The 72,089-nt window shown below is 47.5% G+C and overlaps 1 protein-coding gene across 4 annotated transcripts; it reads left to right on the forward strand.

Moving 5' to 3' along the window:
* The first annotated feature begins 24,131 nt into the window (after positions 1-24,131).
* Positions 24,132-59,968, forward strand: LOC123426174 (THO complex subunit 4A-like). Of its 4 annotated transcripts, none has more exons than XM_045109948.1 (7): positions 24,137-24,474; positions 24,568-24,729; positions 25,334-25,371; positions 39,564-39,632; positions 39,717-39,901; positions 59,242-59,506; positions 59,601-59,968. In XM_045109948.1, exons 1-6 carry the CDS (start codon positions 24,162-24,164, stop codon positions 59,495-59,497), a joined length of 1,023 nt encoding a protein of 340 aa, XP_044965883.1. In that variant the 5' UTR covers positions 24,137-24,161; the 3' UTR covers positions 59,498-59,506; positions 59,601-59,968. The 4 variants fall into 4 exon arrangements, with proteins under 4 accessions (XP_044965886.1, XP_044965883.1, XP_044965884.1 ...); XM_045109949.1 differs by having other exon boundaries at positions 59,646-59,968; XM_045109951.1 differs by lacking the exons at positions 59,242-59,506; positions 59,601-59,968 and adding an exon at positions 40,450-40,549 and having other exon boundaries at positions 24,132-24,474.
* Positions 59,969-72,089: the final 12,121 nt, after the last annotated feature.

A 72,089-nucleotide genomic window follows, 5' to 3' on the forward strand; every position in this document is an offset into this window, starting at 1 on the left:
CATGTTTACGAAAAAGCCTGTCTGTACAAGAAAGTGAGTGGGAGCTCTGTAGCTGTCCTCATACTGTATGTGGATGACATATTATTGATGGGGAATAATATAGAGATGTTGGAGAGCATAAAGGCCTATTTGAACAAGAGTTTTTCAATGAAGGACCTTGGAGAAGCTGCATACATATTAGGCATCAAGATCTATAGAGATAGATCGAGACGCCTCATAGGTTTTTCGCAAAGTACCTACCTTGACAAGATATTGAAGAAGTTCAATATGGAAAACTCAAAGAAAGGGTTCTTGCCAGTTTTGCAAGGTATGAGATTGAGTAAGACTCAGTCGCCGACCACGGCAGCAGATAGAGAGAAGATGAGTTTTGTCCCCTAAACTTCAGCCGTAGGCTCTCTTATGTATGCCATGCTATGTACCTGACCTGATATAAACCTTGCCATAATTTGGTAGGGAGGTACCAAAGTGATCCCGATATGGAACACTGGACAGCGGTCAAGAATATCCTTAAGTACCTGAAGAGGACTAAGGAAATGGTTCTCATTTATGGAGGTGACGAAGAGCTCGTCGTAAAGGGTTATGTCAACGCTAGCTTCGACACAGATCCGGATGACTATAAGTCACAGACCGGATACGTATATGTTTTGAATGGTGGGGCAGTGAGCTGGTGCAGCAGCAAGCAAGAAGTCGTGGTAGCATCTACATGTGAAGCGGAGTACATAGTTGCTTCAGAAGCGACTCATGAAGGAATTTGGATGAAGGAGCTCATCACTGACCTTGGAGTGGTTCCAAGCGCGTCGGGTCCAATAACACTCTTCTGTGATAACAATGGGGCCATTGGCATAGCCAAGGAGCCCAGGTTTCACCGGAAGACGAAGCACATCAAACGCCGCTACAACTCCATCCAGGACCATGTCCAGAGTGGAGTAATAGAGATTTGTAAAGTACACACGGATCTGAATGTTGCAGACCCGTTGACTAAACCTCTTCCACGAGCAAAACATGATCAACATCATAATGCTATGGGTGTTCGCTACATCACAATGTAACTAGATTACTGACTCTAGTGCAAGTGGGAGATTGTTGGAAATATGCCCTAGAGGCAATAATAAAATGGTTATTATCATATTTCCTTGTTCATGATCATCGTCTATTGTTCATTCTATAATTCTATTAACAGGAAACAGTAATACATGTGTGAATAAATAGATCACAATGTGTCCCTAGCAAGCCTCTAGTTGGCTAGCTTGTTAGTCAATAGATGATCATGGTTTCCTCATCATGGGCATTAGATGTCATTGATAACGGGATTACATCATTGGGAGAATGATGTGATGGACAAGACCCAATCCTAAGCATAGCACTAGATCGTATTGTTCGCATGCTAAAGCTTTTCTAATGTCAAGTATCTTTTCCTTCGACCGTGAGATTGTGCAACTCCCGGATACCGTAGGAGTGCTTTGGGTGTATCAAACGTCACAACGTAACTGGGTGACTATAAAGGTCCACTACGGGTATCTCCGAAAGTGTCTATTGGGTTGGTACGAATCGAGATTGGGATTTGTCACTCCGTGTGACGGAGAGGTATCTCTGGGCCCACTCGGTAGAACATCATCATGAGATCAATGTGACTAAGGAGTTAGTCACACGATGACGTGCTACGTAAAGAGTAAAGAGACTTACCGGTAACGAGATTGAACAAGGTATAGGTATACCGACGATCGAATCTCGGGCAAGTTCTATACCGACAGACAAAGGGAATTGTATACGGGATTGATTGAATCCTTGACATCGTGGTTCATCCGATGAGATCATCATGGAGGAAGTGGGAGCCACCATGGGTATCCAGACCCCGCAGATGGTTATTGGCCGGAGAGGTGTCTCGGTCATGTCTGCCTGTCTCCCGAACCCGTAGGGTCTACACACTTAAGGTTCGGTGACGCTAGGGTTATAGGGAATTGTTATACGAGGTTATAGAAAGTTGTTCGGAGTCCCGGATGAGATCCCGGACGTCACGAGGAGCTCCGGAATGGTTCGGAGGTAAAGATTGATATATAGGACGGATGGTTTTGGACACCGGGAATGTTTCGGGCGTCGCCGGTAATGTACCGGGACCATCGGAAGTGGCCCCGGGGGTCCACCGGAAGGGGGCCACGACCCCGGTAGGCTAGATGGGCCAAGTGTGGGAGGCAACCAGCCCCTAGGTGGGCTGGTGCACCCCCCACACTCAGCCCATGGCGCAAGAAGAGGGGAGAGGGGGAAACCCTAGCGCAGGTGGGCCTAAGGCCCACCAGAAGGGTGCGCCACCCCTCCTCCCCTCCTGGCCGCCGCACCTCCTCCCCATCTAGGGCTGCCGCCCCTCCTAGTAGAGGGAAACCCTCAAGGGGGCGCAGCCCCTCCCTCCCCCTATATATAGTGGGCACTTTGGGCTGTTGGACACACCAATCTTGCTCTCCCTCGGCGCAGCCCTACTCTTCTTTCTCCTCCTTTTTGCCGGTGCTTGGCGAAGCCTTGCCGGGAGACCTCGTCTCTCCATCGACACCACGCCGTCATGCTGCCGGATATCTTCCCCAACCTCTCCCTTCTCCTTGCTGGATCAAGGTGCGGGAGACGTCACCGGGCTGCACGTGTGTTGAACGCGGAGGTGTAGTGGTTTGGCACTAGATCGGAATCACACCGCGATCTGAATCGCCGCGAGTACGACTCCATCAACCGCGTTCTAGCAACGCTTCCGCTTAGCGATCTTCAAAGGTATGAAGATGCACTCACCCCTCTCTCGTTGCTGGTCTTTCCATAGGAAGATCTAAATATGCGTAGGAATTTTTTTGAATTTATGCTACGTTACCCAACAGGAAGAAGTAGGGCAAAGGAGCCACAGGGGGCCCACAAGCCTGCTAGGTGCCCCCCATGCCGCGGCTAGGGGGCTTGTGGCCTCCCCTGGTGCCCTTTGCCTTGGTTCTCAAGCTCCCTGTGTATCTTTTGTTCCAGAAAAAATCTTTTTAGATGTTTTATTCCGTTTGGACACGTTTAATATTCTCCTCTGAAAAAGGTCGAAAACACGGAAAAAACAGGAACTGGCACTTGGCACTGAGTTAATAAGTTAGTCCCAAAAAAGATATAAAATGCATACAAAACATCCAAAGTTTGACAAGATAATAGCATGGAACCATAAAAAATTATAGATACGTTGGAGACGTATCAATAGGTTCACAACATTACATGTTCTATTTAATTTTGTTGATATCCCATGTCCTCTCTATCTATCGAAGCCTTGCACTAGGTTCGCGATCCTTGAATGTTACGAATATATGGTACGCATTCATAAAAATCCTTGAATGCAGTGGCTGCGATTGGAGGCGAGCGGACAGGGCGGGTTGTCGGACGGCACAACGATGGCGGCCGTGTAACCATATCACTAGCATGAGTGGGAAGGTAGGAGATTGAGCGAAGCAGATGAGTTGTGTGACTCGTTTCCTCAGCCTAGGCGACCATTAGTGACATTTTTGTGGTAATTTGCCTCCAAACAGGAGTAGCATCTTAAATCGAAACATTTTGTTTTGTGGGAGCGCCCACAATTGCTAGAAGATAGGTTCCAAGACTCAATTCTACTACCATTTTTCAGTTGACTTTAAACAATCAAATCGAGTTCTGTTAAGATTTTATCTTTGGATCCTATAACATCCAAGATGCGGTACTATCCTTATTTGGGGTCGAAGACTTAATAGGGATATAAGTGCATCGCGACATTTCGCAAGTATAGACATTATTGCAAATACATTTAAAAGAGGAGATGAGTATACGAGTTGGCTTACACTCGCCACATGCTAAATTACAAATACATACAATCATCCATTCAACACATTCATAAAAGCAGGTTCCGACTACAAATGAAATCAGACGATAAAACAATAAGGTTTATCTCGCTAAGCCCAGGAGATGAACAAGAATCCCTCTACTCGTCCGGACAAGTGACATACATACATCAGCTCTCCTCATCATACTCCCACTTGAGCTGTGGAGCATCAACTGCATCAACATTTGTTGTACCTGGACATGTGGTGTTATAGTAATCTGTGAGCCACAGGGACTCAACAATCTCATTGACCAAGATATCGAGACTAATCAAGTTATTAGGTGAGGCATGGTTAAGTGGTGAGGTTGCAGCGGCACTAAGCATTTATTTGGTGGCTAACTAACGAGTACAAGAGTAAGATGAGAATTTAAGCAAGTCGGTCGAATACTAATTATGATCAAGAAGTGATCCTGAACACCTACTTATGGTTCAATCATAAACCCACCGAGTTCTCCTTTCGAACTCCCTCCAAAAGAGACGGTCACAGTTACTCACACAGTTGGTGTATTTTAATTGAGTTTAGTTAAAGTTTGCTATAACTGGATCTTAAACAATTTCCAAGTTGCCTCATAACTGCGGGCACGACTTTTCGAAAGATTTAACCCTGCAGGGGTGCTCCAACTCATCCATCACAAACTAGCCACAAGCTGATCCCAAAAACCTCAACCTCGAGTTAACCCAAGGTATCCTCAAAATCCGAGTTCACAAGACATTCGAAAAGGGTAAAACAAATCCAGCAAGATCGCTCGGCAGTCTAGATCCCAATAGGATCTTCGTGTATCTCTTTCTCACGGCACTACCGAATGAGCACCGCGTACGGTGGACGGATAGAGATCCCCCGAGTTGCCCAGGGTGGCCCCCCAAGTGGCTCTGTTTGGACCAACACTCATGAGGAGCACTGGCCCGGGGGTTGATTAATTATCCGTGGGGTATCTATGTCGTGTTGCTTATTAAGTTGTTAAGCAAATATAATACCAATGTTGGGCCTTGCCGGAAGATTCTTGTCCCAAAACAAATTATCAAGGGGGTCCCATAACAACCCCAAGCATGTTAGGAGCGCCCAATATGGAACATAACACCGGTAAACGGAAACTAGGGCGGCAAAGGCGGAACAAAACACCGAGCAAAAGGCCAAGCCTTCCATATTTTACCAAGTATATACGTGCATTAAATTAAATAGCAATAATATGGTGATATCCCAAAATATCCATGTCAACACTTGTATCACCCTGCACGTGCAACTAACAATGCTATAAGAAGGGATGCGCAAGCGATAACTTAGCCAAACAATGCTTTGCTAGGATGTGAAGGGGTAAGAGGCTTATCATGGCATTTTGGGAGGCTTGACATTCAGGTGGTAGACAGTGAGACATAACGATAGAAAACAGATAGCTAAGCATAATAAAATTAGAAACGATATTGAGGTTGGTGTTCATCTTGCCTTGAGATTTTTCAGGGGGATAATACTCTTGCTCTTCAGACACGTTCTCGACAGGATTTTCGTACTCGTTCTTATCACCCGACGCTACCCAAAACAAAATACAACATCCAATGAACGTATAGACAACGTATGATGCACGACCAAGTTTAAATATGCACCACATGGCAAGCATAACAAACAATACTACACATTAAGTGAAGTTAAATACGAAGGGTTGCATATTGACGAAACTACACATTAGAATTATTTAGTTCACTCTTATCAAGCCCAAATGTTGTTAACCAGGAAAAAGTTCAAACACAAGTAAACTATCTATTTAGGCATTTTTAAATAAGGCCAGAACCAACATATAGCATTTTGAATTTCATTCAGATCTTCCTAGAACATATTTTAAATTTTATTAAAAAGGAAAGTAAACTGCACCATGTTATCCTACAATTTTTTCTAAGCAGTTTTCATGTGTAAATCATTTGAAACAGAGTTACGGCTTAATAGTTATGAATTAAACCAGTTCAACATGGCATGGATGTAAAATAAATACAACAAGAACATAAACATTTTAACATGGATGAAAAGTAGCATAATATGAAACTACATGAAATCGTATCCATGCTACATGTATGTCATGTTTTATTTGGATGCATGGATAATTATCTACTAACAATTTAAAAACAAGGGCCTTTTCTAAAAATTTGAATGGCACACACAGAAAAAGAATACTATGCACGCGAGAAATGGAACAGTCCAGTGGCCCATGAGTGAAACGAGCCCAAGTGGTTGTGTGAACGAATGAAAAAAATACGGTTCTAAGGAATTTGCATATATAAATCATTTGAATCAAAGTTACGGTTTAGTAGCTATAATTAAACAACGACTTAGACATTTTAACATGGATGAAAAGTAGCATAATACGAAACTACATGGAATTCTACCCATATTACATGTATGTCATGTTTTATTTGGATGCACGGATAATTATCTACTAACAATTTAAAACAGCGGCCTTTTTTGAAAATTTGAATGGTAGACGCAGAAAAAGAATACTATGCACGCAAGAAATAGAATAGTCTAGCGACCCATGAGTGAAACCAGCCCAAGTGGTCGTGTCCACGAATGAAAACACACACACGACCAACTAGACTCCGAAGGGCAAAAGCTCGATATTGCTTTAGAGCATCTCCACTCGCCCCCTCCCCCAACAAGCCCTCCCAAGCGACTTTTTTAGCGCGAGTGATGCGAAATCGGCCCAGCCATGCCCCCAAAAGTCTGTTTTTCGCTGGATCGGGCCGAAATTGGCCCCGACGTTCCCAGTCCGAACCCAACACGCTCGGGGCGCCCGTGGGCACCAGCGGAAAACCTTTTGGTGCGAAAAACGATGGGCCACCGAGTGAGCGACTGGTCGCGCGGCCGTCGTTCTCATCGCCTCGTTTCCCGCAGGAATCAATGCGAAGGCTGCGCCACCGGTCAGCCTTCCATTGACTCACAGGCGACGCAGTGAAGGCGTGGCGACGCACATCCCAGCGAGTGATACGTCTCAAACATATTGACTTTTCCAAACACTTTTGCTATTGTTTTGACCTAATTCTTGCATGATTTGAGTGAAACTAACCCGGACTAACGCTTTTTCAGCACAGCTCCTTGTATGGTTTTCTTGTGCACAGGAAAATAGATATTAGACGTCCTGGAAAATTCCCATAAAAATAGAGAAAATCCACGCACCAGGAGGAACCATGGGCCAGAAGATGGGCCACAGGGGAGCCACAGGGTAGCCAGGCAACCTGCTGGCGCGGCGTGCCCCTTGGCAGCGCTGGGAGGCCACCTGGGTGGTGTCCACCCCGTCTAGTGCCCTACTTTGGCTCCTATTTTTACCTGTGATGGAGAAATCCCAAAACAGAAGTCGTTTTGCAAGTTCTCCACGCGGAGCCGCCGCCACCCTCGGTTCTTCTTCGGGAGAGCTAATGTGGAGCCTGTTTTGGCCTCCGGAGAGGGGAAATCGTCGCCATCGTCATCACCATCACCACTCCATCATCCTTCCATGGATTCCCCCATCATGTGTGAGTAATTCCCTGCTGCAGGTGAAGGGGATGGGAGAGATTGGATGAGTTAGATCATGTAATAGTTCGTCGGATTATTCGGGGCATGTTGCCTATCATCTACTATGGTGTTTATCAGCTTTGCTACTACTTGTTACTCCTAATGCTTGTCACTTTGGGCCCGAGTGCCATGATTTCAGATCTGAATTCATTATGTTTTCATGAATATATTTGTGTTCTAGATCCTATCTATGAGTAGTATGCACCTATTATAGTCGGGAACCGGCGATCCCAATGATGACAGCTTGGGACACCAAAGGGGATAAACTATAGTTTGAGGATTCCATGTATCCATTGATTGTTAATGCTTTGTTCCGGTGCTCTTTGTCAGGAGCACCTTAATCTCCATAAGTTCCTTTTGGCCCCGTTGATAGCGGGATGGTAGGACAAAAGATGTTGTGCAAGTTCTTATTGCAAGCACGCACGACTACCTCGGGATACATGCCTAATGTTTGATATATGCCTAGATGATCATTGCTTTTCTATGTGCCTTGCCCCAAGTTAAATACATGATATCTCTCATCCATGACAAACCATCCATCTCCCTAGCATACAATGTTTTAATCGTGTTGGTCACAAGTTGCTTTACTTTCGCTGTTTTACTTTTGTTGCTTTGCCACTATTATTTCCGTTGCCACCATCACATCCATATCACTGTTGCTACTAATATTTTGTTGCCAAGCAGGTATCTTTTAGGTGCGGTTGAATTGACAACTCAACTGTTAAAGCTTATAAATATTCTTTGGCTCCCCTTGTGTCGAATCAATAAATTGGGTTAACTTACGTGCGAAAACTGTTGTGACCCCCTACACTTGTGGGTTATCAAGACCATTTTGTGGCGCTGTTGTCGGGGAGCATAGCTTTATTTAAAAGTCTACTTGGAGTTATTTTGCTTGATGCGATTTATTCACTATGGGTAAGAAAGGAGACCCCAAGGTTGCAATTTTACCATCCACCACGAGAAAAGGTATGGTTCTTAGCACTAGCGCTATGCTTGATTCACCTTCCGTTATGAGTAAGTTCTCTTCACCACCATCACATGCTGCTTCTACCGAGTCTGTTACTATGCCTGATACTTTTGATGATGCTTCCACTACTATTGATGAGCCTGGTTTACTTGGTTATTTTATTGAGTCTTGGGTTGCTAAGGATGCTAAATAGTCTGGAATCAAACTTCCTGTTACACACTACCCCATTGGTAGATCTTTTGGTTACCCAGACTTGAGTGATCTCAAGGAAAGAATTTTTGATGATGATTATATTGAACTTGATGATGATTTATGCAGGGAACTGATAGAGTGTGTTGACTCTGACCCTGCTTCTGTTAAGAAGCTGCTTGAAAATAATTCCGAAGAACAAATTTACTCCTCATCCTAAATTTGCTTCATCTCCTATTTGCATTGAGGATGCTGATTTTGATTTCTCTGTTGATCTTTCACTTATATCCACAGTTGAAGCTGACCCCTTTTATGGCAGAGAAAATGACGATGCTATTGCACACCTTACCAAACTCACTGAGTTGGGTGGCTTATTCACTACGGAGGACAAGAAGAGAAATTATTATGTTACTAAACTACTTCATTTCTCTTTGAAGGAAGATGCTAAAGCATGGTATGATGCACTACCATGTGGTTCCATTAAGAGTCCTCAAGATTTAGCTCAATCTTTTGTTGCTAAATATTTTCCTACTCATGAGCAACATGTTGCTTTACAAAGAATTTATAACTTTAAACTGTTGCAGGATGAGCACCTCCCTAAAGCTTGGGGGAGGTACTGCACTTTACTCAAGGCTAGACCGGTACATGGAATCCCAAAGAATGAATTGCTTGATATATTTTATGTTGGTCTAACCGATGAATCTAGAACCTATCTCGATAGTTGTGTTGGTCGTGTTTTCAGGGAAAGAATGTCGGACGATGCCGAAGAATTAATGGGTAAGATAGCTAAGAATCATGATGATTGGTCCATTCCTGAACCACCTCCATCACCAAAGAAGAGAGGTATGCTTTTCTTGAGCCCAAAAGTTATGCAAGAAGCCAAGAAGTCTATGAAAGAGAGAGGTATTAAAACTGAAGATGTGAAGAATCTACCTCCTATTGAGAAATTATGTGAGCCTACCAGTCACCCACCTATGGTAGATGTACACTCTCTTTTAGAATTCAATGCAAGTGACATCCCTGATGGTAAGCCCCCTGATCAATGTTTAGATGAGCTTGATAATTTTATTGTCAAGAAAAATCACTTTAATGAGAGGATTCAAAGCCAATTGCATGATAATTCCCTTGTTATCAAAAGTTTGCTTGATGTTTTAAGTAGAACTGTTAATGATGTTAAAGGTCTTGTTAAGCATTTTCGTATGGTTCAAACTCAGCTTGAACAAGTTTCTAATGTGAAAAAATATTTGCTTGCTAAAAATGCCAAACAAGTTGATACGCAGACATATGGTATAAAGACCCATGGAGGTACACACACCCAGGACCCCCTTTATCCGGAGGGACATCCAAAGAGGATCGTGCAAGATTCTCAATTGCAGGAACAAGACGTTGTGAGCTCCCCGAAGAAGAAGAAGAAACACAAGGAAGCTAACAACTCCAATGATCCCAAAATTTATGAAGAACCTATTGTTGATCCTAATTGTATATCTATTTTCGATGCTGAAACTGAAGATGGTGTCGAACCTGATAAAAATAATGAGAAGATTGATCCTCCTAAGAGACGAGAAGAAGAAGCACCCGACAAGCGCAAGAGGTATACTAGAGAAGATTTTGTTGTAAGAAAACATAGGAAGGAAAGAGAACCATGGGTACAAAAATCAATGCCCTTCCCAGGTAAGTCTTTCAAAACTAAAAAAGAAGAGCATTACGATAAATTTTGTGAATGGATGAAACCTCTTTTTCTTCAAATTCCTTTGACCGATGCTATCAAGTTGCCTTCGTACTCGAGGTATATGAAAGATATTGTCACTAATAAAAGAAAAGTTCCTAATGAGGCAATATCTACTATGCTTGCTAATTACTCTTTCACTTGCAAGATTCCTGAGAATCTTGGTGATCTAGGTATACCCACCATTCCTTGCTCCATAAAAAATAATTATGTGAGAACTACTTTATGTGATCTTGGTGCAGGAGTGAGTGTTATGCCTTTCTCTCTTTGCAAAAGGCTTTGTCTAGATAAACTAATCCCTACAGATATCACTCTCCAAATGGCTGATAAGTCAACAACCGTTCATGTAGGTATTTGTGAGGATGTTCCCGTTGAAGTTGCTAATTGCTTGATCCTTACTGGCTTTGGTGTGCTTGACATGCCCGAGGATGGGAGCATGTCTATTATTCTTGGTAGACCTTTTCTTAACACTGCAGGTGCTATTATTGATTGTAATAAAGGAAAGGTGACCTTCAATGTTAATGAGAAGGAGCACACGGTATATTTTCCGAAGAAGATTGATAAAAGGCATGACCTTAATTCTATTGAGAATATTGAGACCATGAAGGTTGGAGAGTGGGATTGTCCTCTACATGTGAACCACAAAAACAAAACCATTATGGTGGGGACAATATCCATTGAAATAAAGGTACCATGATTGCTTTATAAGAAGTGAAACTTTTTGCTCAAATATAACACCTATTTGGTAGTAATACTTGATCAACCTTGCTAACAAATATGTTTTATATGATTAAAAAGAGAAGCTTGTTATGTTTTCATTTCCTTTATCTTTCATCCTCCTTGCTGTACCAAAGTTTAATGTTTTTGAAGCTTCATATATTTAACCAGTGTTTCGAGCTTTCTGGAAGTTTTGCACCTTTCAGTATTTTGAATTTTTTTCAAAAGTGAAGTTGTCTGAAAAATTCCAGAAAAAATAAAATAAAAATTTCCATCAAAAAAGAGACGCGCGGGCACCTGGAGCCATCCAGGGGGGCCACCCTTGGTCCAGGCGGCCAGCTGGCGCGACCTGCCCCCTGGTCGCGCCCACAGGTCGCTTGGCCCCACCTAGGCTCCTTTCCACATACTTCTTCCTCCCTTCCCTCTCACACTCCAAAAATCCCGAGTTTTCTCCGGGAGCTCGAGTTCTTGCTGTTCTTGGTGGCAAAATTTCGATCTATCTCTACAACCCATCATTTGCATTGAAAATTTGAGCATTTGCTCCCTGGTATGTGACTCCTCCACTACTCCAATTAAAATTTTGATTGGTGGTCTTATTTGTGAGTATTTAGGAGTTCTTGGTGTTGTTCATATGAGCTTGCATGCATGTTTAGAAATTTATTTGTGAAGTTTTGATGCAAGTTTATGCATCAGGGAAGTGAGTAGAATAGTTTGGTCCAACTCATTTTTGCTTAAACCTCCATTTTTGTGATGAACCGAAATTTTCAGAAATGAGTTTGTTTGGAAAAGCAAAAGCATGGCTTTGGAAGAAGAGACCCAAGCCTACTGATAGATTAACTAGAGCTGCAACTTCATCCTCTACTGCGAGGACAAGTTACAATGATGATATCGTGCCACCGGAGTTGTTCCACGAGACGGACACGACACGTGCCATGGCATACCCGTGTTCAGGTTTCCTTATGGCGGCAGGTATTAAGGATGAGTTTGATAACCTCTGTGTAGTTGCAGGTTTGACTCATCTCGTAACACGACGTGTGCAACAATATCCAAAACCCACCAATTATTTTGGCAACTGGTTTAGATATAATGATAAAACTTCCATGATTGAATTCAGATTATATGAGGATGTATTTACCATGTCTTTGGCAGAATTTTGTGATGTTATAGGTGTGTGGAATGTCAGGAAGACGACCAAAATGAACGTTTAGTCGTACGAGCTGAAATCCTTATTCGGTTCCCTTTGCAGTAAGGACCCACGAGAAATTCATCGGGGAAAGATCTCCCATCTTGTTTCCCGACATCAGGTATTTCGCATACTATATTTCTCGAGGGGTGCTAGCTCGTGACAACACGAGTAACATTTCGGCTTCGGATCTCGCTATCTTGGCAGTCGCCCTCTTAGGAGATAACACGTATAATATTGGTGCTTTGATTGCTCGTCGCCTCGTCGCTAACAGCGGCAAAGGGCCTCACTTTGGTGGAATTTATGCCACACTTATACTCGAGAACCTCGGGCACACTGTGCGCACGAATGATACACCATTTTCATTCATAAGCTTTGATCTTACCGCTATGAAGAGGCATGAGTTTGTTACTAGGACTTCCGAGTTTGGTAACCTTGTTTATATTATGAGGTTTGGCGAGCTTACTACTCGCGAGATCCGTCTACCTGCACCACTTTTGTTTGATTACACTAGCAGGAACGGGTGTCTTTCACCTCAATTGAGCTGGACGAGTTCGTGATCCAGCAGCAGTTCCACAACCCCGTGGAGGAGGTTGTTCCTGAGGAAGAAGAGCCTTCTCATTGGGAGGTCAGCCGGGCATCAGTGTACGCGCCGAGGGCCTCGTATGATTCTTGGAGCCACCCGTACCACTCCAGAGCCGGAGGGAGCTCCTGGAGCCCGCAGTAGCTGAGCTCAACTTAGGCCAAAAGCCTAAGCTTGGGGGAGTACGTATCATTCTCCCCTTTCATTGTATCATCCATAGTTTCCTTTTTAAATCTTTTCTGAGTTTTGCCCTGTTCTTATTTGTTCTTTATTTGCAAAAACAACAAAAAGATTTCTCTTTTCTTTTGCTTTCATTTAACCTTTGGAAAACCCAAGAAGATTTCTTTTCTCTCTTTAGTTTGCTTTGTTTGTAGAATTCAGCTCACGTCCATGGTTGCAATTGCACTTGATTATATCTTTCTACGTTCAATCGTGCAAGTGATGATGCAATAATGACGAAGATCGACGGAAGGAATGCAACAAGGAAAGCCGGTATGAACTCTATTTATTTCTACTTTTGTACATATGCCTCTACTTATGATTTAGAGACCAGCTTGTAGCGACATAGTGCTATGATTACAATGCATTCCTAGTAGTTCATGCTTTCTTTGTGACTAGTCTCAAATAGCTGAAGTGCATAATGTGTTATTGAAATATTTAACATGCATTGCATTGTTCATGGTTTGGCATATTACAGTGGTATTTCCCTTCGGAGAGTTTTGGGATTGACTTGGCAGATGCTTACACATGTTTATGACTAGAAGTCTATCAAGCCTTGAGGATCTTTTATTTCAGAATAGTTATATCGCTTTCATGCCCGATTCAATGTTGCTTTGTCGCTCTGCATGATTATGACCGTTATGGCTCTCTAGTTGGTCGCTTCCTCGCCTTTTGCTAGCATTCATCTGTACTAAGCGGACTGACTACTTGTGCATCTAAAATTCTTGAAACCACTTGCGCCATACGAGTCCACCATGCCTACCTATATGCGGTATTTATTTGCCATCCTAAGTAAATTTGCATGTGCCGTATTCTTAATTATCAATTAAATATTTTATTTAGTATGCCCGAATCGCTCATGTAGCGACTAGGGGCTATCAGTATCTTCCATGCTAAGTAAGTCATTCTCAAGGTATGTGTTGATTCACTATCATTCACGAGAAAGTGGCTGGTAACCGGGATGCCCAGTTCCATGCTCAAAGTCAAATCAAATTTAATGAAACAAAACTCCCCCAGGATTGTTGTTTGTATGGACGGTACCCGTGGATTCGACTCGCCGTGGAGTGTGATTGATTGGTGGAGGGGGAGTAAAAACTTTACTATTCTGTTTGGGAACCGCCTATAATGTATTTAGCATGGAAGATATTGAGATCTCTTAGTTGTTACATTGACAATGAAAGCATACCACCCAAAAATTTGATTTATCTCTGTTTTAAAGCTCAAGTTCTGGCACCTCTGCAAATCAATGCTTCCCTCTACGAAGGGCCTATCTATCTTACTTTACTGTTGAGTCTTCTTCTTCTTATAAAAAGCACCAACTATAGAGAGCATAATTATCATTCTGAGTGTAATGTTGATACGTATCCAACGTATCTATAATTTTTTATGGTTCCATGCTATTATCTTGTCAACTTTGGATGTTTTATATGCATGAATATGCTATTTTATATCTTTTTTGGGACTAACCTATTAACTCAGTGCCAAGTGCCAGTTTCTGTTTTTCCCGTGTTTTTGACCTTTTTCATAAAGGAATATTAAACGGAGTCCAAACGGAATAAAACTTGCGGGATGATTTTTTCCATAACAGAAGATACGCACGGGACTTGAGAACCAAGGTAGGAGACCTCGGGGAGGTCACAAGCCCCCTAGCCGCGGCCTGGGGGGCCGCGCTGTAATGCCCCAAGTGTAGAACTTTCCCTTCTTGTACCTTCCATGTGGGGCCACCTTGTCAGAGATCTTGATGATATCTTTTTGTGCCATGAATTCATGTGTGTTCCCTAGTGCTTACTTCCCTTGCATGAATGAATTACATATCATTCCTTGCCATACTTATGATTGCATGCCATGATCATGTTGCATTTGAGTTTAATAGGAGTAGTGTTGTGGTGTTGTGAGTGCATGTGATCTTGCTAGGATTAAGTGGTGGTTTTGCACTACCTTGTGATGCATGTGATAATGGTGTGTGTGATGTAGGAGTGAGTGCTAGTCTTTTTAAGCTCTTGCCTTTTAAACTCCTTTTCCCTCCTATTTTTATTCTTGTCAAAATTCCTTCTTCCCAAAGATGATTCTAAAATGTCTAGTGGTTAGATAAAATGTGCTTATGAGGGGGTGCAATTTTTCTGATTTGATTCTTTGTTTTAAGTGGTGCAAATAAACTCAAAACAGTAGCTTAATTACTGTTTTGCATTTATTTCAAACATCTCCAAATATTGCATTCCTATTTTTCCCTATTGGGCCAAAATTCCTTAAGTCCAGCAGGATTTTCCTTTTGATTTTTGCCACAATAGCTTATATGTGGGTTATTTTTCTTGAGTGTGTTTAAAACTATATAGGAATCCCCTCCCCAATATTTATTTTCCTTTCTTCCTGGACAGCATGGGCCTCTTTCCTCCCTCCTGGCCCAGCTGCTCCCTCCAGAGAGAGAGCCCACGCGAAGCCCCTCCCTCCTTCCTGACGGCGTCCTCCTCCTTCCCTCGCTGTCTGCTTTCCGTCAGCACGTGTGAGAGAGAGAGAGCTGACGGCGCCGTGAGCAGCACGCCGAGGGCCCCCTATAAGTTGCGTTGGCGTCCGTGCCCGAAGCCTAGGGTTCCTCTTCTCCCCTCAGCCGCCGCCGCCACCTCTCCCAAACCCATCTCGTTCCCATCTCTCTTCCTTCTTCTCTGTCAGGTAAGTTAGCAGAGGGTGCAGAGAGAGAGAGTCGCCGGCTTCTTCCGCGGGCGTCGTCGGGCGGCACGGCCGCCATGTCCGGGGGCTCGGGGCGGCTCCCCGCGTCCCATTCCCGGCGCTAGGACCCCGAGGAGCGGCCCCTCCCGTCGAGCTCGTCCTCGTCAACGGGGCGAACCGGGCGAACTACGTCCTCTTCTTCGGTCTTCGGCGGAACGACTTCATCGGCCCGTCTTCTTCCTCTCCGGCGGTCCTCCTCCCCGTTCGGCGCCCCTTCTTTCCCCAAGGTGAGGCCGCGTCCTCCTCCTTCCTTCCTCCTCCGCGGTCCGGCTCATTCCCGGCGTGATGTGCGCTTCTCTGTTCCATAGCAGTGTGTTGGGGGTGCAGAAGTTGCGGATGGTGCTGAGTAGTGTAGGGTTATGGGGGGTGCCGCGCAGAGGAGGGCTTCCTCCCCCCTCTCTGCAGCAGCGCCATGGCCAGAGGAACCCTCCTCGCCGCCGGCAGCTGGGGTTCCTGTCACCTCGGTCGCGGTAGACGTAGATCGTCAGAGCAGTGCTTGCGGTTTGCAGCAGGGGCTCCTCCCCGCGTAGATGGGTACCCAGCAGGTGCGGGATCTTCTCCTCGCCGACTCTCACCGTCGTATGCACGAGCTCAGCGCCGGCAGTGCAGCGTAGCAACGCCAGTCAGGATTCCCGTCAGTTCTCTGTTGCTGCCGTTCTCAGTAGGCAGAGGGCGACTTCAGATAACTTTTCCTGTTCGAGTCTCCCCCTTTGTCAGTTAACACTTCGTAGCCCAGTGGTTATTCCATGTGAGTGCCAGATGAGAGGTCCAGGGTTCGAGTCCCCCCCTCGGCGCCCTTTTGATATTTTGTTTTGATTTATGTTGCGGGTAGATTACCTTGCCTTTTTCCCTTCTCCTGTTAACATCAGTAACAGCAGCGCAGTGGTAGATGTGTGTTTGTGTTATCGTCAGGTGGAGGGTTCGAATCCCATGCGTTGCACCCCCCTTTTTTATCTTGCCTGTTTCCTTCCTGATTTGCAGTAGGGCAGCACAACAGAGTTTAACCTCTGTTTGGTTCCTTCTCTGTCGAGCCCCATGGGCATAGCAGAGTGGGTGGGGGCAGTAGAGAGCATCACGAGGTTCAGGGTTCAAATCCTGACCCCTCTTGCTATTGTGTTCTCTCCCTGTTGTTGTTTTTTTTCTTCTGCTACATTTTTTTAAAAAACACCCTTCTTACTATTGCTGATCTTGTGCCTACCAAAGGTGGCCATGGAATTATGTATTTTTTTCCCTTGCTGTTATAGTTGTGCTAGGTGATGTAGTGTGTGTGGTTGTGCTTGTGAGAGATGTGCATGTGAGTGTGTTTCCCTTGTGCTTGGAGTGGGATCTTGCACCATGTGGGGCTAGTAGATTGTGATGTGTGTGCATTAGCTTGTGGTAGCTCTAGTATAGATATGTGTGTGAGAGCCTCACCCATGGCAAGGCATGAAGAGCATTGATGTGCTCATGAGTAGTAGTGTGTGGTGGTGTTGGATTCATTTAGGGAGTGTAGCTATTGTATGCTCTAACTAGTTCTAGTAGGACTAGATTTGTGTCATGCTAGATATGTGGGTGGTGTGGACCTCCCCACCTTTACAAGTGGTGCACCTCCTCATGTTTAATATGAGAGAGGGCATATTGTGTGTGTGGGGTTGGCTCATGTGTGTTGGTGTTGTTGATGTGTATGACACAAACATGGGGTTCAAACCCCCATGTCACTTTGTCATTGTGCACATAAGATTCACCTATGTAATTGTCATCTTAGAAGCATACCTTATGGAGTTGCATTTACATTTTGTTGAAAGTTTGGGCATTGTTTCCATGGTAAAGATGGAGCCCAAGGGCATGGATCTTTGTGTGTTAGTAGTAGGGGTTTGTGCTCAACACCATAGTGGTGTCAATCACCTCTTGGTGACATGTGTGTGCAAACTATGCCTAGACAAAGTGGGCATGTGGTTGGGAAATTCCAGATTTTTGAACTCTGAAAATTTCACTAAGTCTGGAATGCTGAAAACATTTTCTTCCCCTGTAGATAAGGTTGTTCTGGTCATTATGTTGAGAACTGGACTTAGTTCAGTGCTAGTGTTTTGAACCTGGGATGTTTGTGAAGCTTCCTGTAAATTTTCAAGTCATTTGGAGTCCAGTAGCTTGTGTTTTGGTTGCTGTCAAAAGGCTTCAGAACAGAAACAGAAACTCAGGTGCAGGAATTTTCACTAAGTCCCTGAGAACTGATGGTTTTGCGAAAGTTTGTGGCCTTGTATCTTCTAGATCTTAATTCCTTTTGCTGTGATTCTTGCTGGAGATTGTAGTGTTCTTGGTTGGCAACAGCCACATATATTATTTGTCATATTTGAAGACCTGTAGCTATGTTGCATGTGGCTCACAAACAGCTAAGATGCAGAAACTGGCAGATTGCGTAGTTTTGACATTTTGTTCAAAGTTTGTGTTCAATTGTTGTTGGGGTGTTCTACCTTGCTCCATTTCATTCATGTTGGGTTAATATATGTCTTGGCAACCTGGGAACACCAGATTTGTGCCAATTGTGTGTGTGGTGATGAATCTTTCACGTAGGGATTCATATCGTGTTTCGTTGATTCCGGTTGATCCGTAGCTCCGTTTGCAAAGTTCTTTACATGGTTTTGCACCGTTTTTACGAGCTGCATCTGTTCATATAATTCCCATGCATGTCCAAATAGTTTAGTGCAAAGTTCTGTCCAGGAACTTGTTGTAGTTTATCCTGCTTGTGCTAGTGTTAGAAATAGTGGTGCATGCTCAACTTTCATCTCATGCATCATGTGATTGTTGCATTTTGTGGTGCTGCTGTTCATTGGCTGTTATTTTTGTGTTGGGTAGCACCGGGAGCGGAGACCGATTACGTGGAGTCAGGAGAGTACGTGCAGGACGATCCAGAACCATTCCAAGCTGAGGATATCACAGGCAAGATGACATGACCTTGATCCCATATCTAGACTTGTTATGTTAGTTTCGATTCCACGTTATTGCTCGCTGCCTACCACTGAAAATATATTGCCTCTTCATATGCCATGAGCCTAAACACCTTACTCTTTCCTAGCAAACTTGCATGGCTAGGTAGGCTTGCTCAGCTACTAATGTTAGCATTGCTAGTTGCAGGTGTTTATAACTCATGAGTTGCCATGAGCTTGATATCATTATGTTAATTTCTGTTATTTAATTAATGTACCTATATATTTGGTAAATTACGGGAGGCCTAGCCTTTTGTCGGGTGTCTTGTTCCGTTATTGCCACCTTAGTTACCGGTTACCGGTGTTTGATTCCATAATGATCGCTCCTAACACGTTCGGGGTTGTTATGGGGACCCCCTTGATAAATCGCGTAGTGTTAAGGCTTGTCCGGCAGGACCCAACATTGGTACTATTTGCTAATCACTTAATAATAAACTGCATAGGGAATAGCTACCCCGAGGTTTCTTAATCAACAACCCGGGCCAGTGCTCCTCATGAGTGTTGGTCCAAACTGGGCAGACTACGGGGCCACCACAGGGCAACCTGAGGTTTGGTATACCTGTAGTGTGACTCATCCGGCGTGTCCTGAGACTGAGATACGCGGCTCTTATCAGGGTCGTCGACACGTCGGGAGGTCCTGCTAGTCTTGTCTTGCCTTAGCGGTATATCTTGCGTATAGGAACCCCGGTGAGGCTTTGGTTTTCCCCAGAGTTGAGGTTTTCCTCTAAGGAATCCGACGAGATCACGAGATTCGTGATAGAGGATGCCTTTGCGGCCTGTGTTCGTTTGTGATGGACTAGTTGGAGCACCCCTGCAGGGTTTAATCTTTCGGAAAGCCGTGCCCGCGGTTATGTGGCAACTTGGAATATTTTGTTAACATCCGGTATTAGAAAACTTAAACATAAACTAATAAAATATGCCAACTGTGTGCGTAACCGTGACTGTCCCTTCGAAGATCTCTCTTCGATCGGGAACACGGTGGGGTTATGAATGCCGTAGGTAGGTGTTCAGGATCACTTTCTGATCAAGTATTCATGATCGTTAGTATAGAACACTGTCACTTCTCCTTTGCGTAAGCTAGCCACTTATTCAACCTTAGGATGCAGCAGCCTGAAACACTTCACCCCTTCCTTACCCAATAACATGACTAGTTCTGGCACCAAGGTCTTAGATTGCTGAGTCCCCGTGACTCACGGATTCCTCCGAAACTCCCAGCAGGTACAGGTACCCCAGAGGCAGATGATCCTGACGGCACCCAGCTAGCGTGGCAGTACGACGAGGAGACAGACCGCCTTTACGTGAACTACCCAGAGGACTGAGCCGTGGTCGTGATCGTGGGCCTGCAGCGGGTAGCATAGCATTTTCCTTGTTTTGTAGTCCGTACCGGAACTACCTTGTTCGTATCTGCGTTGTACTCTGTATTTTAATAAGAAGACAGTTGAATCCCAGATTGTCTACTGTAAGTATTGTTATATGCTATGTTTACTTGCTTGCGAAACACTTAGATGCGCTTCTTTCCTATTCGGGGGCCTCGACCCCCAGATCGGAAAGGACCGCATCTTGGTCGTTACACGCGCCTGGTAGGCTTCTGGGCCCCACGTGGCTCCTTTGCCCTACCTCTTTTGCCTATAAACTCTAAAATCCCAAAACCACAATGCAAGTTTGTTTGTTTTTGCGCAGGAACATTGGTGCCTCATGTTGATACTCCTACTAGATTGATACCTTGGTTCTCAAACTGAGGGAAATACTTATCGCTACTTTGCTGCATCACCCTTTCCTATTCAAGAGAAAAACCAACGCAAGCTCAAGAGGTAGCAAATGTGCATTGTCCCAAAGTATCACATTGTCTTCTGTATGATTGTGATATCACTTATTCTGAAATTTTTGATTCTAGTCTCCTTTAAGACTCCGAACGAGCGTCTGCGTTTATGTTTTTGCTTCACTCATGGGGGCTAGCGAGATACCACTCTAGTATGTCCAAGTCATGTGCAATGTGATCTTGATATGATTTTCAGTTACATATTATTCATTCTTAGTTGTTTGAAACTCTTCACATGATCGAAGGACTGCTTCGTGCATTGTCTTTGTAGCATTACTTCAATACTTGTTGGACTTGTTCGTAGTGCATGCTTATATACATCTGATAAAACAAAAGAGTTTGTCAAAGTTTTCTTTGTCGCGTTCAGTTCGTTGAACTGAATTGCTTGAGGACAAGCAATATGCTAAGCTTGGGGGAGTTGATACGTCTCAAACGTATCGACTTTTCCAAACACTTTTGCTATTGTTTTGGCCTCATTCTTGCATGATTTGAATGAAACTAACCCGGACTAACGCTGTTTTCAGCAGAGCTGCTTGTATGGTTTTCTTGTGCGCAGGAAAATGGATATTTAGACGTCCCGGAAAATTCCCATGAAAAAATAGAGAAAATCCACGCACCGGGAGGAACCATGGGCCAGAAGATGGGCCAGAGGGGAGCCACAGGTCCCCCAGGCGACCTGCTCGCGCGGCCTGCCCCCTGGCAGCGTCGGGAGGCCGTCTGGCTAGGGTCCACCCCCTCTAGTGCCCTAATTTGGCTCCTATTTTTACCCCTGATGGAGAAATCCCAGAATAGAAGTCGTTTTGCAAGTTCTCGACACGGAGCCGCCGCCACCCTCGGTTCTTCTTCGGGAGAGCTAATCTGGAGGCTGTTTTGGCCTCCGGAGAGGAGAAATCGTCGCCATTGTCATCACCATCACCACTCCATCATCCTTCCATGGCTTCCCCCATCATGTGTGAGTAATTCCCTGCTGCAGGTGAAGGGGATGGGAGAGATTGGATGAGTTAGATCATGTAATAGGTCGTCGGATTGTTCGGGGCATGTTGCCTATCATCTACTATGGTGTTTATCATCTTTGCTACTACTTGTTACTTCTAATGCTTGGGCCAGTGCCATGATTTCAGGTCTGAATTCATTATGTTTTCATGAATATATTTGTGTTCTAGATCCTATATATGAGTAGTATGCACCTATTATAGTCGGGAACCGGCGATCCCAATGGTGACAGCTTGGGACACCAAAGGGGATAGACTATAGTTTGAGGATTTCATGTATCCATTGATTGTTAATGCTTTGTTCCGGTACTATTTGACAGGAGCACCTTAATCTCCATAAGTTCCTTCTGGCCCCGTTGATAGCGGGATGGTAGGACAAAAGATGTCGTTCTCATCCATGACCAACCATCCATCTCCCTAGCCTAGAGTGTTTTAATCCTGCTGGTCACAAGTTGCTTTACTTTTGCTGTTTTACTTTCGTTGCTATGCCACTATTATTTCCGTTGCCACCATCACTTCCATATCACTGTTGCTACTAATATTTCGTTGACAAGCAAGTATCTTTCAGGTGCGGTTGAATTGACAACTCAATTGTTAAAGCTTATAAATATTCTTTGGCTCCCCTTGTGTCGAATCAATAAATTGGGTTAACTTACCCACAAAAACTGTTGTGATCCCCTACACTTGTGGATTATTAGCGACGCACGTCCCGTCGGCTCCTGCCACGCGTTCACACGCCGACGCTCCGCGTGATCGCCCGCCTAGGGCTATATAAGGCAACCCACCCCCGCTGGTGGCCACACACTTCTTCGTTGATGCTCTCCCCTCTTCTTCTTCGTCGTCGGCCTTCTTCGCCTTCTCTCCTCCTCCTCCCCAATGGCCACGCCCTGGAGGCGATCTCCGCCCGTCGCCACAGCCGCGAGGAGGGAGACGTCGTCAACCTTAATGAGAGCGACGAGGAGGCGCCGACGGCCGTTTGCCTCAGCAACCCAGGGTAGGGGAGTAGCAAGGACGGCAGACGAACAGGCCGCCACCTCCCACGCCACCTTCTCAACAAATCGCTCGCTCCGCCGCATCGGATGCCACCGGTGTTGGAGACGAAAAGCTACGACAGAGATGAAGATGTTGCAATCGGCGACGAAAAAAGCTTCAACCGGCGATCGAAAATGCTACAACCAACATTGTCGAAAGCTTCAATCAGAGACAACAGGAATCGAGGGCCACCCACCACGCCACCGCGGAAGCTGCACCCGGTGATGAAAAAAGCTTCAATCGGCTAGAAAAAGCTTCAACCGGTGATATAAAAAGCTTCAACCGGCGACAACGAAACACAAAAAACTGCAATCGTTGACACAAAAGCTTCAACCACAGACCAACGAGGAAAAAACTGCAGCGGCGAGCAGTTGATGCACACGATGTTTTCTATGCACCAATTGCGCTGCGGCGGATGCTGGAACCGGTGCCCCCGACATGGAAAAAGTTTCAACCAAAGTGAAAAAAGCTTCAACCGGAGTTTAAAAAAAGCTTCAACCGGGGGGACAAGCCTGTGCACGCACGAGCGTCGATGGCGATGAGAGGCGGGCTAAGGGGGGGGGGAGGGCATGAGGGTGCTACGACGAGCAATGACGACGGGGGAGAGGATGGGGTGCTCGTGCGACAGGAGGTCGGAGGCGCGCGGGGCGGTGCGCCGACGCAAAGCGGACGAGATGCCAGATCTGACCACTATTGGAGTTCAGATTGAACGACTGCTGCCCGACCGAAGCGTTCGCGCCGGTGCGCCGGCGCACAGCGGTGCCCAAGAAGAAAACTACAGACTTTGGAGCACGAAGAGCACGAAGATGTCATGAACCTCGCGACCATATCACGGATCTACATGCGATGGAACAGATGAGAGAGCCGGAGGGGGCTACCTCCTCTACCTAAGACATGAAGAGGAGGTCCACGACGAGACGACGACGAGCGAGGTCCGACAGAAGCCCGATGCGCCTCGGATCCAAGTGCATGAAAGAAGATGGCGGCGGTGAGGGACCTTCGGGGTTGCTGGTGTCGCGTGCGTAGATGTGAAGACGACACAACCTCCAGGGCTTTGATCCACATCGCCAGGGAGGTCGGAGACGAGGCGGAGGTGCTACCCTGAGCTCGAGCTCAAGCTCGGCCGGAGCATGGCGGACAGGCAACGTCTATAGCGTGGAAGGACCTTACCTGCGCATGCAGCGGCAGAGGAAGAAGGAAAAGGAGAGGCTAGGTCGAGGGATCGCGGGGGACATGCTTTTATAGGCCGTGGGGAGCTACCTCGCCCGTTAGAACAATGAAGACACATACGTGGCTTTTTGGATGAGGGGGGACGTACAAGTAGAAGAAGATCGACAAAGCATCATCGTTGGTGGGCTCGTGGGCTGCGGGGCACGATGTGAGGTAATTGGGCTAGCAGCCTAGCACAAGCTCTCTCTCTCCGACATTTTCCTCACGAAAGTTTAACAAGGATTAGAGGGAAAACAAAATAGTTTTGAAATGCTCGCATCATCTACAATTTATAATTTATTTTTTTTGGAATTTTTAGAGATAGAAAATCAACACACGTTTGAATTTAATTCAAACTAGATTAATCCTTTTGTCCAACCAAAACATTTCCAATTAAGCTGAAACTTGAGGGAGGTGGATCTGTCCCGATGTAGGATTTAAAGGAAAAGGATGAGATCTTCGCCGGGAGGCGCCCGTCCGTATCCACTCCTCTCTCTCTCACACACACACAGACCGCCGCCGCCGCCGCCGCCGCCGCCGCAAGACCTCAATCTGGCCTTAGTTTTATTAGACGCCGCCGCCGTAGAGCCGGTTCCCCCTCACGCGGCCAGCTACTATGTCGAGTGGGCTGGACATGTCCCTAGACGACCTCATCAAGCAATCCAAGTCCAAGCCCAAAGCCAACCCTGCCTTCTCTTCCGGGCCCACCCGCCGGGCGGCGCCGTCCGCCCGGACCATGCCCTACCCGCCATCTGCTCCGAAGGTACGCCGTCGCGTTCGCACTCCCTACCGGGCTTCAGGCCCTTCCTCCCTCCGCAAGAAACCTAACTCCTCCAGTTGATGCACGCCCATCCAGGCCGCCACCGCCGACTGGCTGTATGGTGTCTACTCCGAGCACGTTGCTGCCATGTCAACCTCCCCGCCACTGCCGGCGGTGGCCGGGCCACAGGCACTCGAGACGGGGACGAAGCTGCACATCTCCAACCTCGACTCCAGCGTCACCGTCGAGGACGTCCAGGTGTTTGCTGTTGCTATTAAGATTCATGCCAATACCTTATTCTTGTTGGTTGACTGTGATGTCTTAGCTAGTATTCCGTATATTTTTATTCCGAGGGAAAACCATCATGGCAATTTATTCATTAGTCAAAATAGTTCCCTCCATCAGGAGGATCGTGTTGCCACAAGCTAACAAGGAGATCCAACTGCATGATTAGCTAGTACCATATGCGTTGCCTTATTGGCTTCGTCGGACATTGATCAAACTTAGGGCCTGTTTGGGACTGCTCCACTTCACCAAAATCAGTTTCACTTCATCAAATTCATTTTGGAGTAGTTTCATACAGAAGCTATAGCGGAAAATGTTTGGCTTTCATCTAGTTCCAGCTTCAAGAATAGAAAACTTGGTGGAAAGAATCTATTTGATTGGTTGAGAGGGGATAAATGAAGGGGTATCCACTTACTGGTGGCAGTGGTGGGTAATTTCCCTCCAACTCCAGCTTCTAGAGTTTTTTGGAGCTCCCTCTAAAGAGCTTCATAAAAACTTTGGAGTTGTACTTTAGATTCTAGTTTTTTGCAGAGCGGCACATCGTGGAGCTAACCCGTTTGGCTTGTGTTTTTTGAAGCGGAGCTGAATTTTAAGAAGCAGAGCAGTCCCAAACAGGTTCTTAACTCTAGCGAAACTTTTTTTTTTAAGGTCATTGGGGAGGGCGAAGCCCTCCACCTGAATTATATTCAAATTTGCCTATAAGGCTTTGCAGCCTCGCAATATAGGTTCAAGCGAGCCAGAAGTACAGTGGACACAAGGAAGAAGGGGTAAACAAAAAAACGCACGCCAACCAACTACACACATAACATGGAGAACAAGGAAGGAAAACACAACAAAGAGCACCATAGGAGAAGACCAACATTGGCCAGCCGGTCCAAACCACAACACTGCACCGTCGACGTAATCCAACGGCACCTCGCAAACCAAGACTGCACAACGCCGTGACACAAGGCCTGCACCGGGAGGCACAGTCAAAGGCCTTGCAAGGCCGAGACGACGCCACGGTACCTGTGTGCCAACGGCATAGACGGAGGCATCGCCAAGCAAACCAAGCTGTAGCACTTCATCGTCGACGCAATCCAACGGCACATTACAAACCAAGACTGCAGAACGCCGCGACACCATCTGCGTTGGGGGTGCATTCGAACGACGCCACAACACCTCTGTGCCAACAGAGTAGCCGCAGGGACCGCCAAGCAGAGACGCACCACGAGCACTCGAGCACGACACACACCACCGCTGACCCCGGATCGCCGCACCACCACCATCGACCACCCACCTCAGACCAACCAACCACCGTCTCGAACCTCAGGCAAGCAGAGTGGAGCAGCATCTCCCAAGGCAGGCGCCACCACTGTGGTAAAACGACGTCAAGGACGCCGCCGCCGTTCGATCCAAAAGCTGGATCCAAGGCTTTCTCCTAGAGAATGAACAACGTAGGCGCGAAACCAACGCATCACATAACGACACCTTTAAGAAGGGATCCGACGCCAGAAGGCGACGCTGCCGTCGGTGCCGATCGAAATCAGCACAGGGCTTTCACCCAAAGCATCACCCGCGCCACCCTGTTGCTGAGCCACGCCGCTGCCGAGACCGGAGGCACCGCCGAAAAAGGCAGACCACCGGTGAGGCCCCGCTACCCCCTCAGCCGCCGGCCAGGGCCGTAGATCAGCCGCGCATTTTGCACGCCAGATCTGCGCAGGTCGAGATTCCGCGCCGCCCCCGCGTGACCCCCCTCGCGCACACGGCACCCCCAGCCATGCTGCACCACCTCCACCGCCCTGCAGCCACCGGCAACCCACAGATTCGGGCCCGGGCCCCATGGACCCGACCATGGACAGCCGCCAGTGGCGACGGAAGGCCCAGGCTTGAGCAGCCGCAGACGACCCCCGGAGTGCTGCCGGCCGCCATCGAGTTTTGCCGGGCCACCATGGCTGGCCGCCATCGCCGACCAGGCTCGCCAGCCTCGCGTCGCCCACGGCTTCCAGCGCCAGATCTGGCGCAGGCAACAGCAGGCACGCCCCACCAGGAAGCATCCTGACACGCGCACGGATGCCCCCAGCCGTCGTCGACGGAAGGGGACCCGCCACCCCGCCACGACCGACCAAGCGCGGCGCCCTTGCCCATGGAAGCGGCCCGCACCGGCTCACGCGAGGGGACGAGGAGGCCCGCCGGCGCCGGCCAGGCTTTGCGTGGGTGCGCATTGTGGCGGCAATGTGGGAGGAAGTGGGCGGGAGGAGGGGGGAGGCTGGCGGCGGCTAGGGTTCCCTGCTCGTCGCCTGTGGGGGCGCTGTGGGAGGGGCACCCGGGGGGGGGGGTCCCTGTCAAGCACCGGCTTGCCTAAGAAACAGAGTATGATCAAAGAACGCTAGAATTTCAGCTAAATTCAGAGAAAGTCGCGGAGGATTGTATTTCACTGAAAGAGGAACGGCAATGTAGCTCGCCACCGGCGGCTAGGGTTCAACCCCAATACATAATAAGCATAAAGTTGTAAAAGGACAGATTACATGGCTTTATAGCCAGTGAGGAGAGGGACGCGCGGCACTGGGAAGAAGAGGGACGCGCGATCGGCCAACAGGGGTGTTGTCGGAATTTCCACAACGCCTCCTTATGTCCTAGCCGTTGGATCAGCGATGAACCGTTGAGATGACTTCCGACACGCCCACACAGTGCATTGATCACTCGTTGTTTCACTCGCAGCCTGACAATACCCCCCAATTGAGACTGAGCTTGTCCTCAAGCTTGAAATGCAGGAAAGACCTTCTGGATAAAGGCTGCATCTTCCCAAGTAGCTTCTTCGATTGGCATATTAATCCACTTTATCAGCCAACGAACCACAGGAATGCTTATCTCACCTTGGCGCCTAGGAACTAGCTTTCTGTCCAACACAGCTTCAGGCTCCCTCCTGATAGTTCCATCTGCATTCACCAGGGGCAAGTGGGGAGATGGCACAACATGCTGGCCTATGTGCTTTTTCAGTTGGCTCACATGGAAGGTATGGTGTAGCTGACACCCTTCTGGAAGCAGTAACTTGTAGGCATGCTTGCCCACTCTTGCCAACACTCTTGCCAACACTCTAAAGGGGCCATAGAACTTGGAATGTAGTTTGAGATGCTTATGCAAGCTGAGAGAAGTGTGTCTATAAGGCTGTAACTTTAAGTAGACCATGTCTCCAACTAGGAATTCTCTTTCCTTTCTTTTCTGATCAGCATATTGCTTCATCCTAGCCTGTGCTTTACTAAGGTTTTGCTTGATCACTTCTATTGCCAATTCCCTGTTCTGCATCAAATTGTCATTCTCTTCCCATATAGAATCAGGCAGAGCTGACTCAGCTATCATTGGAGGAGGAAATCCATATAATGCTTGAAAGGGAGCCATTTGCAATGATGTGTGATAACAAGTATTATACCACCATTCTGCCAGGGCCAACCATCCATGCCATTTTCTAGGCTGTTGAAAACACATGCACCTTAGATAATTCTCCAAACACTGATTTACCCTTTCAGTTTGACCATCAGTTTGAGGATGGTAGCTTGTACTCATGTGGAGTTTCACCTTCATAGATTTAAACAGCTGTTGCCACAAATTACTTGTGAATATCCTATCTCTATCAGTAACAATGACCATAGGCATTCCATGTAGTTTGAACACATTGTCAGAAAAAGCTCTAGCTACTGACTGAACTGAAATGGGATGCTTCATAGCTATGAAATGAGCATATTTAGTGAACCTGTCCACCACCACCAGAATCAGGTCTCTGTTCTCAGACACAGGCAATCCTTCCACAAAGTCCGTGCTTATATGTGCCCAAGCAAAATCAGGAACTGGGAGAGGTTCCAGCAGCCCAGGGTAGGGTGTATGCTCTGCTTTGTTAACCTGACAGACAGGACAACTTTTAACAAACACAATAACATCTTGTTTTAATCCTGACCAGTGAAAGACTAATTTGACCCTTTGATAAGTAGCCCTTTCACCAGAATGTCCACCCAATTCTGAGCTATGGAACACCTTCATTATCTCCTGTCTCAGCTCAGTAGTTTTCCCTACCACAATTTTACTTTTATACCTCAGGATTCCATTGCTGAAAGAATAAGCAGTGCTGTTTTCCTTGTCTGCCACACAGGCAGCAATCAACTCCTTGATCTTATCATCATTTTCATAACTTTTAACAACTTCTTTGACCCAGGTAGGTGAAGCAGCTGTTGCTATCAAAGTAGAAAGTTTATGTTTCACTCTAGATAAAGCATCAGCAGCTCTGTTCTCCTTTCCTTTTCTGTATTCAATGGTGAAGTTGTAACCTAATAGCTTCAACAAGAGTTTATGCTGAATGCCTTCAATAATTTTCTGCTCCTGGATGTACTTGAGGCTTTCCTGGTCTGTCCTGATTACTAAAGCAGTAGCTGCAAAGTAATGCTTCCATTTTTTAACTGCCTCAATGATTGCTAGAGCTTCCTTATCATATGTAGACATAGCTGCAGCCTTTGGACCAATTGCCTTGCTAAAGTAAGAGAGGGGTCTTCCTTCTTGCATTAATACAGCTCCCAAGCCATACCCACTAGCATCAGTTTCCAAAATAAATGGCTTTGTGAAATCAGGTAGAGCTAGCACAGGGGTGTTAGTCAGCTTCTGCTTCAAGGCTTCAAATGCTTTGGTTTGCTCCTCCTGCCAATCAAATGCATTCTTTCTCAAGCAATCAAATAAGGGTCTGCATATTATTCCATACCCCTGAATAAATCTCCTGTAATAACCACTTAAGCCCAAGAAACTTCTTAATTCAGTGATATTAGCAGGCACAGACCAATCTTGAACAACCTTAATTTTGCAAGGATGAGTGGCCACTCCTTCATTGATGATGTGGCCCAGGTACTCCACCTCTTTTTGTCCAAATGAACATTTCTCCATTTTAGCATATAGTTTGTTTTCTTGCAGAATTTCAAACACTTGCTTAAGGTGCTCCTTGTGCTCATCCCATGACAAACTGAACACTAATATGTCATCAAAGAACACCACCACAGACTTTAGCAGACCAAATAGTAAGTTCATCAATGCTTGGAAAGATGGTGGGCCATTAGTGAGTCCAAAAGACATCACCAAATACTCAAACAGTCCCATGTCAGTAGAAAAAGCAGTTTTTGCTATATCTTCTTCTGCCATTCTTATCTGATGGTAACCATTCCTCAGGTCAATTTTTGAGAAATACTTTGCTCCCTTCAGTTGATCCAATAGGTCCTCAATGACAGGTATTGGGTATTTGTTCTTGACAGTGATAGCATTCAACTTCCTGTAGTCTGTGCAAAGTCTCCAAGACCCATCCTTCTTCTTTACAAGCAACACTAGAGACGAAAAAGGGCTAGTACTAGGTCTGATCAGTCCTTTCTTCAGTAGGTCCAAAATGATTTTCTCCAAAATCTCCTTTTGATGATGTGGTACTCTGTAAGGCCTCTGGTTCACCACTTTTGCTCCTTCTATGAGTGGAATTCTATGATTACAGGGTCTGCTAGGGGGCAGTCCACTAGGCTCCTGGAATAACTTCTCATATTGTTAAGGAGGGGGTGTAAATCATTAGGTACCTCAGTTGCTGTTAACTCATACTCTGCTCCACATAATGGAAACAAAAAAAGCCACACACAACTTGCTCCATTAACCTACTAGTGTTTTCCTTGCTCTCAGTGATTCTTTCCAAGGGAACAGTTTCATCCACAAATGTTATCACTTGGCCCTGTGTGCCTGCAATTTTCAATTCCAACAACTACAACAACAACAACCAAGCCTTTCAGTCCCAAACAAGTTGGGGTAGGCTAGAGTTGAAACCCATAAGATCTCGAAGCCAGTCATGGCTCTGGAACGTGGATAGCTAACTTCCACGCACCCCTTTTCATGGCTAAGTCTTTGTCGATATTCCAAACCTTCAGGTCTCTCTTAACGGACTCCTCCCATGTCAAGTTTGGTCTACCACGACCCCTCTTAACATTCTCAGTACGCTTTATCCGTCCGCTATGCACCGGCGCTTTCGGTGGCCTCCGTTGAATATGTCCAAACCATCTGAGACGATGCTGGACCAGCTTCTCTTCAATCGGTGCTACCCCAAGTCTCTCTCGTATATCGTCATTCCGTACCCGATCCTTCCTTGTGTGGCCACATATCCATCTCAACATGCGCATCTCTGCTACACCTAAGTGTTGGATATGTCGTCTCTTGGTTGGCCAACACTCCGCGCCATACAACATCGCAGGTCGGATAGCTGTCCTATAAAACCTGCCTTTTAGCTTTTGTGGCATTCTCTTGTCACAGAGTACGCCAGAAGCTTGGCGCCACTTCATCCACCCAGCCTTGATTCGGTGGCCCACGTCTTCATCGATATCGCCATCCTTCTGCAACATGGACCCCAAATATCGAAACGTGTCTCTCTCCGGTACCACCTGCCCACCAAGGCTAACCTCTCCATCCTCGTGCCTAGTAGCACTAAAACTGCACCTCATGTATTCAGTTTTAGTTCTACTAAGCCTAAAACCTTTCGATTCTAGAGTCCGCCTCCATCTTAATAAAATCCATTTGAACTGGACTATACTTCTTAAGCCAATCCACTCCCAATATCATGTCATACCCAGTTAATCTCAGGATTCTGAAACTGTCACAAAATGCACTGCCCTGAATTTCATAGGGACAGTTTCTGACAGTAAACTCATTCCATAGTACTCCCTCTGTCCCAAAATAACTGTCTCAACTTTGTACTAGCTCTAGTATAAAGTTGTACTAAGCTTAAGACACTTATTTTGGGACGGAGGGAGTACTTCTCCACTAGCTACTACCACTTTTACCTTAGTGTTAGCTACAGGTGTAATGAACATTTTACTAGCCATTTCAGGGGATACAAATGTAGCAGTGCTTCCACTATCTACCAAAGCAGTAGCTGTCACCTCACCAATCTTCACTGACAGAATGAATGTGTTTTTGGCAGAACTAAGGCCATGAGCAGCATGTACTGAAACTTGCAGTACAGTTTCTGGTGCTGGTGCTTCCTGTGTTTCCAAGTCAGGATCCTCAAAATCTGTAACAAAGATCACATCTGAATTTTCCACCTCCTGACTTAATAGGGCTTGAACCTGTGCTTTCTGGCTCATCTTGCACACCTGTCTGTGTCCTGGAACCCATGGTTCTCTACATTTGTAACAGACCTGGTTTTGTTTAGCCTGCTGAATAATTGTACCTTTTGCTATAGGAGATGTACTATTCTGACCAGTTGGTTGATCAAAATTCACCTGCCTCTTAACTTGCTGAAAGTAGGGCTTTGTTTGAACCACTACAGAGGGTGGTTGTGCTTTTTTCCATTCTCCTGGCATACCACACAGCAGTCTGCATATCTTTGGGTTTGAAACACTCCACATGACTTTTGATGTAAGGTTGTAGGCCAGCTATAAAGCTAGTTACATAATATTCATTGGGAATCCCAGGGTTCTCCCTCCTCATGATGTTCATCAATTGCTCAAACTGTTCCACATAAACTGCCACAGTTGCTACTTGTTTGACTACATGAAAGGAAGTGACGATATCACAGACAGACTGCACTGAGAATCTCTCAGACAAAAAGGAGCAAAACTTATGCCAAGCAATGTTACCAGGCGCAAAACCAGTGCCTCTCCACCACTGCACAGCAGGTCCTTTCAGGCATGATATTGCTAATTCAGTTCTGTGCTCAATAGGTATTCTGGCAGCAGCAAAATACTGCTCTAAATTCTGTATCCAAGACTCAGGATCCTCTCCTTCAAATTCTACCATGTTTAGCTTAGCAGGTTTCAAAGTAAGAGGGCTTCTTCTACTTTCCATTGGAGTACCAACTCTTCTTCTATAATTGTTATCATATCCTTCTATCTCCTGCAGATCCTCCACTTGAGCAGCATTCAATGCCATTGCAGTTCGACCCATGCCTTCAGCTTTGTTAGTGCCAAAATTTGGATGCCTGTAGGGTTGTTTCAAGGTACCATCCATGTTCAATTCTCTTCCATTTTGATCCCTTAGTACTGCTGTACCTATTCCTCCAATAGCAGCTTTTTCAGGCATAGTCACAGATGGTGGTGTACATGCAATCAGCTGTTTTGGGCGCCCTGGTGCTGCCTGAGGTGATCCAACAGGGTTGTCCTTTTGCACAGCTTCCCCCTGGACCGAGGCATGATCAGCCTCATCACCTTTACCAGGATCAGGATCCAATAATGGCCTCCTGAAGTTGTCCTGAATTTAATCAAAAAATTTCTGCATGGTGATGAAGTTCCTGTTCACCGTAGTTTGGAATTGGTGAAATTCCTTTCGATCCTCATCTCTTTCCTGTTTCAGTGTCTTCAGATCTAGCTCTAGAGACTCCAGCTGCAAATCTGCGGTTGTTGCTGATTCTGCTGCTCCAGCCATGATCACACCCCTTGGATGCTTCAAAGGGAGGGAAAGGGAGGGAATTTACCTAGCTCCGTCTCCCACCGTTGCTCACACCGCCACCAGCAACGCACCACTGTCCCTGACCGATCTTCAAGCCTAGGGTTTTACCACTGCAGCAAGATGCTCCAGCAACCAGGAAGAAGGCCCGTCAGCACGCGCTTTTCGCCACTCCGTCCGCCTCCTTCACCATCTTTCGATCTGAGATCTAAAACTCTCTCTGCGCCCGCCCCTTGCCGAGGAAGGACTGGGCCTCTGATACCAATTGTCAAGCACTGGCTTGCCTAAGAAACAGAGTATGATCAAAGAACGCTAGAATTTCAGCTAAATTCAGAGAAAGTCGCGGAGGATTGTATTTCACTGAAAGAGGAACGGCAATGTAGCTCGCCACCGGCGGCTAGGGTTCAACCCCAATACATAATAAGCATAAAGTTGTAAAAGGACAAATTACATGGCATTATAGCCAGGGAGGAGAGGGACGGCGGCATTGGGAAGAAGAGGGACGCGTGACCGGCCAACAGGGGTGTTGTCGGAATTTCCACAGCGCCTCCTTATGTCCTAGCCGTTGGATCAGCGATGAACCGTTGAGATGACTTCCGACACGCCCACACAGTGCATTGATCACTCGTTGTTTCACTCGCAGCCTGACAGTCCCTAGCGATACTATGACATAAGAATGTGCATTCTTCATAAACTGCTGCTGTTTGGCCTATTGAATTGCCTGATCGCATGGTCTCCACAACCTCCAGGCGACTGAACAACAATACTATTACATGCCATATCTCCTGCCAATTGCAAACCGTCCCTGAGAGCATGAGGCTCAGCCATAGGTGCAGAATCAACGCACAACATGCCACAGCTTCTTGCTGCAATATCACTGTATAATTCAGGTTGGCAGCTTCTCCCTGCTATGTTGAGTGATGCCACTCGGTTTCTTCCTTGATCTAGCGTAGTTGATGCACAGGGCCAGAATAGCTTGCGCCGACCGTGCCGGCACCTTTGCCTTCTCTCCCACCATACGTACCAAGTTGTGGTAGCTAGTAGCATCTTTCGAATAAGCAAGGGCCGAGCCTGCCCTTTCATGCATCGAACTGTGAAAAATAAATATCCAATTCCTGTAATTGAAGATCTCCTGGATGAACTACAAGGAGCTATTTTCCAAAATTGATCTTAGGAGCGGGTATTTCCAAATAAGGATGAAACATGGGGATATTGCCAAAACTACATTTTCAACTCACATGGGACTTATGAATATATATTGTAATGCCTTTTGGCCTTACTAGTGCACCAGCAACCTTTCAATCCTCGACGAATTTTTTGCTGGCACCTTATCTTAGGAAATTTTGTAGTTGTTTCCTTTTATGATGTACTCATCTACAGCTCCTCAACGACTGAGGACTTGAAACATTTAGCTGCTGTGTACTCCATTCTCAGAAGCAACAAACTATTTGCTAAATTCATTGTGTCCATTTGGACAAACTTAGGTGGAATACCTCTGTCATGTGGTTACTGAAGGGGTGTCAACTGATCTTGTTAAAATCCAGGCTGTGCAGAACTGGCCTGCTCCCACTAATGTCACTGAGTTGAGGAGCTTTCTAGCGCTGACTGGGTATGAAAGGAGATTCATTCAGGCTGATCCTGGGTCATTTGATTGCCGCTGAAGGGGTATCAACTGATCATGTTAAAATTCAGACTGTCCAAAACTGGCCCGCTCCCACTGATATCACTGAGTTAAGGAGTTTCTATAACACTCCGGTATCGACACTATGCAGTGTTAGGAATAAGCAACTTGTATTCCCATGAGGCCATAGGCTGATATATATGCTTGGTGAGCTCATGCTTCACGGGATCACGCGCAATGCTAATAGCACCTGTACTGTCAGATAAGAGCAGAGTCGGTGTAGTGACAGAAACACCAAAAGTCCGAACTTATGGAAAGGGCTAGTGCAATCCACATATACTGTAACACCCCCTCTCACGTGTGACGGGGAAGACAAGTCAACAGGTGCAACCGGAAGAGAGCGACGGCGCGTGAAACTCACGTATGAGTCAAGAGGCCTCTACGTGGACACAAAGGGGGGGAGGATCTCAAGATCTAGCATCCTCCACTAGCCTTCGCATAATATCGATCCTAAGGTGCTTACCTTCACAAAACGCACACGTTGGAAACGTGCATGCCGTGTGGCAGGACAGTCGGTATCACAACACAGATAGCGAAATAATCGACAACAACAACATATACAAGAACTTCAAAGAGTCAAATTCAACGAATGAATATAACAGGGCTTTTCGATCAAGATAGAACTCATACAACAGAAGCGAATATACCTTAGACATGTAAGAATACAAATTGCCTTAGGAAGGCTTAAACATAAGCAAAGGCGTCCATATCGCTGCCCAGGCCGCTGCATGTGGGATAACTAACGTCGTCCATCGTCAAACCCGCTTCCCGAGTCGTTGCTGGCTGGATTGGTGGCAATCCAGGTAAAAGAGTATGGGATAACCAGCTAATGTTATCCATCATCAAACCTGCTTCCTAAATTGTTGTCGGCTGGATTGGCGGGTAAAATTGTAAATTAAGCAAGGTGGGTAGTCAGCTGTACTTGTGAGACTTACCTGAGACACTATTTATACATCAGGTATCAAAGGTGGTAACGGGTTTAGCGGTGGCAAGCACTAGCACCTATAGAGACAGACTACATCTTGCGTCTATCAGGTACAAGGAATGAGAGCGTATAAGAACTAACTACGCTAATCGTGGTGCAATACAACTCCACAGTTCGCGCAGTTCGCGCTCATACCGAGCTTCTATCTTATCGCCACACATCACAAAGCCTTGCATTCCCCTTCGGTCACCCACGAAGAAAATCCCCAAGGCACTTACTTGGCAACTTCTATTAATTAGTTGAAGTTGTGCGACTCTATTAACTAACAATATTAAGGTTGGGCAAGTTATAGAGATTACAAGTTGAAGTTGTGCTGTGATCAAGTCGACCGACTCAAGTCATCATAACCATGGACACGGCTATCTGAATAGATTTATCCCTGCAGGGTTGCACCAATGTACCCACACACATGCCCGTCAAAACTAGTTGTTGGCCCATTATAGGTATGAACCGAAAGATTTGAAACTGACACGACGCTGCCTTAGCTACATCCTAGACCAGAAAGCCACCCGTCGAGTCAACACCCAAATCAACTGTCCGACCGGCTCTTCGAGTTAGGACTCAACCGTGAGGAAGCCGTTAGGAACTCAGGGTTGACTGTTACCTTGAACTGAGGTCAGCCTTCTGCCGGTCCACAGTTTGTGAACCATTAGGGGTTGTAGCCCCTAACTGTGGTCAACCACCTAGTGGTTCCGAATGGAAGAAACAAAAGTAAAACCAGCGTGTGGCTCCTGGAAGAGTCTACAATTTTGAGTACCCGTCGGTGGGGTGGGTGGGTGGGGAGGTGGGGTGGGGGGGGGGGGGCATAAACCACTCCCGCATGTGGTTATGGCGCTCATTCTTGAACCTAAGTGCCCAAGATCTCGGGTCCTAGGTCAGCTCTGATGGAACAAAACACCATACCCTCAACTTGGTCTCCCAAAGTTACCTTCCTAACTTGCTATCTCATATTGCACACATAGCATCATAATAACAGAGTGTATCCGAGCCAGCTTAACAGTGTAATAACCCAAGGTAACAGCAGGAGGGTAAGATGGTAAAGCATAAATCCTAAGCATGCATACTACTGCAAGGCAGGTTGAACAAGGCTTCTACACAAACAAGTAGGTCATGCGAGGATCAAGTAATACCAAGGCAATATAGTGGAGCGACAAAATAGATGCCTGTGGCGTGCTGTACGTACCTTCTTGCTTTCCATGTAGAAACCCAGATCTGAGCGGCTTAATCCTGCTTGCTCTCTGAATTTCATACAAATTTTCAGTGTTGGAATATGGTCTTGACCATATCTTTAGTGTAAAGTATTTTAGCGTAAAGTGTGTAAAGTATTCTTTGAGAGACCATATCTTAATCGCCATGATTGTGGGTCCACAGATTTCATAATTTCATGTGACAGATTGAGCTCATGTACTCCCTCCAAACGAGTTCTCACCACCGTTCTAGATCGTTAATTTGACTACATAAATATGTATTATATATAATAAATAATATATCATTAGATTCATGTGGGAATGTAGTTTATGAATATGTAATTTTTATCGCATATAATATATATTTGGTTAGTTAAATTGACAACCTAGAACTACGTGTATGCCCTATACACTTGGACGGAGGTAGTACTACTATTCTGCAACCGGTTGCATAATACTTATTCTACAACTATTTTTGCACTGCCTTCCAATAACAATGTGTCCTGCCTTGACTCGATCTATTGTACTTCCTTTACAGTCAGGTTATGGAAGTTGTAGAATAGTAAACCTATATATTTGAATATATAGAGTGGGTCACACAAGATTGTACAAGCAGATTGATCACAAATATACAATTATATTTTTGCGAGTTTACCATGGCATGTTTATATTGTGATAAAAACTATGGGCCCAACTGCAGCATGGATATTATAAAAGTTGAGAGACCAAATAGCTTCTCGGCCCCCACGTCGCCCGCATCTGGCGACACGGGGGAAACCAGCGCCACCGCCTAGGCCACCACCGCTTCCCTCTGCGCCGCTGCCGGAGGGCCGGCCGGCGAAGCCCGCCGCGCCCAGGGATGGCGGCGGCGGGGTGGTTCCTTTCCCTCACGTGGGAGCCTCCTCCCCGCCACTCATGGATCTGGCCGGGAGCCCGTCCACCATCATCTCTGTTCCTCCCGCGCGGCCTTCGTCTCTGGTGATGGACCTCGCCCCCTCTCAGCCGGATCCGTGAAGGCGGCGCTCCGATGCATCCCTGCGCGCGGCCTGTTCGGACCAGATCCAATCTGGTGATGCCCCCTCTCTCCGTTCGGCTGCTGCGTCAACATTCATTGACCGCTGCCGTCGAAGGTGGCAGTGGTGGTGGCCAAGTCATGGCTGTTGAAGACGGGCGGCTGGGCTGGTGCATCGTTCTGGATTCCCTTTGTGTCGGGGTGGTCTGGAAGCGAGGCGGCGACGCTTGGCCATGCGCGGCGACTGTCGACGAGATGCAGGGTGGCGTCGATGGGCTGAGGGGGGCGGACGTACGGTGTTGATTGAAGGCGGCGGCGCGGAACCTACGACAATGGCGAGTTCTGTTGGGTTGATTGAATAAAGGTGGCGGTCCTAAGGTTCCTCTTGCGCCAAGACGAAGATCTGCCAGATGCTCGTACTTCTGATCTGGTCGGAGTGGCAGGTTCCGGAACTCTCCGTCGGCAAACTCCCATGTGCGTGTTATGCCTGGAGATTGCTGGATCGGGTGGAATTCGGTCGTGCCCACTCCATTACGGAGGGAGAGGCGCGAAGCTCTGCTATTTGTTTCCATCAAGAGATACTTTCCTCTATGGTGATGTCAAAGGCGGAGAATGTCAGGAAAGCCGAGATTGAAGAACTAGTAATGGTGATTGTAGCTTACGCCATTGAGGAATTTGCTTGGAGTTTCGGAATTTGTAGCAGTGGTATGTAAGTGGGGGCGACATCACTGGTGAAGTTCAAGGTCCTACCTTTTAGGGTGAAAATCCAAGGTCTGGCCTTAATTGGTTGTGCGTGTCAATGGCCTTGTTGGAGACATTGTTTTGAGAGTGGGGATTATCTCCAGGGTGAAAGCCCAAGATTTACAATCGGGCGACGACGGTGCTAGTGCACTGTTTCCTTCTTGGAGGCGTCATTTTTGGAGTACTTGGACGTCATGTGTTTGTCTTGGTGGTGGTTGTGCTGCTGCTGCAAGTACTGAATCTTTGTAGCGGGACTTTTCCTTTTTAGCTTCTTCTTTGTTTTTTTAGGCTGTGTGCATCCGTCATGCCATTAGGGCATTGCGTTGTTGCAGAGGCTGGGTGTAATTGGTATCTTCGTGATGTTAATATATACTCTTTATAAAAAAAAGGTTGAGTCACTCTGAACCACTTAATGAAATCGTTGCACTTTGAACCATGCATACTTGTACCATTATGTAGCATTGAACCATGTTTAGTGTGACCATATAGGCCTGATCAATTGCGAGTCAGTGCGATAATGTCCATTATTCTAAACATGGTTCATTGTGAATTTGTCATATATTTATACAAATACCATACTCCCAGTTTTTTTGTCCTTCAAAGTAATCCAAGTCCCATAATACATGGCCCAAAGTGATATTACTCATCATGAGAAGTAAAGAAGTATTATGAATTTTTGATGAAAGCGAACAACACATAACTTGTATTCTTTCAATACATTACTTTTTTGTTATGTGAGATTGTAGCCGATGTGCTTTGTTTTTTCCTTTTTCTTGTCAGGAACTCTTTTCAGAGATTGGTGAGCTCAAACGTTATTCTGTTAACTATGATAAGGATGGGAAGTCTCAGGTAGATTGTTGAGCAATGTCTTCTCTAAGTATCTTATATCATCGTTTGTACACCACACATCTTTCTTGACTGTTTTCTTGTTAGGGAAGTGCGGAAGTTGTCTTTGCAAGAAAAGTAGATGCTTTGGATGCTATTGAGAGATATAATGGTGTTCTGCTTGATGGGAAGCCAATGAAGATAGAGCTCATTGGAAATAAGACCGAGCCACACCCGACAGAACCTTTGATGTACAACAGCGCTTCTTCTAACTACAATGCAACTCCAAACAGGTTAGCTTTTTTATTTGGTTTCTTATATATATGGTTTAATCATTGTCAAAGAATGGGATTATCCTTTTCGCTCATAAAATGACATTCTCTTACACTACACCTCTTGATGTTTTTCTAATCCTTTGAAGCAATCTGTCATTTTTAATGCATCAAATTGGTTAAGTTGTGTCCTGAACCTACATCTGGCCAAATGGAAGAGTAGCCAAGTTTGAGAAGTAGAAATTTAGATTCCAGTACACTTGTTTATGTTTGTCAATATGTCAAATTGTTTTGTTGGTAACACTTCTGATCATTATTCTCCGTGATCGTGTAGCCACACTGAGTAGGTGCCCCTACTACTGCTGCTGAGTAATAGCATTCACAGAGTTAGGCTGTTCAGTCTAAATGATCTAATAATGTGGTGATGATTGCAATCGGTAATATAGGGCTTTTGTTTGCTACCAAAAAATGCGAAGCGAAATATTATGCTATAGTTCAGCATGTTCTGACAATCAGGCACATTGTGCATGCAGTTTCCAGCTTAAAACTGTTCATGTTTGTGCATGCAGCAACTCTGCCCCTCTTTGATGGGAGGACTTACCGGTAACATAAAATGAGAAACCGAGAATGTTGCGGTATATCTTAGGTGCACACTGGAGATACGGAAAAGGTAAAATAAAGAACATAAGTTTGCTGCTTTTTGAATATCAATGATTAGATGCTGCTGGAAACGAGGCATGCGCTTGAGTGGTCCAGGCCAGGAGTGGACTTGGGTGTTGGATGCTTGGGCGGTGGTCTCGGGAGATGGTGCGGTGCTTTCGCAGCAGCGGGATCGAATTTCGGGACAACAAAGACGGTGACAGGACGAAGACGATCAATGGCTTGATGCTGATTGAGTGGTGGTCTGTGTCGACTTGGCCGGTGTGACTCTTGGATTTGATTTGGCATGTTTGTCGGGATGGCCTTTGGGGGCCACTGGCGACCGTCTGGTGTGGCTTGGGTTACGAGGCGGTCAGGTCATGCGTCTGTGCAGCCTACTTGCAGGTGGAGTATGGCGGGGTAGTGGCCCCAGAGGACTGTGAAGGGGTATGTGTGTAAAGAGTGGATGCTAGACATATGCCGAGGCAACAACCTTGTGTAGCACCCAGGACCGACAATATGCAGATGATCCTAAGACGGTGCACGCCATGTGGGTGGAAAGCAAGTATCACAACATAATTCCAATACAGATCCACAAGAACATACATATACAACCCCGGAGAGTCAGTTTAATGAATGAATACCATACAAGGGTCATACGACCAAGATATAACTCATATAACAGAAGCGGATATACCTTTGACAGGGAAATCATACAAATGCCTTAAGGCTTTAGAGAAGAGCAAATGGCGTCCATACCCCTGCCCTGGCCAGACCCGCCTGGGGATAACTAGCTAATGATTACATATCTTCTTGATCATGGGCTGAGGCACGTATTTTTTGCCCTTCCATTTGAAGCTATAATGATTGGTTCACTCATTGTGCATGACACCATGGTCGAATTGCCAAGGATGGCCCAGTGGAAGATGGCAAACGGTCATTGAGACCATGTTATGTTGACTTCAACTGTGTGCTCCGCTTTGATAGTGTTGGAGTCACTAAGCCATTGGACCTTGTATGGATGAGGATTGCGCTTCTTTGTAAGATGCAACTTGGAGCATAGTTCTTCACTTGCCAAATTGTGCCAACTACCACCATCAATGATGACCTTGATGGATCTTCCTTCGATTCCTCGTTTGATGTTGGAAGATATGGCATCTTTGATCATCGTCATTTTGTTATTGAAGTGTCAAGATCTTGGAGACGACTCTTGTGGGACTTGAGTCGTTGTCGCAAAAGATTTGATCATCTTCAACTTCATTGACTTGTCGGTGTGGAGCAACTTGATCCAAAGCTTCGAGTTCTCCTTAATTATTGTTAGAGTTATAATATAAGTCATGTACCCTTTTGTATTTATCCAAATATATAAGGGGTTTCCTGCATATAGTCCACCTGTACGTGTATATATACTGGCCTATGGCCTCATGGGAATACAAGTTGCTTATCCCTAACATGGTATTAGAGCCTAGGTTTTCTTAGCACGCGCAACTTGTGCTCCTCCCGATCTAATTCCTCGCACAGCCGCCGCCGATCCCGTCTCTTCTTCCCTGCTGCCTCGATCTCTCCCCGCTGCAGCCTCGATCTGGTCCTCGCTCTAAACTCGCGGCGGTTCCCGGTCCAGGCGGCTCCAGACTCGCGCGGCAGGCTCCAGGCGGCTTCAATCCCGTGGCAGGCTCCAGGCGGCGGGTCCAGGCGGCTCCAATCCCGCGGCAGGCTCCAGGCGGCTCCCTCGCGCGGGACTCCTTCCCGCCCCGCTCCACCAACCGCGCCCCAAGGGTCGGCCTCCAGATCGATCAAGTCGCCACCATCTTCTCGCGCGGGACCCCTTCCTGCCCCGCTCCACCAACCGTGCAGCAGAGGTTCACACCGACGCGGTCCTCCAGATCGATCTGTTCGACGGGACTCCCTCCCGCCTCGCCCCAGGGATCCACTATCCGATGCAGCCTCCAGATCGGTCTGTCACGGATCTCGCGGTTCCACCCCAGTCGCGGTTTCCGATCCCACTGATTTCCTTCCCTAAAAAAAATGTCTACTGCATCTGGCTATGTTGCTGTCCCCCGCTGTTCGGTGATCTTTGATGGTACTAACTACACCGAGTTCACCGGCTTCATGCGCATTCACATGCGTGGCATCCGTCTCTGGGGAGTTCTCTCTGGCGAGGTCTGTTGTCCGCCACGTCCGGTTCCTCCTGTGGCTCCCACTCCGCCGACCCCACCGTCTCTTCCTGCGGATGCTCCTCAGACCGCAAAGGATGAGGCTAAGCTTGCTGATGAGGTCGCCATCTGTGCTTATGATGAGAAGGTTTTGGCTTATGAGGAGGCTCTTCAGACGTATCATGGCGCTCTGTCTGCTTACACCCAGTGGCTTGATGATGATGCTCGTGCTGCAACTGTTCTCAATGCTAGCGTTCTGCCTCAGTTTGCCTCTGAGTTTCTGGGCCTTCCTACTCTGTTTGAGATGTGGACTCGCCTTCGTCAGCGCTATGAGCCCTCTGGTGATGCCTTCTACCTCTCTATGGTTCGTCAGGAGCATGCTCTTCAGCAGGGTGACTCTACTGTTGATGACTTCTATGCACAGAGTTTTGCTATCTGGCGCCAGCTTGATTCTCTCCGCAGTGCTGGTTGTCGCACTTGCCTCTGTTGCTAGGCTGTCCAGGCCGACTTTGAGTTTCATCGCGTCTACGAGTTCCTGTCTCGGCTCCGTAAGGAGTTTGAGCCCCGGCGTGCTCAGTTGTTTGCTCGTGGCCGTATTTCTCTCATGGAGGCACTTTCTGAGATTCGTGCTGAGGAGACTCGCTTACGTGGTGCTGGTTTGCTGGAGGTTCCCTCGGTGCTCGCTGCTCGGACTTTTTCTACGCCACCTGCTGCACCGACCCCTTCTCGCTCGAGTGCTCCGCCGCTCTTGCCCACTCCTTCTGGAGGCTCCGGACGCCTACGTCCACATTGTGCCTACTGCAACAATGATGGTCATATTGAGTCCCACTGCTACACGAAGAAGAAACACTTGCGCAAGGCGCGATCATCATCTACAGCGACTTCGTCATCTACTTCGACAGCTTCAGCCATCGCTTTGACTGAGCAGGATATTCTGAGACTTGAGCGTCTGCTCGCTGCTTCAGGTTCTTCCTCGACGGGTACTGCTGGTTCTGTGACTGAGGCTTCCCGCACTGAGCAACCACCTTCTACACAGTCAGGTACATCCCCATGGGTTCTGGACTCTGGAGCTTCCTTTCATATGACTTCTAATTCTTCCACTCCGTCCTCTCTTCGATCGCTTGATTCTCCTATTCATGTCCTCACCGCTGATGGTACTCCCCTTTCCGTCGTTAGTAGAGGCAATCTTACCACTCCTTATTCTGTTCCTGATGTTGCTCATGTTCCTCGACTTACCATGAATCTGTTTTCCGATGGTCAACTTGCTGATTCTGGTTGTCGTGTCATCCTTGACCTTGACTCTTGTTCTGTCAAGGATCGTCGCACGCACACTCTGGTTGGGGCTGGTCCTCGCCGCCGTGATTCTGAGGGTCTTTGGGGGTTGGACTGGCTTCATGTTCCTTCCGCTGCCCACTCTATCGCCAGTTCTTCCGCTTTGGTCGCCTCGGCTACTGGTTCCTTCCAGCAGTGGCATCATCGACTTGGTCATCTCTGTGGTTCTCGTTTGTCGTCGTTAGTTCGTCGAGGTCTTCCGGGGTCTGTCTCAGGAGATGCCTCTTTAGAGTGTCAGGGTTGTTGTCTTGCCAAGCAGATTCAGTTACCATATCCACATAGTGAGTCAGTGTCTAAGCGTCCTTTTGATTTAGTTCGTTCTGATGTATGGGGTCCGGCTCCCTTCGCTTCGAAAGGGGGTCATAAATACTATATTATTTTCATAGATGACTTGTCTCGTTACACATGGCTTTATTTCATGAATTCTCGTAGTGAGGTGTTATCCATTTATCTCCCACTCGTGTGTTCCGTGCTGACTCCGCTGGCGAATATATCTCTAAGATGTTGCCTGGTGTTCTTGCTGAGCAAGGGACTCTCTCTCAATTCTCTTGTCCTGGTGCTCACGCTCAGAATGGCGTTGCTGAGCGCAAGCATCGTCATCTTCTTGAGGCGTCTCGTGCATTGATGATTGCTGCCTCTCTCCCGCCTCATTTTTGGGCTGAAGCCGTCTCCACCTCCACCTATCTCATCAATTTCCAGCCTTCAGCTGCCCTACATGGTGGTGTTCCTTTCGAGCGTCTTTTTGATCGTTCTCCCGATTATTCGATGCTTCGCTTGTTTGGTTGTGTTTGCTATGTTCTTCTTGCCCCCCGCGAACGCACCAAACTGACAGCTCAATCTGTTGAGTGTGTCTTCTTAGGCTATAGTGATGAGCATAAGGGCTATCGTTGTTGGGATCCTATCGGTCGTCGGATGCGTATCTCTCGGGATGTGACTTTTGATGAGTCTCGTCCCTTCTACCCACACCCATCTTCCTCGACTTTTTCAATGGAGGATATCTCTTTTCTCACTTTTCTTGACACACCTATCACACACGTCGAGCCTTTGCCTACTCGTTCCGCTCCCCCTGCTTCTCCACCTCTAGTCGATTTGTCGCCACCATCTTCTACGGTCTCCTCGTCTAGCATGTCACCGGATTCTACACCTTCATCTCCGGTGACTTCTTTGTCGCCACTCCCCGATTCTATTTTGGCGATTCCTCCTTCCATTGTTCCATCTTTTCCTCAGTGTTACACTCGTCGTTCACGTTCTGTGGATGCCTCTGTGGATCTGTCGTCATCCTCGTCTCAGCCTACTTATGGCTTGCGTTCTCGTCCTCGTCCGCCTGATGATCGCTTTGGATTTTCCACCGCTGGCGCTGCTGTTCTTCAGCCGACTACTTATCATCAGACTGTTGTTCATCCTGAATGGCAGTTTGCGATGGCTGAGGAGATTGCTGCTCTTGAACGCACTGGTACGTGGGATCTTGTTTCCCTTCCTCCCGGAGTCCGTCCCATCACTTGTAAGTGGGTCTCCAAGGTTAAGACTCGCTCCGATGGTTCTCTTGAGCGTCACAAAGCTCGTCTTGTGGCTCGTGGTTTTCAGCAGGATCATGGTCGTGATTATGACGAGACTTTTGCTCATGTGGCTCATATGACCACTGTTCGTACACTTCTTGCCGTGGCCTCTACACGTCACTGGTCTATCTCTCAGCTTGATGTTAAGAATGCTTTTCTTAATGGTGAGCTGCGTGAGGAGGTGTACATGCAGCCTCCACCTGGGTATTCTGTTCCTGATGGCATGGTATGTCGTCTTCATCGCTCTCTCTATGGCCTTAAGCAAGCCCCCCGCGCCTCGTTTGAGCGTTTTGCCTCTGTGGTGACTGCCGCTGGTTTTTCACCCAGTGTTCATGATCCAGCATTGTTTATTCACCTTTCTCCTCGTGGTCAGACTCTTCTTCTTCTCTATGTTGATGACATGGTCATCACTGGGGATGACCCCGAGTATATTGCCTTCGTCAAGGCCCGTCTTAGTGAGCAGTTTCTTATGTCTGATCTTGGACCTCTTTGCTACTTTCTTGGGATTGAAGTCTCTTCTACCTCTGATGGCTTCTTTATTTCCCAGGAAAAGTATATCCAGGATCTTCTTGCTCGTGCTGCTCTTACTGATGAGCGCATTGTTGAGACTCCTATGGAGCTCAATGTTCACCTCTCTGCTACTGATGGTGATCCCCTGCCTGACCCGACGCGCTACTGTCATCTTGTTGGCAGTCTTGTTTATCTAGCTGTCACTCGTCCGGATATCTCGTATCCGGTTCATATTCTGAGTCAGTTTGTCTCTACTCCCACATCGGTTCACTATAGTCATCTCCTCCGTGTTCTTCGATATCTTCGAGGCACGATCTCTCACCGTCTATCCTTTCCTCGCTCCAGTTCTTTACAGCTTCAGGCCTATTCGGATGCTACGTGGGCTAGTGATCCTTCAGATCGCCGTTCACTTTCTGCTTACTGTGTTTTTCTTGGTGGTTCTCTCATTGTCTGGAAGACAAAGAAACAGATTGCAGTTTTCCGTTTGAGTGCAGAGGCTGAGTTGCGAGCGATGGCTCTTTTGACGGCAGAGGTGACTTGGTTACGATGGTTACTTCAGGATTTTGGTGTTTCTGTCACTACACCGACTTTGCTCTTATCTGACAGTACAGGTGCCATTAGCATTGCGCGCGATCCTGTGAAGCATGAGCTCACCAAGCATATTGGTGTTGATGCTTTCTATGTGCGCGCTGCTGTGCAGGATCAAGTTGTTGCTCTTCAGTATGTGCCTTCCGAGTTACAGTTGGCGGATTTCCTGACGAAGGCCCAGAATAGAGCACAACATGGCTTTTATCTCTCCAAACTCAGTGTTGTTCATCCACCATGAGGTGTATCAAGCTTATTGGGCGATAGTCGCCCAGGCGGCTCGCATCAGGTCGCTTCGGTATCAGCGTGAGGAGGGCCTTGTTGAGCCGGCTAAATCCACGCCCTCGCATCTCGTAGAGCTGCTGGAACACGTCGACGTAGTCCTGCTGGACGATATCCCAGCAGGCGCGGATGAATTCAGCAGTGAATCCATCCGGGCCAGGCGCCTTCCGAGCCGGCCGTCGCTTCACGGCGCTCCAAATCTCGTCGGCCCCAAAGGGCGCGTCAAGGTCGAGCAGGTCGCGAGGCTCGATGAGCTGCTCAAGGTCCAGCGCGCAGTCACGCTCCACCGGCGTGCCCAACAGCGCGTCAAAGTGCTCGAAGGCCGCCTCCACCATGTCCGTCTGATCCGTGAGAATCCGGTCATCAACGTTGAGGCTATGGATTCTGTTCTTCTGCCGGCGGTAGGTGCATTGCCGGTGGAAGAATGAGGTGTTGGCGTCTCCGTCCTGGAGCATGGTGATGCGCGACCGTTGGCGTGCGATGGAGCGTTCAAGGGAAGCAAGGACGAGGTGGACCAGCCTCAGCTGCTTGTGCAGCCATTGCTCGCTGGGGGTGAGGGTCCGGGTCTCTTGCGCACCGTCGAAGCGCAGGCACAGCGCCCTGCCTATCCCAACAGAGCGTGCACTCCAGCTAGTCAGGCTGCGTGCAGTGGCTTGGAGGCGAAGCGCGAGGCGTCGGAATGGGTCGTTGTCGTGGACAGAATGCCACGCAGCTTGCACAGTTTCCTGGAATCCGTCGAGGCGTAACCAGAAATCTTCAAAATGGAACCGTGGGTGTCCTTTTGGCAGTGGCGAGCAATCCAGGAGCAACGGGCTGTGGTCCGATATAACGGACGCAAGGCAGCGTAGGTGGCATTCTCCGTGCATGTCCTCCCAGTCGGATGTGCAAAGCACACGATCCAAGTGGACCAGGGTGGGCGGTGACTGCCCGCTGGACCAGGTATAGCGCCGCCCGTTTAGGTAGATCTCCTTGAGCGCCAGGTCGTTTATGAGGCGTCGGAAGCGGCCCATCATGCGCCGGTCTAGGTTTCCATTGTTCTTATCCTCGTCTTTGTATATGAGGTTAAAATCCCCACACACCATCCATGGCCCGGTGCAGTCTGCACGCACATCACAGAGCTCCTGCATGAACGCGATTTTTGCCGCGTCGTCTTGTGGTCCGTATACCACGGTGATCCTCCATGGGGTCCTTGTCTCGGTAGAGAGCTTGGCGGAGACGGTGTTTGTGGTGAACAAAGGGTCCGTGATGGACACGACTTTGCTTTTCCATGCTAGGAGGATGCCTCCTCTCGACCCATCGGCGGGCAAGTACGTGTGATCGTTGAACTCTGATCCCAATGCCTCGAGGACGGTCGACGAGCAAATCAATGCCATCTTTGTTTCTTGCAGACATACAACCGATGCATTTGTTGTGCCAAGGAGCGACCTAATACTCGACCTGCGCGCGCGTTCATGCCTCGCACGTTTGCCACTACTATCTGAAGGCCGTGATCCATAGACACGAGATCGACGGGCCTTGCGGTGCGACAGGGCTAAGTCGCGACAGTGGCGACGATGGGATCAGAGGTGATCGACGCCTCATCGAGGCCCAGGTGGAATCTCCCGGTCAACCAGAGCAGCAATGGCTGCTAGCACGGTCAAGGGGATGGGTGTGCCGAAGACCCCATCATAGGCACGCATCTCGGCCTGCGTGATCTTCTGGTTTATCCCGATGATGTCGAGTGTGCGCAGCACTTGGACCTGCGCCCTTCTCTCTGCGGTTGGAGGAGCGGCTGACTGTGCAGCTTTGGTGGCTGATCGGCCGCGACGCTGGGTGTGGGAGAAGATCAGTGGGCGATGTCGTGGTCGTCTCTCGGGCGCGGGGAGAGCAACGTTCAGGTGCTTGGTGGCGGTCGTGAGGAACTCCCCCAGCGTGAGCGCTCGATGCCTCGTCTTCCGCACCCCTGTGCGACGCATCGTGACAGGAGGCGAAGCGAACCTGCCAGGCGTTGGGTTAGCCGACGCGGGCGTGGACTCGTCGTCAATCGGCTACGACGTGCGCGGTGTCTCGGCCACAAGGCTGGGCTCCAGGTCCAGTAGCGCAAGGGGCCTCCGCGGTGGTGTAGGAGTTGGGCCTTCACATGGGCTTTCTGCGTCGGGGCCTTCACATGGGCCGTCTGCGTCGGGGCCAGCACCGGCCAGTGTGGCGGGAGAGGCACCGGTAGTCCCGTCCTCCCACGCCAGGCTGCGTCTGGACCGGTCTGCAGAAGCCTCCAAACTGGCAGCAGGGCGTGACACAGGCGAATCGCCGCTTTGTCCCGACACAGGATCAATGCCAGGGGCGCGGATTGGCCCCGCTGGCTGGGAGTCTGGTACCTCGCTGCAGGGAGGGGGGGCCTCCTGATCCCTAGGCGCGCACTGGTTGGTCACAGCAAGGCTGGTCCCAGTGAATCCGCTCGACCCTGCGCTTGGCGACATGCAGTTTGAACCATCGCTGGTCCGGGCCACAGTCGTGGGTGGGTTCGGGGCCAATGGGCGTTCGCCAGCTGGCGGCGCCTCTGATCCTGTCGGGCGGGCCTCTGTTGGCTTGCTAGCTTTCGCAGGAGCAGCCACAGGGGGTGCCCCCTTTCGTTGCCAGGTCTGCTTTCCTCTTTTGGCAACGCGACGAGGGTGCTGGGCCCCGCCATGCTGACCGGGCCAGCCCGCCATCTTCTTCCCCGCGTAGCGTACGGACGGCGGCGCTGCAGAGCGAGCAGAGGGCCAGTTGGAGATGGCCACCCCGTCAGCTCGAAGCGCACGACCTTCCGTGTGCCAGGCGAGGGAGTCGATTGCCATGCCATCGGCACGGCCAGCCGGCGGCGCGTCTTTGCGGCGGCGTTTGCGGGCGCGGCTAGGCCCTGGGTCAGGGGCCGGGTCGTTGCCGGTTCCAGCCCCTTCGTTGCCGTCGCCAGGGTCTGCGCCACCCCCCGCGCTACGGGCCACCGCTCTGTCCACCTCGGAGCGGGCGAGCACGACGGTGAAGGGGTAGATGAGCGTGCGGACAGAGGGCGCGACGGAGGTAGAGCCGGAAGGGATGAGCTCGACGATCTCGAGCTCGCTGGAGCGGCGAATGTGGTTGGGGTCATGGGTGCGGCCAGAGAGGCGGAACACGCCGAGGTCGGCGCGAGAACTCGTGCATGGGTGGAGGCGCTCAATCCATCGCTTGGTTCGAGGATATGCTCCGCCGTTGCGAGGTGCCAGGCATGGGCGGGAATACCGCGGAGCTCGAGCTCAAAGCGGTACTCGAACGCGCCGCAACCGGCATGGGCGAGCTTGCTCCAGGGACGAAGCGTGAGGGTGAAGTGCAGCCCTCGCACAGAGTGGTCGCCGTGGAGTCGGTCCATGGAATGCTGGGAGCCGAAGATGATGAGGAAATCCTCGGGGTGGTGGGAGTGGACCGTGAAGTCGCCCTCCTCGAGTGGAATGAGCGGTACATCTCGCCGGCGACGTCCTCCGGGGTCACGCGCGGCCTGGTGCCCGCGATGGTGGCCACCAAGGCGCGGGACAGCACCACCTCCACCTCCTCCATCTCGATGGAGCGAGCCATGATGATGCGCGCTCCTCGAGTGGAATGAGCGGCCATCGGCGCTGCCGGAGTTGGGGCCGGAGGGGGTGGGGCTATGGCCTGGCGTGCGGGTGCTGTACGCGGCGCAGCGGAGGGCTGGGGCGCAGGGCTGGCGCGCAGGTGGGTCTCGCAGTCGCGGGAGACATGGCCGGAGATGAGGCACCGCCGGCACCTGACATCATTGGTGCAGTCCCGCACCCTGTGGCGGCGGTCGAGGTAGCGGAAGCACAGGCTGGCAACCTCCTCCGAGGAGGGACTGCGCGGGCGCACGGCGAGGTCGGCGATGGTACTTGCGCCGGGGCTTCTGGAACCCGTCCGCGTCCACAACGACCTCGCGTCCGACGCGGTGCACCTCGGAGCGGGGTCCCAGGCGGGCCTTGGCGGGGAGCTTGCCCGCAGCCGTCGCCATGGCCGCTGCGGGGTCGGGCGTCGCCGGCTCGGCGGCAGCAAGGCACAGCGGGGCCACCGGCGTGCGCGCGACCTCGCTGTACGAGTGCGCCGAGGAGGACTCACCGTCGGACTCGCCCCATCGGCGCTCGCCGTAGGAGACGCGGTCGCCGGAGCGGGAAGGGGAGGCGCTGGGAGACGCCATGGAGGTGGGGTGGGGCTAGGAGGAGCGCTGCCTGCGGGAATCGACAGCGGCGGGGTAGGGGTGGGCTAACCTAGGCTAGGGAGGGGTGGTGGGAGCGGAGCGGAGCCATCCCGTCAGATCTTCGCTCGGGGTTTCAACCTTGCAGATTTTCATAATGGGCTCGACATGTTATATTACTAAATCATCAGATAATCAGGGCCATGAATGAATCCTTAATTAAGATGAATTTGTTAAGTACATATTTCACAAAAAAATATATAAAGGGCAGAATAACTTTTAATTCAGTTGAAATTACTCAGAAGCTTTGGTCCTGTATGTATTAGAGTACTATGATGAGTCGTTAGTTGCCCATCAGGTTGAGAAATCATAGAGTTTCACGTGCTATCTCCATGTTGATAATGAAGGCATAACAATGATATGTTGGCGTCGTACACCTTGATAATTAATTAATTAGACGCTGCATGCTGTAATGCCCAGACAATTAGTAACTGCAATTTTCATGTCACCCAAGGATGAGCTACTCAACTATCCTGGAACTACAAAGTGAAATCGGTATGTCAAAGACAGTGCAGCCATGTGCTGAGAGAAAGCCATTCATGGGAGCTCGGGTAGGATGTGCTCATTAGCAGCTGGCCTTCCTGGCTGATAGCACTACATGCAGGTCCAAACAAAACATAGCCGATTCATCCTTCCACTTCCAAATCTGGCTACAATTGGAAACATACGGGAGTTCGGTAAGCCCTATCTTCACGTGGGAGAGGAGGCCGGATGGCGTTCACACAGAGGGCCCTCGTCGCCGTGCTGGTCGTCTTGGCATTGACTCTGTAGAGGAGGGACGGGAGCTGATGACCTCCACTGGATCCGACGACCACTCGTGGAACCGTGCAATAGAGCAGGGGAGGAGGCGAGGAGCACCATGTGAACTGATTTTACGGGAACGGGCGCTGATGGGAAGCCATGGAGATCCAATCGGCGCTACACGTGAGCTTCTAGTTCGATCCCATTCCCGGGTTGCTAGCAGGGAGCGGCCCCATGCTGGCTGTCGGGGATGATGAAGTTCAGAGATCCCCGGGCGCTAATGTTGCTGATGTGCGGCTTTCGAGGTGCTGATCCGCTGTCACGTGACGGCCTAGGGCAGGGATTATTTTCTTGAAATTTTTTGAGGAGTGTTAGGAAATATGCAACTTTTATTTCCATGAGGCCATAGGCCGATATATATACATGTACAGGTGTGGACTATATGTAGAAAACCCCTTATACAATGGGATAAATACCATTAAAAAAGGCATTCTTAACATCAAGCTGAGATACAGACCAGTGGCGGGCAGAGGCCACGGCAAGAAGTGTACAAATAGTGGTCATATGGGCCACATGAGCAAAAGTCTCGTCGTAATCACGACCATGCTCCTGCTGAAAGCCACGAGCCACAAGACGAGCTTTATAACGCTCAAGAGAACCATCGAAGCGAGTCTTAACCTTGTAGACCCACTTGCAAGTGATGGGACGGACACCGGGGGAAGGGAAACAAGATCCCATGTACCAGTCCGTTCAAGAGCAGCAATCTCCTCTGCCATCGCAAACTGCCATTCAGGATGAACAACAGCCTGACGATAGGAAGTCGGCTCAAGAACGGTGGGAAATCCAAGCGATCAACGGTGGGAAATCCAAGCGATCAACAGGCGGACGAGGACGAGAACGCAAGCCATAGGGAGGCTGAGACGAGGATGACGACACATCCGCAGAGGCATCCACATGACGTGAACGACGAGTGTAACACTGAGGAAAAGATGGAACAATGCAAGGAGGGATCGCCAAGGTAGAATCGGGGGGTGAAGACGAAGAAGTCACCGGAGATGAAGGTGCAGAATCCGGTGACATGCTAGGGGAGGAAACCGTGAGAGATGGTGGTGGCAAATAGGCAAGAGGTGGAGAAGCGGAGGTAGCAGAACGAATAGACAAAGGCTCGATGGGGGTGAGATGTGTATCAGGAAAAGTGAGGAAAGGGATATCCTCCACTGAAAAGGTCGAGGAAGATGGGCGTGGGTAGAAGGGACGAGACTCATCAAAAGTCACATCCCGAGAGATACGCATCCGACGATTGATAGGATCCCAACAACGATAGCCCTTATGCTCATCACTATAGCCTAAGAAGACCCACTCAACAGACCGAGCGGTCAGTTTGGTGCGTTCGCGAGGGCAAGAAGAACATAGCAAACACAACCAAACAAGCGAAGCATCGAATAATCGGGAGAATGATCAAAAAGACGCTCGAAAGGAACACCATCCTGTAGAGCAGCGGAAGGTTGTAGATTGATGAGAGAGGTGGAGGTGGAGACGGCCTCAGCCTCAAAAATGAGGTGGGAGAGAGGCAGCAATCATCAATGCACGAGCCGTCTCAAGAAGATGATGATGCTTTTGCTCAGCCACGCCATTCTGAGCGTGAGCACCAGGACAAGAGAATTGAGAAAGAGTCCCTTGCTCAACAAGGACACCACACAACATGTTAGAAATATACTCGCCAGCGGAGTTAGCACGAAACACATGAATGGGCGAAGAGAACCGAGTGTGAACCATGACAGCAAAACGCTTATAAATAGACAACACCTCACTACGAGAAGTCATGAAATAAAGCCATGTGTAACGGGAGAAATCATCTATGAAAATAATATAGTATTTATGACACCCTTTCGAAGCGAAGGAAACCGGACCCCATACATCAGAATGGACTAAATCAAAAGGATGCTTAGACACTGACTCACTATGTGAATATGGTAACTGAATCTGCTTGCCAAGACGACAACCCTGACATTCTAAAGAGACATCTCCTGAGACAGATCCCAGAAGACCTCGACAAACGAGAACCAGAAAGATGACCAAGCCGATGATGCCACTGCTGGAAGGAACCGGTAGCAGAGACCGAAGCGGAGAAACTGGCGATAGTGGTGGCAGCGGAAGGAACATGAAGACAACTTAACTCCCAAAGACCCTGAGAATCACGACGGCGAGGGCCAGCCCCACCAGAGTGTGCGTACGACGGTCCTGGACAGAACAAGAGTCAACATCAAGGATGACGCGACAACTAGAATCAGTAAGTTGACCAGCAGAAAACAAATTCATGGTAAGTCGAGGAACATGAGCAACATCAGGGACAGAAAAAGGAGTGGTAAGATTGCCAATACTAACAACAGAAAGAGGAGTACCATCAGCAGTGAGGACATGAACAGGAGAATCAAGCGATCGAAGAGAGGACAGAGTGGAAGAATGAGAAGACATGGAAAGAAGCTCCGGAGTCCAGAACCCATGGGGATGTACCTGAGTGTGTAGAAGGTGGTTGCTCAGTGCGGGAAGTATCAGTCACAGAACCAGCAGTACCCGTTGAGGAAGAACCTGAAGCAGCGAGCAGACGCTTAAGTCTCAGAATATCCTGCTCAGTCAAAGCAGTGGCTGAAGATGTCGAGGTAGTAGACGAAGTCCCTGAAGATGATGATCGCGCCTTAAGCAGGTGTTTGCTCTTCTGGAAGCACTGAGACTCGACATGACGATCCAGGTTGCAGTAGCCGCAATGTGGACGGGGGCGGCCCGAGCCGCCAGTAGGAGTTGGCAAGAGTGGCGGAGTACTCGAGCGAGCAGTCGGTGCAACATGTGGCGTAGTGGGAGCTCAAGCAGCGAGCACAGAGGGAACCCCTAGTAGACCAGCGCCACGTAAGCGAGTCTCCTCAGCACGAATCTCAGAAAGCGCCTCCATGAGAGAAATACGGCCACGAGCAAACAACTGAGCACGCCAGGGCTCAAACTCCTTACGGAGCCAAGACAAGAACTCGTAGACACGATGAAACTCCAAATTGGCCTGCACAACCTGGCAACACGGGTAAGTACGACAACCAGCACTGCGGAGAGAGTCAAGCTGGCGCTAGATAGCAAAACTCTGTGCATACAAATCATCAACAGTGAAGTCACCCTGCTGAAGAGCATGGTCCTGACGGACCACAGAGAGGTATAAGGCATCACCAGAGGGCTCATAGCGCTGACGAAGACAGGTCCACATCTCAAAGACAGTAGGAAGACCCAGAAACTCAGAAGCAAACTAAGGCAGAACACTAGCAGTGAGAACAGCTGCAGCATGAGCATCATCATCAAGCCACTGGGTGTAAACAAACAGAGCACCATGATATGCCTGAAGAGCCTCCTCATAAGTCAAAACCTGCTCATCATAAGCACGAACAACGGCCTCATCAACAAGCTTAGCTGCATCCTTCGCAGCCTGATTAGCATCCGCGGGAAGAACCGGTGGCGTCGGCGGAGTGGGGGCCACAGGAGGAACCGGACGTGGCGGACAATGGACCTCGCCAGAAAGAACGCCCCATAGACGGCTGCCACACATGTGAATGCGCATGAAGCCAATGAACTCATTGTAGTTAGTACCATCAAAAATCACTGGACAACGAGGAACAACAACATAGCCCGATGCAGCAGACATTTTTTTTAACCAAGGAACTCAGTCAACGAAAAAAACCAAGTCTGCCTCGATCTGCCTCGTGCCTCAATCTGAAACTGCGTCGATAGCAGGATCTAGAGGCTGCGTGTTGAGCCGCCACGTCTAGAGCCCGATCTGGCGCCGACGTGGGGCGAGATGGGCGGCAGACAACAGCGAGATCGACGGCTGCGGCGGAGGGCGGGATGGGGCAGCGGCGGCGGAGGACTAGCGAGGGGCTTGGGGTCGCCGAAGGACTGGCGCCGACACTGACTGCAGGGGCGACGGGATCGAGGCCAGGGGCAACGGGATCGAAGCAGCCACGGGATCGAGGCGGCCACGGGAGTCTTTGACAGAGCAGGCGCTGACACGAGGAGGAGTCGGCTTCCTGACCAGAACGAGGATGAGCTGGCGACGGGAACGAGGAGGAGCCGGCCAGAGACGAGCAACAACCAGGGAGCAGAGCGGCAGCGCGGAGCGGATCAACAGCACGAGTTGCGGCGTGTAAAAATTAACCTAGCTCTAATACCATGTTAGGAAATATGCAATTTGTATTCCCATGAGACCATAGGCCGATATATATATATGTACAGGTGTGGACTATATGCAGAAAACCCCTTATACAATGGGATAAATACGAAGAGGTACATGGCTATATGATATATACTCTAACAAGGAGCTCGTGAGGAGTTAGATTTATAGGTAAATAGTGCTTAGTGTTTGTGTCTTGCACGATGCAAAAGTCTTGGTCAAGTAGTGATGCACCTCCGTCCAATATATATACAGAAGAGTTTACCTTGCAGTTTTTTTAGGCAAAAGAGTTTCCCTTTTAGTAAGAATGTCTACGTACTATGGGCCCATTGTGGCACTAACGCAGAGGAGCACGGAAACGGACGAAGAAATAAAAACGGACAATGACGGGACAAACGCTCGCTAGCTCTATACAATTTAATACCACCTTGGCTAAAATAAAATTAACGATTTTTTTAAGGGGTGACGTATAGAGAACTATGAAATCATTCTCCTTTTAATATTTAATGTTTAATAATTTAGAATTTACAATATTAGTATAGATATAGATTATGTCGGACTATCTGACTTCATCCAGAGAGCTCGGTTAAGTCGAACATTGACTTTTCTGTTGTTGGCTGGTTGGCCCCTAGGTAGGTACTCTTTGCTTCCTGAGTCCAGTCTTCTACTCCATAGCCTGGCCTTCATTCCTTGCCTTTCCATGCTTGATTTCATCACACCTATATCATTCCTGCTTGAGGTAGAAGTAGACCTGTGCATGGACAGCCCGTCCCGGAGCTCGGGCCTCCGGGCCGGGCTCAGGCTCCATTTTCTGGCCCAAAGCACGGTCCGAAAGCCCGAAATGATTCTAAATGTATATTTTACTCAAAATGTAGATATATTTTATTATTTTAATACGCCGAATATTATATTTTTTATTGAAAAAGTAACTGTTCATGTGTTTCGGGCTAGGCGGGCCTGGGCTTGGGATTTTTGCTTTGGGCTTTGAAAAGCCCGGACAGAACGAGGCCCGGCCCGGTGAATGATCAGGTTTAGGGAGAAGTCATGTCTCACATGCAATTATAGGGAGCTCATATAGGAAGGATGTCAACTCGGTTGCGATAGCACGTGCCCTTGTCAATGGTTCACTTGGAGGTTGTGGCGTTTGATACGGGATGCTCTGCATCAGGTCCATTAGGTCCCTTGTTCTTTGCGCGGAGCTTGGCGCTCCTGGGGCCATTGCCCATGCAGGCCAGAGAGGCGGCGGGTTTTGAGTGCAATTCACGAGTGTGCTCTTGATTCCCCCATGGACTGGCATTATGTAAGAAAGTTAACCTATATGTTGGGAAGAAGGTTTTTTATGATTTTGACCCAGGGGCACCTGCTCAGTGATGGTAGTCCAGAGGCTGTTTCACCACACATAAATGAAGTTTGAACGTGAGTTTTCTGCGCCTGAAGAATGCTGATTGTGGAGTTAAGGGTTGTGCCTCCTTATTTCAATTAGCAGAACTGGTTCCATCCACATGCCCAATGTTTTTAAGGCGGTAAGGCGAGGCAAGGCGCTGGGGGGGGGGGGGGGGGGGGCTCACCGCCTAAGCGCCAAGGCATAATGCAAGGCGGATGCCTTAGAGAGATCTAAGCAGCAGAGTATAGTATAATTTGGTAGGCAACTAGGCAACCTAAGCAGCAGAATATAGTATAATTTGGTAGGATCCCTTGCTGTTGCCTGTTACTGGTTGTTGCTGTACTGGAGAGGAGGAGGAGCTGCTGGAGAGGAGGATGAGAGGCTGCTGGAGAGGAGGAGGAGGAGCCATTGGAGAGGAGGGGGAGGATCTGCTGCAGAGGAGGGAGAGGATCTGCTGCAGAGGAGGATGAGAGGCTGCTGGAGAGGAGGAGGAGCCATTGGAGAGGAGGGGGAGGATCTGCCGGAGAGGATCTGCTGCAGAGGAGGTGCATGTGGATTGGGGGCTGTTTCTCTCTCTCTCTCTCTCTTACCCGTTGGTGCCAACAGTATCTTTGTTTCCCGACTAAAACTGCTCCCCTGCCTGCCTGGCAAGCTCAAGGCGTCCAATATGGGCTAGGGGAGTGATCTGCGCCCGCGTGCCGGTTCAAACTTTCGGCCGGCCGCGCGCGGGCCACATGATCCACTAACCCCCGCGCGTCCGCACTGTTGGATCCGCATGCAACATTTTGATGCGATGCAACAATTTTTTCAACGGTTGCAACAAAAAACAAAATTTATAGCAAAAAAAAAATCTGCGTGATCGTAGCAAAAAAGCGAAGCTGATGGTACGTGATAGCAAAAGTCAAACGTCGGTTGTAGCAAATATTTACATGACGTGTATGCAACTTTTTTAGTGAACGGTTGCAGCAAAACATGATGTCGGTTGTAGCAAAAAATAACACGGTTGTAGCAAAAGTAAAAAACATCGATTGTAACGAAAAATCCGACGAAATGAAGTTGCAACCAAACGTATATGTAGTTTTTTTACTGGGACAAAAAATAGTAAAAGAAATGCTTGCAGCAAAAATGACTCTGGTTGCAACAAATTTAGACGAAAAATGTTGCATCCATTGACCAGCGAAACGCGCGGGTGGAAAAATGTTGCAAGGGCCCGCGCGGGGACGACCGGCCCGTCGGTTCGGCCGGCGCGCGGGTGGAAAACGATTCCCTATGGACTAGGGCGCCAACCTGGATGCCTAAGTAGATGCCTTAAAGCTTAAGGCATGCCTTAAAGCTTAAGGCGGACACCTTAGGTAGGTACATAAGGTGCCTAAGAGCATGGTTAATAGTATAGCCAACTGCTCGCTATAAGCAGTCTTATAGCCTGTCTTATAGCTAGCTTGTACAATAGTTAGCTATAAAATAGTACTACTTTTATCATATATGGTCCACCTTTCATTCTCACAAAGTACCTAGGAGCACGTGCTAGAGCTGGCTCTTCACGAAGATCTCGCTTCTCTTCTCTTTCCTCTTTTCTCTCATCCAACTCAGCAAAAATATAGTATTTTAATTCTTACAGCCTGCTGACTGTACCTTATTGTACTTGCTCTAAGGCAAGGTCGACGCCCTAGGCAACGCCCTCCTTAAAAGGAGTAGGCAGGCCTTTTAACACCACACGCTCATTAGTTTGGTACTCCTTTTGCAGTCTACACCAGAGAGGTGGTCCGAGAGGGCTATTTCATGGTAATAATGGTCGTTCTGGAGGCAGTGGTCAGGGCGGTGCTGGCAAAAGAGGAATGTTTCAAGGCAACGTTCATCCTGGAAACGCTGTCCAGGACGGTGGTGGGCGGGGACAGGGTACAGCCAGAGGGAATGATCGCAGCCGTGTTGTGGCCTCTGTTGCGGATCTTGATGCTGAACTGGAGCAGTATCATGCAGCAGCAGCAGTGAAGCAGAAATGAGGCTCCGATGTATATCATATACTCCCTCTGTCCATAAATAAGTGACGTGGTTTTAGTTTAAATTTAAACTAAAACCACGTCACTTATTTATGGACGGAGGGAGTATATACACACTGTTGCATTATTAGTTTCTGCTTTTTGTCGTCAGGTACCATGTTGAGAAAACTTGGAAGGCATCAACTCAACATTTACATCTGCTGTGCTTTCCATATCCCTACTCGGAGTGCTGGATATGTCGTATTACCTAATTTTGAAAGTGTGTGTTCTCCTGGGTTTTATTTGGATAGTAAGACTACAAAGGGTCAGTTTTTTGGTGGCTTTTTTAAGCTTCTAGAATAAGCTGTCCCTATCCATCTTTATTCTAAAGCCCAACCAAAAATATAGGGGGCAACTTATTTCACCTTATTCTAGAAGGCAGCAAAATAATTGGCTAGTTCTCGTTAAATTAAATTCCTAACTGAATCTTCGGTATGTCGTATTGTCTTGTTTGGATTGTCTAACTGAATCTTTAGATAAAAAAAAACCTGAGTTTTGCAAAAGGACCCGTCTAAGGCTGATCTAGATGATACTCTGTTATGTCAAATCTGATCGTTGAAATTATGTGTCCTGCAACTATATTCAAATGACAAAATCGCTAATATTTGAAATACCTCATTATGAAATTATACATGTATTTATGCATAGAATTACTTTACACGATTATCATGAAATTATTATTTGTTGAAACATTCTTAAGTTATATTCTTAAAGAAGCTGATCAATTAAATACAATATACTATTTATATTGAAAAGACGAAAGGAGCTAGATTGTATAGCTAGATTATAGCTTTAATGTTGATCTACGTAAATAGAAGAATTTATACTCTATGATGGCGTGTTGCTCACAAGCTGTGCTTCAGGGATGTAACGGATAGAATTTGTTGGCAATTTGAAAAACTAGTTGAAAAACTAGAAATCTTATCTGTGTGAACTCTTTTTTTTGTTGAAGAAACCACATATTTCATTAGACAATATGTTCATAGAGAATACATATATGATCATCATCATCAGAGACAAACATGTTTGTAAAGCAACTTTGCAAAAAGAATTTTGTAAGAAGTAAAATTATTATTCCACCATTGGAGAAACTTGTGCCCTGCCGAAATGTTGTCCATAAACGTCCTTCATCATCATGGCAATGCTGGAAAAAGGGGAGACCAACCGCCGTAGGAGAACACCATCACATGTAAATATGCTTTTTGAGTCGATGAATCGGACTGTTGTAAACGACGAGACCGAGACTTTGTGACACGTCAGCTTGGGATCTTTCTCGTAGTCGTCCGATCTCGATGCAGTCAACTTCATCCTATGTAGTTGAAGAAGAGGAACACCGCCTCCTATCGTCATCCACATATCCAATTGCAAGACAAGAAACACAACTACAACAGCTGATAGGACCACCACCGTGAGAGTGCCGACGGTTGACCACCAGACACCTTGTCGGATCGACGGGATGACCGGACCGATTGGCGAGACGATCAGGCTGCGAGCTCCCGATGTCATCGATTAAAGCGACACCGAGATAAAGAAAGGGCAGAGGCAAATTATTCCAGCGACACCGAGATAAAGAAAGGGCAGAGGCAAATTATTCCGATGATCTTCCATGAAAGCAACGCCATAAGAAAACATTTGGCTAACCCTAACTACAAGGAAGAGCCGAAGCACCAGGGTCTCCACCCCCTGCCTGGTGCTTTCATGGAGGAGACGAGACAATATAAGGTCTCGCCGCTGTGGAATAAGCAAGAAGCTTGTTTATTGCCTGTTCTTTGTACATACCGTACTACTTGGATGTTCAGGCGAATCGACGAATCCGAGTCAGCTAGCTCCCAGTACATTTTCTTAACATTGTACAGAGCAAGCGCTTTATACACACACGTACATACTCATCTCTATAAACGCATACATGCATATCTTATCCCTATTAACACCTTTAAAAAACTGAGTTAACATATCATCTTAAAATTTACGAAGTCATCATAGGTATCTCGTCATCGGCGGAAACGTGTGCTCTCATTGAATGCATATCGCTGGAAGTCCTGAAATAAATGCAGGAATAATGTGAGCACTAGAATTTGAATCCCGATGGATTGAGGATATTACCGTCCCTCTAACCATCTAACCATATGTTGGTTCGCAACTAGCTCCTAATACTAGTATTACTTGCATGAGGAATTGGGATACTAGTTCATCTTGGTCAATCAACTCCCACTTTTGGCTATGTTGAAGCAATTTCCAACAATTCTTTAGGTTGAATGACCTACCACAAGTAATACGACGCATCCCATGGACATCACCATGGCAAGAGTCACTTTGCCAGGTGACACATGCTATTTCTACTTCAAATATACAAAGGTGAATCATCTCCTTACACGTGCTCACTTGACCCCTTTGAGGATGGTATACTACTTGATACTCCTCCCGTGTGCACACATATGCATTGTCGGAGCTTCATGGATGACGAGGAGGAGTGCCCGCACCTACGTACGACTACACCATCCGTGAGGGAAGCGTGGAAGAGGAGACGAAAGAAGAAGAGCTGAAGCTGGACGCTCCCGTGGTCCGACGACCGAGCCCCGTCGGACGTTCGAGCCGTCCTAGCATCCGGACGTTCGAGCCCGTCCGGACGACCGACACCTGGTCCTGCCCAAGTTCTCCCATCACAGGGCCCAGACGATCGACGCGCCCGAAAATCTGACGCCTCCTCGACAGAGCCGAATCGTTGGACGTCCGAGATGCCCCGGACGTCCGGGCCCTCCTGAGCCATCGGACGCCCGACCCCCTCCTGATGTCTGGAACCCCTTGTGCACGGCCGTGGCTTTTGGCCTTATATCTCTCTCCCACTTACCCCTTCGTGGCTAGCACTATATATACTCCACCCCACCTCCTTTCTAGGGTTAGCTAAGCTTATGCATAACTTTTGTTGAGCATAGCTCCATCTACCAGCTCCTCCCATGGAGATGCCTCCATGCGAGAAGACCACGTAGTGGATGCCAAGGCCCCTTACGAGGGAAGATCCCCTAGTGGATTCAAGGCCCCATCTCCCCATGGGATTTGGGATGAACTCTACCATGTATGTTACTTTACCATTGTTGTTCATGTACCCTTGTGGATCTTGTGTGTGGTGAGTCTAGTGGATGTGTAATTGGACTTGTTCTTGAGTGTTTCCTCTTGTGATTTGTCCCCGTTCATCCCCGTCTTCTCCGTTTTCTTGAGGAATCTCCCTTAAATTCGTGAAAGATCGACACACACGGGTCTCTCCCGTATCATATTGGTATCAAGAGCTAGGTTTCTCACTAATTTGGAGTCCCCCCCCTTCGTTTTCTAGCCTTAATTTTGTATGTTTGTGTCCAATTTTGAAAATTCCCCACAAAAAGAGTCGTACCAATTTTTTGTGATTTGTTGTTCTTGTGGGTTTTTGTTGATTTTGATTCGCGGATCTAGTGTTTGGCAAGTGGATCTCCTTCCCTTGGTGTTCCCTAGCCCCAATTTCACCCTTTCCCCCATCAATTTTGAGCCCAAAATCTTCAATTTCCGCCAAAAATTGTGTCCCAAATCGGGATCCCGAGCTGACCCCGACCCATCGTCGTCCAACACGTTTTGGACGTCCGACCCTTCCCGAACGCTCGGGACACCTCAACAACCCCAAATTCTCGGATCTCCTGACCGTCCGGACGTCCGAGCCTCGGATGTCTGACATCCTCCGGACGTTTGTAACCTGGAGTTTCTGATTTTGGCTGAATTTTATTTTGTCCATAACTAATTCATCCCGATTCCGATTTTGTCGTTCTTTAGCTCGTTTTGTAGCTATTGACATCCTCCATCCCAAAAAATTAGTCCCACCATAATTTGACACCATCATGTTTTTCCAAATTTGGCAAGTTTGCCTAGGCCCTCCACCATATCATTCGCATTTCCACCAAAGACTTCCGCAACCTAACCCATTTTGGTTACCTTTGCATTTGTGGTTGTTTGAGTTGTGATTTGAGTCTCCTAAGGTGTTTCAGCTACTTAGGGACGGTTACTTCATCATCAACCACCAGTGACTTGTATCGTGCCATTGACTACATCCTCCATCGACGATCGACATCGATGATGACCATCCATCCTTTGAGACCATTGTCAACCGGAAGCAAGGCCAGTTTACCCCCGATTTCGTGAAAGGTTAAATGTGACGAAGGGTATACATTTCGTCATACACTTCTCCTTCTTTGCCATTACATCTTGATAGCCCCACCATCTTTGCGATTACCTTCATACATATTGAGACTAGCTATCCGAGTATTGTCGGGCTTCACGGAAACTTGCGCACCATAGTGATACGATATCATATCGTTGCATCATTGGAAATATCATATAGTGCAATTGCTTGCTCCCGTGCATATATTGTGATACTTGTCTCATATAGTTGGTTGAGGCTCAATAAGAATAGTGGAAAGGAAGAGAAGAGCCAAAAAGACAAAAAATCTTCTAAGCAAGAAAGAAAGATCAAAAGCTTATAAGCAAAGAGTTGAGAAAGAAAAAAGATACTTGTGCATGAGGATACATGAATAGGAAACGTATGCTTGCATGAATAGGATTGGTGCCAAGTGGTGAACCGTGTCCAAACGTGCAATAAGCTAGCGTCTCTCCTTGTGTTTGTGCAACACGAGCTTTGCTCATCCCTATAGTTGCATAAGCCACATTATCCCACCATGTGTGTTTCTTTATTGCCTTCCTCTATATTTGTGATCACCTGCTTTGAATTTCGAGTCATTTGGATTTATTTCAAGATTTACAATATCTTGGACTTCAATTTGCATGAATTTGTGCCACTTGTCCTAACCAAGCCACTCGATAAGCTTTACTTTGTAGGTGTGAGTGAAGAAGTCCGGTACCAATTCCACTATTCTCTTAAGTCACATTGAGTGAAACGGGATACATCCTCAACTTTGGGAAACGGTATCTTGGTATTGTTTATGTCATTTCCCACTAACATTTGCTCGAGTCTTGTGATGGATAGGCAAAGCACATCTACTTCAGTCTATAACAACAACGACGAGTTCGATGCCATGAAGAAAACCATGGACGCCAAGATGTCTGCTCAAATGGAGGAGCTCAAAGCCCTCATAAACAACAACACGAGTTCTTCATCATCTTCGAGAAGACGCTCAAGTGCACATGCTTCCGAGCTATCATCTCCGGCAAGTTCAAACCGGCATCGACACCATCATCAACATGAAGAAATAACGATGCCAAAATCAAGGCGTCCAACGACAAATAAGTGTGAGGGTCACGAGCTTGACACCAACCACCACTCGATGACTTCACCACCTACCTTGGCATCTTCGCCAAGCGACTTCAAGGCATCTTTGCCTTTGGATATGCAGCATCTTCGTCGACACACACCTCAAGAGAAGCTTACCAAGCTCAGGCCCGCGACCTACTACGACTTTGACATCGACTTTGAGATTCCATTCTATGGGACTCATGACCCCGACGAGTAACTCGAGTGGGAGCGCAAGATGGAAACCTACCTCAATCTACTTCAAGTCCCTTCCGAAGATCAACTGAAGTGCGCCACAAGAAACTTCCACGACTACGCGTCGACATGGTGTCTTCACACACCTTCGAAGTGCTTCGAGATGAGTTGGTCCAAGACGAAGAAAGCTATGCAGCAAGAGTTTGTACCTTCTACATACACGGAACATCTTCAACTCCAATTGAAGAACACCATACAAGGATCCAAGCCCCTCGACGAGTACTTCATGGAGATGAAGAAAGCCTTGCGACGAGCCGAAGTTGCCGACCCCATTTGGATGAAGTTCCACTTCATGATGGGATTGAACAACGACATCGCCAAGACTATCTTCACCAACACCTACAAGTCTCTCGATGACCTCTACTTTGGTGCTCTCAAGGCGGAACAAGAACTCAAGGCCAAGGCTACTCGACCCCGAGCACACTTCGCGACGACCAAGCTACACGGCCACGAGCATGAGGATGGTACCACCAAGATGTCTAAGCCCGACAAGCTCCAAGATGACGCTCCCAAGTCCGATTCACCCCCATCCCTCTTTGTGTCATTGACTATGCCGAGTCTTCCAGAACTCTTTTTGAAGACGATGCGGAATCAAGGAACATACTTTGGAGGCAAGCGACAAGGTGGCGACCAAGGATGATGCTTCCATCTTGGGAGGCGAGAGTAATGATGTGCCATCTTCGGTCTTCATCCACGACGACGGTGACGACATGGTTGAGCATGGGATTTTCCCTTTGACCACGTCGGCATTTGGTGATGAGTTGAGAGACTTTTGCCACCATATTAAAAATGAGAGTGACTACATCACTAGCCTGATATGTTATGAGTTGCCCCAATTCCCATGTGAGGAGAGCCACAACCCCCACCACTTGAGTGAGACAAGTGACTCCACCATATGTGACTTTGAGTGCAACTACCTAAAGGGAGTGAGTGAGCCACCACCACATAGAGCGAGTGAGGTTGTTGATCCGACATGTGAGGCCATTTTGATTTCTAACAACTTAACCTCTACCTCTCTTGTGTCTTCTCCTTTGGTGATAGGTCCCATATATGATGACGCTCCGATCCTCGACTACTTTGTCCCTCTAGTGGACTATCCCAAGATTGATTGCTTGCATGATGTTGATCACCTTATGGATACTTCACATGCTATGTCTTCTTCATGCTTAGATGCGCCACCAATTTATGATGCATATGATGATGAGCATGTCGAATTACCTAGTTGTGATGCTATACTCCATAGGATATCTTGTGAAAATTCGATTGGTCACATCATGTTTGATAATCCGCTTGACTTGGCATATGTTATGCATGAGATCAACCATATTTCATCTTTGCAATATCATCGTAGTAACTATGCATATGCCATTAAAATAAACCCAATTTACACATATGGCATAGATGACAAGCCCACGGTTATTGACATTTGTTTGTGGAGAAAATATGGTGAAGAAGACAGAGGCACAACTCTTATTGCTTATGGAAAATCTTGCCTCCCAAAATATCAAGGAGGACTAGGAGTTTTCAACTTGGCTTTACATAACAAGTGTCTACTAATTAAGCATCTACATGAGTTTTTCCATGATGACAATCTTCCTTGGGCCAAACTAGTATTTCCATGATAGCAGAACTCTGTGCATACAAATCATCAACAGTGAAGTCACCCTGCTGAAGAGCATGGTCCTGACGGACCACAGAGAGGTATAAGGCATCACCAGAGGGCTCATAGCGCTGACGAAGACAGGTCCACATCTCAAAGACAGTAGGAAGACCCAGAAACTCAGAAGCAAACTAAGGCAAAACACTAGCAGTGAGAACAGCTGCAGCATGCGCATCATCATCAAGCCACTGGGTGTAAACAAACAGAGCACCATGATATGCCTGAAGAGCCTCCTCATAAGTCAAAACCTGCTCATCATAAGCACGAACAACGGCCTCATCAACAAGCTTAGCTGCATCCTTCGCAGCCTGATTAGCATCCGCGGGAAGAACCGGTGGCGTCGGCGGAGTGGGGGCCACAGGAGGAACCGGACGTGGCGGACAATGGACCTCGCCAGAAAGAACGCCCCATAGACGGCTGCCACACATGTGAATGCGCATGAAGCCAATGAACTCATTGTAGTTAGTACCATCAAAAATCACTGGACAACGAGGAACAACAACATAGCCCGATGCAGCAGACATTTTTTTAACCAAGGAACCCAGTCAACGAAAAAAACCAAGTCTGCCTCGATCTGCCTCGTGCCTCAATCTGAAACCGCGTCGATAGCAGGATCTGGAGGCTGCGTGTTGAGCCGCCTCGTCTAGAGCCCGATCTGGCGCCGATGTGGGGCGAGATGGGCGGCAGACAACAGCGAGATCGACGGCCGCGGCGGAGGGCGGGATGGGGCAGCGGCGGCGGAGGACTAGCGAGGGGCTTGGGGTCGCCGAAGGACTGGCGCCGACACTGACTGCAGGGGCGACGGGATCGAGACTAGGGGCAACGGGATCGAAGCAACCACGGGATCGAGGCGGCCACGTGAGTCTTTGACAGAGCAGGCGCTGACACGAGGAGGAGCCGGCTTCCTGACCAGAACGACGATGAGCTGGCGATGGGAACGAGGAGGAGCCGGCCAGAGACGAGCGACAACCAGGGAGCAGAGCGGCGGCGCGGAGCGGATCAACAGCACGAGTTGCGGCGTGCAAAGATTAACCTAGCTCTAATACCATGTTAGGAAATATGCAATTTGTATTCCTATGAGACCATAGGCCAATATATATATACGTACAGGTGTGGACTATATGCAGAAAACCCCTTATACAATGGGATAAATAGGAAGAGGTACATGGCTATATGATATATACTCTAACAAGGAGCTCGTGAGGAGTTAGATTTATAGGTAAATAATGCTTAGTGTTTGTGTCTTGCACGATGCAAAAGTCTTGGTCAAGTAGTGATGCACCTCCGTCCAATATATATACAGAAGAGTTTACCTTGCAGTTTTTTTAGGCAAAAGAGTTTCCCTTTTAGTAAGAATGTTTACGTACTATGGGCCCATTGTGGCACTAACGCAGAGGAGCATGTAAACGGACGAAGAAATAGAAACGGACAATGACGGGACAAACGCTCGCTAGCTCTATACAATTTAATACCACCTTGGCTAAAATAAAATTAACGATTTTTTTAAGGGGTGACGTATAGAGAACTATGAAATCATTCTCCTTTTAATATTTAATAATTTAGAATTTACAATATTTGTATAGATATAGTTTATGTCGGACTATCTGACTTCATCCAAAAAGCTCGGTTAAGTCGAACATTGACTTTTCTGTTGTTGGCTGGTTGGCCCCTAGGTAGGTACTCTTTGCTTCCTGAGTCCAGTCTTCTACTCCATAGCCTGGTCTTCATTCCTTGCCTTTCCATGCTTGATTTCATCACACCTATATCATTCCTGCTTGAGGTAGAAGTAGACCTGTGCATGGACAGCCCGTCCCGGAGCTCGGGCCTCCGGGCCGGGCTCAGGCTCCATTTTTTGGCCCAAAGCATCATATCCTTGTTCATCAAGATCTCTTGTCATCAAAATCCGTATCAACATGGAATCTTCAAAGACAAATATCCAATGCTCTTCTCATACGCTGTCAAAGAGAATACGACCATACAAGAGAACTCACATAATTTAGACTGTGGGATCGATATAAGAGGTGTCTAGAGGGGGGGAGGGGGGGGGGTCAATAGAATACTTGCATAAATTAAAATCCTAGCCTTTTCCCAATTTAATAGTTGGCAGATTTTAGCAATTCTAACAAGTCTAGTGCACCCTACACATGCTAGTCAACAAATATGGCAGCGGAAAGTAAAGACTTTGCACATGTAGTAAGGAGTATAGTTTAGGAAGATCAAATGCAAAGAAGTTGACGCGACGATTTTTAGCTGCAAGAGGGTAACAACTGCGAGAATCCACGGAGGGCTCCACCCACAAGGGGTCCATGAAGAAGCGGCCTTGTCTATTCCACCATGGCTTCCGTCCACACATGACTAGCCTCACTCACGGTAGATCTTCACGAAGTAGGCGATCTCCTTGCCCTTACAAACATCTTGGTTCAACTCCACAACATGAAGTAGGAGGGTCCCAAGCATCACCTAAACAATCTAGGAGGCACCACCCTCCAAAAGGTAATAGATGTGGTAGAACGATGAACTCCTTGCTCTTGTGCTTCTAAAGATAGTATCCTCAACACTCAATCACTCTCTCTCAGATTTGGAGGGGTAGGAGAGATTGATATTGTGGAAAGCAACTTGGGGAGGCTAGAAATCAAGGTTCAAATGGTTGGAATGGAATCTCTTGATCTCAACACATGAGTAGATGGCCTTCTCTTAGAAAAATGGAACTAATAAGTGTAAGTGTGTTCTGGATGCTTCCTCTGCGAATGAGAGGAGGTGGAAGGGTATATATAGGCATCCCCCAAAATCCAACCGTTACAACATTATTGCCCAACTCGGTGACACCAAAATGAATCTCGGTGGTACCGAGTTGCACCAAATGTGGCAACTTTTGAATTCTCGATGAGACTGATAAATAAATATCGGTGGTACCAATATGATGACCTAGACCGGTTTCCAAATCTCGATGAGATCGATTCCAATCTCGGAAATTCCTGTTTGTGGAATCTTCTCAACAGAAAGTTGATCACTAAATATTGGTGGCACCGATAGGAATGTTGGTGGTACCGAGATGGTAGGGTTTGACATAGGATCTGTCAAGTGTAAAATCGATAGGGCCGAGTGGAAATTGTTGGTGGCACCGATTTTGCTGGTTTGGCTTTGGACAGACATATTTTGTGGGAGAATGGTGAGTATTTTTGGTGGCTACCTCTAATCACTTGAGCAACCAATTCATCATAATACCTCACCCCCTTTTAATAGTATTGGCTTTCCTATGGACTCGAAGTGATTTCTCACAAATATAAAATGTAGAGTCTTCTTGCTTGAAGCTTGAGCCAATCACCTTTCCTTGCAACAAGGGGCTTCTCCTCACAATCCTATAGACAATGTTCTTTATGGACTATACCTGAAATATACTAGGTAAAAGTGTTAGTCCTAGAGACAATGTATGTTGTCATGAATTATCAAAACCACCAAGGGAGCATATGTGCTTTCAATCTACCCTTTTTGGTAATTGATGACAACATACAAACAAAGCTTCAAATAAAGACAAGCATTAGAATATGACAGATTTGAAAGAAACATGACTAGTACAAGCTCCCCCTAAATATGTGCAATCCCTTTTAAGGATGGTTGCTTTGGACTGCATGGGCACACACAAGGTAGAAGGACATGACAAACAATATAAATCTTGGCTATATGCATCAAACATATGTGAATGTAGAAATTCCATGTTCATGACTCACTCTTGCAAAAAATATGTGCAAGAGACAAGAGATCTTGATGAACAAGGTTATGATGCATATACTTACCTTGAGGTTCTTAAGCGCCTTAGCAGTAGAAGTACACTTGAGAAAACAAATGTTAGATAACACAAGAGTACTCTATTGTAAAGATGCAAAGAGCTTCAAAAGTACCAAGATATGGGGAACATATTGAAAGTGGGACTTGATGATAGATATGTCTCCAAGAGAATTAAGAACTTTCTCCCTTAAGGATTAATAAGTAAGATTACCTCTCCCCTGAATCATAGCATGTAGATGTTGGGAGTAGGTAGGGTAATACAAGTTCAATCCAAAGATAGTGATAGAAATGCAATGATATCTGAAACAATTTTATCATATCTCTCTCCCTTAATGGTATTTCTCCCCCTGAGTGTATAAGATTTGATATATCTCCCCTTAGGTGGATCTCCCTTTAGGTAAACCTTCCTTTAGGAACATGTATCTCCCCTTTTATGTAATCTTATTGGTGATATTTCTACCCATTTATGTAAGCTTATTGGAAGCTTTGATATTTCTCCCCCTTTGGCATTAATTTCCAAAAAAGTTAGAGGGTAAGGGCTCACTGAGAAAGGGATCCTTGATTCTTCTCTCTTTGATAAGGGTTCCTTGAATTGGACTCTTCTCCCCTTAAGACTAGATAAGAGTTCCTTGAACTATTTCCCCCTATGTTAGGTATCCTAGATGATTCTCCTCTTATATTGTATGGGGTTGGTGAGGTTTTCTCCCCCTCAAAGATAATGGTAAAACTGGTTTTGTTTCCCAAAATTTTCAATAATATCTTAGAAGGTAATGAAAGTTGGGATCATTGACAATCTTTCTCCCCCTAAGGCAAAGGTCCAGAAAATGTCTAAAAAACTTAGGCAGTGATAATTTTCGGAGTCACCGAGGCAATATGGTTCGGTAGAACTGAGAATGATAACATGCCTCTCGGAGAAATCGGTTGGACCGAGTTTCCGAGATCGGTGAAACCGAGTTGCAACGAAAATCAACTCTTTAACTTAAAGTAGAAAGAAAATATCCACAAACTTTGAAAAAGGAAATATCCAAAGATTAAAAAGGAAATAAGAGAAAACAACACATTTTTTGTGTGTTCTGAAATATATACATACATATAGATGAGAGTTGAATGGTTCCAAGAAAGTATGCAATGAAAAATGTGAACCATACAAGAATCCCTATCTAGTTGTGGGACGGTGACTAGGTCACCTATATTAGAGTATATTGACTTGAGGAGTCAAACAAGAATGCTTGATTATAGGTCATACTCATCGATAAGCGCAAAATGGGGTTCCATTTTTTGATTAAGCTTTTAATGTCTTCATATCACTTGATTTTCTTTACCTCATGACTTGGTGCAAAGCTTTATCAAGGATATGAATACATACCTTCGAATGATGTTGATGACATGGCATGTAGGTGAACTTGTCGTGGATGCTCAAAGTTGATGAATATCATCTTGAGTTGGGAACTATCCGTGTCGTTTTGGTTCACTTTTCACCTAAAATGGTTAGTCATGCAAGGAAAAACATAATATATACAAATGACATGAGCGAATCACGTCATCATATAATTTTCAAGGATATGATTTTGTTGTCTTCTTCCTCCATC

This window comes from Hordeum vulgare, chromosome 2H (genome assembly GCF_904849725.1).
Source record: "Hordeum vulgare subsp. vulgare chromosome 2H, MorexV3_pseudomolecules_assembly, whole genome shotgun sequence".
In the NCBI taxonomy this organism is placed as follows: Eukaryota; Viridiplantae; Streptophyta; class Magnoliopsida; order Poales; family Poaceae; genus Hordeum; species Hordeum vulgare.

What these genes read in the sequence shown, in the direction of transcription:
- LOC123426174 (XM_045109948.1), top strand. Translation starts at nt 24,162, where the DNA reads ATGAGATCTTCGCCGGGAGGCGCCCGTCCGTATCCACTCCTCTCTCTC. An exon ending in AGCAGAGCAGTCCCAAACAG is followed by an intron (nt 25,372 to 39,563) that starts GTTCTTAACTCT and finishes TTTTCTTGTCAG; the next exon opens with GAACTCTTTTCAGAGATTGG. An exon ending in ATAAGGATGGGAAGTCTCAG is followed by an intron (nt 39,633 to 39,716) that starts GTAGATTGTTGA and finishes TTTTCTTGTTAG; the next exon opens with GGAAGTGCGGAAGTTGTCTT.